Here is a 58,379-nt window from a genome sequence, read left to right as displayed (position 1 = left end):
TGAAACTGCTGTTGCGCCTGCAGCTGTGCTCGCAGGGATGCTGGGTGGCTCCGCATCAAACCGGCGAGGTGCGCGTGGACCTCCGTCGGGCTGCGCCCTGGGTGCGCGAGCGTGCCGTGTTTTTGCTGTTCCGGCTTGTATGTGCGAGGGCTTAACGTTTGATTTAATGCATTTCCTTTAACGGCAGGCTGTAGTTGGGCTCTAGATGGTATTCCTACGTGGGCGCAGGAGCTGTGGAATGGTTAAGCTGTTGCTGTGCCTCCAGGTGACTTGTTCAGTAACACTGTTTTTCCAGGTGCAGATGGATGAGTCGTGCAGGGCAACGGAGGAGGGCCCAGGGGAGCGCTGTAAGAAGGTGAGTCTGTGTGTAGTACTGGAGGGAAGATGTGACTGATGGCTATAGGGCTCCATTACGGGTTTTACTCTTTTTCTTTTTTTTTGTGATCTGAGGGTGCTAAGCGATGAGCCGAGCGTGATCTGGGCCCTGGAGGTGAGTCAGGCAAGGTGACCGGTGCTTGGTGGGCTGGAGTAGGTGTTCTTTTTCAGGTTATTCAGGGTTTTTTCTCCTTCTCTTCACTTTCCCATCCCAATTTGGGGCCGATTCCCTCAACCAGGGACTTCCCCCTGTGGGGCTGCTTATGCAGCCTGGGAGCTGCTGCCTGGGCACAAAAATACCTCAAACCCCTTGACTCTGGGCCTGCAATGAGGGGTGAAAATACAGGAAGAATTCTGGTGGAAAGAAAACAACTTGGGGCTTCTGGGAAAGCCAACTCCAGCTGGATTTGTGCGGCTGGAAAGGAAAAAAAAAGGGGGTGGGGGTAAGGAACAACAACCTAAAAGCACCCGCCAACCATTCTCATGCACAAAACCGAAAGTGAAAATGACCATTTTTTGTAGGGCAAAAGCACAAAAAAATCCCCACAGAACTCAGTAGTTTGGAAAAGCAACCCCAATTATTACATTATGTAAAGAAGGCGGGGAAAAAAAAGAAAACCAAACCAAAACCCGATCACAACCCTGATGCCACATGCCTACAAGCAGTTCCTGGGGCTTATTCTGCGGGGGTGGGAACCCAACCTTGTTCCCCAGGTTTGCTGTGCTGCTTCTCCTCCCTCGAGACACTTTGCTGTTTGGTGCAGAGGCAATGAATGGTGCTGCTGGGGCTGCGAGGGGGAAAGGTGCAGAGGAATAGAAGCTCTGTGGATGCAGCCAAGTTACGGTTTCTGGATGGTATTAATCGAGAAGAGTAATTCAGATAATGCTGCTGCCCAGCGACCAGAATTGGGTACTGAGCCCGGGAGCCACGCACACGCGGTGGCGTCCCTGTGATCCCCATTGCTCTCTCCGCAGGTAACAGCCCTGCGATGCTGCGGTGCCTGCGAGGTGATGCCGCCGTGCTCGTTGCTGCTTCCTGGTAAGGAAAGGCCTCCTCTGCTCTTGCTGCAGCGTGGTGGTGTGTCGGACACGATTCCCTGTGTCGGGTGAGGCCTAGGGCTGCCGGCGAGGTGAGCGAGCGCCTTTGGTGGGTGCAGGGGTGTCTCCTTGTGTGCCTGCACTACTGGGGCTGGTGGGATGGGAAGCTTCAAATGACCCGCCGAGGCAGGCTTCTGGTATGCTAAAGGCGAGCGGGTGAGGGCAGCCCTAGGAGTTACCCGGGAGCTGATAGAAGGGAAGAGGGAAAGGAGGAGGAGGAGGATGATGACGACCTTTTCCCCCTGCACCTTCTGGGTGCAGAAGATGGCCGACTCCCCAGCTCACCAGAGCTCCCCCTCAGCCTCCCCTGGCCCCCCTTGCCCCGTGCGCCTGCCCCCAGCTCCAGCACAGGCGAGCTAGGCTACGTGCCTAGGAAGCCTCATCTGGTAAGAGCTGTAAGACACCCACGTATTCTCTTCAGGTGGAGGACGGCCTAGAGTCTGGAGCTGCAGAAGAGGCAGGGAGGAGAGGAGGGGAAAGAAGCATCTGAACGGCTAAATTGTGCCAGCAGCGCTGAGAGCGAGAGTCGCGGTGAGTCCTGGGCCACTGGGGCCCCGTTGCCTCTCTTGTGCGTCCTGGGCCCTCCCTGTCTCTCCCCCGGCCCCCTCTCTTTCCTTACCTGCTGCAAAATTTACTTTTTTTTTTGCGCCCCCCGCCCCCGCACCTTCTTTCTCCATCTCGCTCTGAGTGTCTCCCTGCCTCCCCGTCTTTTCAGTCCTCCCTCTCTCTGTCCTGTAGCCTGTGGCTCCTTTTTCTTTCTCCGCCTCTCTCTGCCTGGCTCTGGCTCCGTTTTTTTTTTTTTTATTCCTCCTGCTCTGTCCTGTAGCCTGTCGGTGTTTTGTTGTTCACTGGCTCTCTTGATCTGACTCCCTGTGTTACCGAAAAACGCGTTAAAATCGGAAACGACTCCTCAACACCAATTTAGTATTAAAGAGCAGGCATTCTTTATTCGCGGCGCCGGATGCACGGGGGATCGCTCCTCCTGGCGTGCGTACCTCACGCACCTTTCCCGTACAATTTGTAGATCAATGTTTTACGTATTCATACATATTCATTATTGTCCTGTCTGCTGATTGGTACAAACTTGCTCGTTCCGTATGTAAATCGCTGCGCAGGCTCGGTTGTCCTCTTCCGTTGTTCTCTTCTGTTACTTGGGTCGGTGGTGGTCTGTGAGTCGGTGGTCACGATCTCCCCCTGCCGGAATTACCTTTTACCTTCTTGGCTCTTAATCTTGGCAGTCTTGGCTAGTTTTCTCAGTCCGCTAAGCGAAACCGCGTTTTGTCATCCTTTTCTGACAGAAGCATGTTGTCTGTTGTTCTGCTGACATTAACGATCGCCTAGGGACTAAAATGCAGATCGACAGATGCGCTGATTGGTACGCTCCATGTTCCCGTAATGGAACACCGTCTCTGGTTGATTTCATCACTTTGGTTACATTTCCCCTGTTTGGAAGTTCTGAAATAATAATTTTCTCAATACTTCCATCCTAGATCAATAATATTCCACTATGTCAGTTTAGTGTTTGCTTCATGTTCTGAAATTTTTCACTTGATTGTGGTCTCCAGGGTGTATGCAGGTCCCATTTTCTACCCAAAATTTTATTAATTTGTTGAAGTACCTCTGCAAAAAAATGTGGTGCTCTATCAGAGGACATTCCCGTTGGCACTCTAAATCTTGGTATTATTTCTTTCAGCAACGTTTTAACTACTACTCTAGCTTTGTTGGTGCAGCACGAGAAAGCTTCTGGCCATCTAGAAAATTTGTCAATCCGCACTGACAAATACTGCTATATCTATTTTGTCTGGGTAACTCAGAGAACCTAATTTGCTAATAATTTCCGGGAGAATTTTTTGTTTTGTTACTCCTAAAGGTGGTTTCCTTTGGTTCAGGGGATTATTTCTAGGACAGATTGGACACTTAGCTACTGTGGGTTTAACTATTCTTGTCATGCCTACACACGCTACAGATGTTTTTAAACTCAAAACCGTAGCGCCTACACCCTAATGTGTTTGCTCATGGTTTTCTTTTGCAAGTTCTGTCATAACTTGTGGGGTGGTTGTTGTTATTACTTGTTTTTCTGGTGTTACCTACCATCTCTCTGTGTTTTGTGATGCTTCCAATTGTTCTGCTAATTGCTCATCCAATTTATTATATCTCGGTTTCAACTTTGGAATTCTGATCTGTTTTACTGGTACTAGTGCAAGGATACCTTGCTCTGCAGTCCTCTTTGCAGCTTTATCGGTCAGTCGTTTGCTTATGTTTACAGCCGTCTGGCCAAATTGATGAGCTTTGCAACGCTTTACCGCCACTTCTTTTGGTTTCTGCACGTCTTCCGGAAGTTGGAGAATTTCTTCTTTATGCTGTATTGATGATTCTTGGGCTGATGGCAGTCCTTTCTCCTTCCCAATAGCTCCATGATCGTGGATCACACCAAATGCACGTTTGGAATCAGTCTAGATATTTATCCTTTGTCCTTCTGCCATTCGCAGAGCTCGCTTCAATGCTACCAATACTGCTTTCTGTGCTGAGGTGTTTGCAGGCAGCACCCCTGACTCCGTTCCCTCGGCGGCGATAACGACAGCATATCCGGCCGTTCGCTTCTCTTCTCGCCCAGAGCTTCTTCCATCTGTAAACAACTCCAGATCAGGATTTTCCCAGAGGTTTGTGTCTCAGGTCTGGTCTGCTGGAATAGACTTGTTCAATAGTTAGCAAGCGATCGTGTTCTAAATTGTCCGTAAGGTTTTCTGTTGTTAAAAACATAGCAGGATTCAGTATAGCAGTAGTCTTCGATTCCACATCGTCTTGTTCTAACAGAACAACTTGATATTTCAACATTCTGCTAAGGGATAGCCAACGACCCCCCTTTTGTTCTAAAACAGTCACCGCTATGTGCGGGATATATACTGTCATCTTCTGTCCCATTGTTAACTTTGGGGCTTCCCGGATCGGCAGCGCTGTTGTTGCTACTGCCCGTAAACACCCAGGCCATCTTTAACTCGCGTGGTCAGGTTGTTTGGAGAAGTAGCCCACAGGTCTCTTCCAGGTTCCCAGTCGCTGTGTCAGCACTCCAAGGGCTAAATGTTGTCTTTCGTGGACAAACAACTGAAAAGGTTTAGCGAAATCAGGTAGGCCTAATGCAGGGGCCATCATCGAGGCTCTTTTCAGTTCTTTGAATGCCGTTTGGCATCCGGGCGTCCAGGTTAAATATTTATCCTTTTGAGTCTTTCAATGCCTCAAATAATGGTTTTACATACAGTCTATAGTTCAGAATCCAGAGCTGATGCTATTTCATTGTTTTCAGAAAAGCTCTCAGTTCCTTCGGGCTGCTAGGTTCGGGAATTTGACAAATAGTTTCTTTCTTTTCACTTTCTAATTGTCTTTGTCTTTGAGATTTCAAATCCTAAATAAATGGCTGCTTCTTTTCCTATTTGGGTTTTGTTTCTGGAAACTCCGCATCTTCCTTGGCCCAGAAAATTTAAAAATTTCAAAACATTTTTCTTTACTTTGTGCCGCTATCAGAATGTCATCCGCATTCTGTAACAAGATGCCTCTCCCTGGGTTCTGTTTTTTCTATATCTCTAATTTTTTTTTGCCAGCTGAGTCTCAAGTATCGTAGGACTAATTTTAAATCCTTGTGTAAGTACGGTCCATGGTAGCTGTGTCTTTCATTCTGTGGTGGGGCTTTCCCATTCCAAAGCAAATAGGCTTTGACTTTTTATGCCTGGAGGTATGCAAAAGAAGGCGTCCTTCAAATCTAGTACAGTAAACCATTTATGCTCCTCCTTTAAAAGAGGTCAGTAAAGTGTATGGATTAGCTACTACCGGATGTATATCTTGGACCACCTGATTTATAGCCCTTAAATCGTGAACTAGCTAATACTCTTTGCCTCTAGATTTCTTTACTGGCGACACAGGAGTACTATATTCTGATTCACATTCCACTAAAAGCTCATATTCTGAAAAATTTTATAATTAACTTCTGTAATCCTTTTCGAGCCTCTCGCTTAATAGGGTATTGTTTTTGTCTTACGGGCTTGGCTCCAGGCTTTAAGGTTACTTTTACCGGCTCTGCCCACTTAGATCGCTCCGGAGCTCTGCTCGCTCAAACCAAAGGAATTACTACGTTTTCCACTTCCTCGGGAACCCGTTCCTCCCTGGAGGAATCCTGTAACATAAACGCTCTCGCCTCTGTGGCTTTTGATTCTGGTATTAGTGATTTAATCTCTCCATCTTTAAAAGTTACTTGAGCATCTAATTGACCTAATAGATCTCGTCATAACAGAGGCAGTGGACATTCAGGCATATGCAGAAACTGGTGAGTTGCCCATTGCTTCTCCAATTTAAACTTTAATGGCTCTGAGAGGGGCTAATTTTTCTTTGCCCTGTTGCGCTAGCAACATCTACTGATTTATGATCAAATTTCTCTTCACGTGTATTCAATACCAAATAAGTGGCTCCCGTATCTACCAAAAATTCTATTTCTTCATTCCGTAGCTTCAGTGTAACCAGGTGTTCAGCTAGGGTTGATTCCCCTGGTCTCCTTCATGCCAAGCTACTTCAAGCATTTAACCCAGATCTCTGGATTCAGGTTGTTCTAGTTTCTGAAGGTTGTTTTCTCTCCCCCCGCCCCCATCTGGGGCTGATTGTCTTATGAATATAGAGACCAGCTGAATTGCTTTTTCTGGTTTTTCTGGGTTCAAATGAGTATATTTTCTGGTGGTCACCTTCAGTCTTTCCATAAAGGCTGAAGGGGACTCACTTAATTCTTGTCTCACTTCATAAATTTTGACCAATTTATTGCTTTTGGCATTGCTTGTCTTACTCCAAATAAAATCTCTCTCTGACATCTAGTCAACATTCCCCTGGGTCCTGGCTGATTAGGGTCCCACTCGGGATTTGTAGATGGAAAATTCTTATTCATTGTTCTCTGTAAATTCCCGTTAGCATGTGCTCCCTGCACCTGCCTTCTGGCTGTATTCCATACTATTTTCTTGTCAGTTTCATCAAGCGAAGTATCCAGTATCACAAGTAGAGCAACACTCTTTCAAGTTCTCACCACGTTTTCCTCTTTTCAGAAACATTGCCGTAGAATCTTGTGGACATACCTCACGCTGTTTCTGCTGCTCGGGATGATTCCACGGTGTAAAGAACAAATCAACATATGCCACTTCTTCCCGTTTGCCTTCCCTTTTTACAAAACAACATTAATTGCAAGATGGTACGATATTGCAATGTCTCGTGTTCTGGCCATTTGTGCCCACCTTCCAATTGATACGTTGGCCACCAATGATTGCAATATTCAATTAATGGTTTCCGAGTTAGTGGGTCACCGCCCCCGACGTCTTTCCAGTGCTTCAAAATACATCGCAAAGGTGTTCTCTGTGGGATAGGTTTCCTACTCAGTAATGCTCCCGTCTCCCAGTCGACTAGTAGTTGTGATAGTGCACTATCACAAATACTAGTCAGAGGGACTCCAACCCCCGTTAGAGGTCTCACTGGAAATCTGCCACTGGGATCTGTAGCCCCCTGCTAGATATCCCTGGAGACTTCAACCCCCTGTTGAAGACTCCCCTACCCTCGGGTCCCGCTCCACAGGCTTTCGCCTAGCAGAGACTTACCAACCGAGGCACCTCTTGGCCCCGACCCTGCGTGGCTTTCGCCGCGCCTTACGGGCAGGCCTGTGGGACTCAAACCCGCTATCCTATCCTATGTGGGAAACTAACCCCACGTATTATTCTACCTAAGTTTCTTCTTCAAAGAATGCCTTGTTTACCTCAATCCAGGGGATCTTGCTCAGAATTCTCTGGCCCGGGGATCGGAAGCTCTCCCGGAGAATTCCTCGGGGCCGGCTGCAGGTCCCACGATCCCACGGATCCGTCGAGATTCAAAAGCAGGTTCCCACCTGGGGTGCCAAAACTGTTACCGAAAAACGCGTTAAAATCGGAAACGACTCCTCAACACCAATTTAGTATTAAAGAGCAGGCATTCTATATTCACGGCGCCGGATGCACGGGGGATCGCTCCTCCTGGCGTGCGTACCTCACGCACCTTTCCTGTACAATTTGTAGATGAAAATTTTACATACTCATACATAGTCATTATTGTCTTGTCTAGCGATGGGTACAAACTTGCTCGTTCCGTATGTCAATCACTGCGCAGGCTCGGTTGTCCTCTTGCGTTGTTCTCTTCTGAGTAGGTGGTGTTACTTGGGTCGGTGGTGGTCTGTGAGTCGGTGGTCGCGATCTCCCCCTGCCGGAATTACCTTTTAGCTTCTCGGCTCTTACTCTTGGCAGTCTTGGCTAGTTTTCTCAGTCCGCTCCACGAAACCGCGTTTTGTCATCCTTTTCTGACAGAAGCATGTTGTCTGTTGTTCTGCTGACATTAACGATCGCCTAGGGACTAAAATGCAGATCGACAGGTGCGCTGATTGGTACGCTCCATGTTCCCGTAATGGAACACCGTCTCTGGTTGGTTGATTTCATCGCTTTGGTTACACCTGTTCCTGTTGTTCAGTTTCTTCTTTTTTGGCTTTGTGTGATTCTCTCTGTGATTCTGTTTTTCTCTGCCTCGCTTTTCCCAGCTCCCCGTCCCTCACTTTTAATGCCTGTTATCCTTCACCAGCACACTCTCCCTTGGTTCCCATCCTCGTTTCTGAATTCCTCCTGCTTTGCCACGTAGCCCGTGACTTTTTTCTTAATCTCTCTCTGTCTGCCTCAACGCTCCCCCCGTGCTTTTTAATTCGTCTTCTCTGCTCTGTACCCTGCTACTGTTCTTGCCTTTCTGAGTTCTCTGTCCAGCTCCCTTTCCCTATTCATGAATTCCTGTTCTTCCTGCAGCCACCGCTGTTCCCTGTGACCTCCATCTCTCTCTGTCCAGCTCCCTGTCCCTAGGTTTTAATTCCTGCCTCTGCCCGCTGTAGCCTGTCTAGATGTTTCTCTCGGCCTCTCTCTCTGTCCGGCTCCCTCTCTCTGTGTTCTAATTCCACGTTCTCTGTCACGTGGACCCGTGCTATTTGTTTGTCCTCATCTCTCTCTGTCCAGCTCCTTGCTGCGACGTTTTATTTCCTCATTTCCTCCCTCTCTGTCTTTGTAGCCCATTGCTGTTGGTTTGTTTTTTTCTTTTTTTTCACTTGTTTCTTCATGTGTCTCTGTCTGCCTCCCAGTCCCTGATCTTTAATTCCTCCTTCCCTGTAGGCCGCTGTTCCTTTTTTCCATTCTACATTGTGTTCTCTTTGGTCTCGTGTTCTTATTCATTGATTCCCTCCTCGCTGCCCTGTGGCTTGTCCCCATTTTATTGTTGCTTCTCTCTCCCTCTCTCTGGCTTCTTGCCCCTGTTTTTAAAATTCCTCCCTCTCTTCTCTCTTCCCTGTAGGCCGTGTGATCTTTAGCCTTTCTCCATGTCTTTCTGCCCATCTCTCTGTGTCTATTCATTAATTCTTCCCTCTCTGCCCTGTAGCCTGTAGCTTCTGTCCTTTCTCCATCTTGCTGTCCCTGGCTCCCGCGTGACCCTATGCTAGAATTGTTTCTCTCTTCTCTCCGTACGCATTGCGATTCCTTTTGCTCTCTGTCTCCCTTTGGTTTTTTTCTTTTTTTTTTTTCTGGCTCCCTGTCCCTAATTCTTAATTCTCTGCCTTCTCGTGCCCCATGGTTTGTTCTGTGGGGTTCTCTCGCGGTTCCCTCGCAGTTCCCTCCAGTCCATACTGGGCTATATTGGTCTAGTCCATACTGGGCTATATTGGTCTGTCCCGGCTTCCTCCCACTTCTTTCCCAGTGCCTCACAGTAGGTCCCGGTTCCGTCCATGGGATGAACTGTGAGGGAACTGTGAGGGAACTGTGAGGGAACTGTGAGGGAACTGTGAGGGAACTGTGAGTACGGGGGCGGCCCCCCGGGCCCCAGCCCCCCCCCCCCGCCTGGGGCCAGGGCCCCGCGGCCGCCGGCCCCTTCCTCCTCTGCCCGCTCCCGTCGCAGACGGCTCGGTATGTGTCACGAGCGGCAGCCGCGTTCAGCAGCTCTCGGAGGGCGCGCGGCTGTGCCCGGCCGTGACCGGGGCCCGCAGGGGTTTCCCGCTCGCCCCGAGAAGGCGCTGGCCCCGAGCCGGCGCGTCCCGCCCCGCCCGGCCCTCGGCGCCCTCGCGAGCTGAGCGCGGCCCGGCCAGCAGGGGGCGCTGGCGCTCACCGGCTGGGCGCGGGGGCGGGGCCGGTGGGGGCCGTTCCTTCCGGCCGCCCTTTAAGGGCCGCCCCGCGGGGCTCGGGCTTCCGGTGGCGCGTGCGCGGCGCGTCGGAGCGGGGGCGGGAGCGGTGCGTGTGGAGGCCGAAGGGCCGGTGCGTGTGGCGGCCGGGTCGCGAGGCGTCCCTGTGCGGTGCCGGGGCCCCTCTGCGGCCCGGCGTGGGAAGCCCGCGGCCGGCGGAGCCTGCTGGGAGCTGGGCGGGGAGCGCCGCGGCGGTCCGGCCGCCGGCAGCCATCCCCTGCGGTGTCCGGCAGCCCCTCGGGACGCCTGGAGGCCTGGCGGTGCCCGAGCCTCGCCTGCGGCAGCCGCCTGAGAGAGCAGCGCGGCCGTGTCCGGGGGCCGGAGAGCGCTGGTGGGTGAGTTCGGGCAGCGGGGGGCGGGTGTGTGTCTCCGGGCGGGGCCGGGGGGCTCCGTGCCCCGCAGAGGAGCCCCGGTCGGGCATCGTTCGCTTCCGAACAATGCAGGTCTGTCCCTGGTTATTTTCTGTGTACAGTGTTTCGGGCCACCTGAAAGCCTTTGGCCGGGTAGGTTTGGTGCGGGGCGATGGCAGGTGTGGACCCTGAAAGATCTCGGGTGGGGGGCGTGGGAGGTATTTCTTGCCTTAAAACTCTGAGCCCACCTCGCGTGTCATGTCGTGTTATCATGTCGTGAGTCTCGTGACTGTGGCAAATGGCTGAGTCGGGCGTTTTCTGATAACTAACTTCTGAACGTGTGCGTGTGTAGGCACGGGGAGATTTGTGCAGGGTGACGGAGCCCCTTGTGCTTCTGTGCTAATGTCTACCTGTTCTAGACCTCCAGTGTTGGAAAGCCTTTGTTTAGTGCCTAGTTGTGGCTGCGTAACTGCTGTTGCGCCTGCAGCTGTGCTCGCAGGGATGCTGGGTGGCTCCGCATCAAACCGGCCGCCGGGCGGCCGGGTTGTGCCGCAGAGCATGCCGGGAGCTGTAGTCCTTGCGGCTGCCGGGCGGCCGGGTTGTGCCGCAGAGCATGCCGGGAGCTGTATTCCTGGCGCAGTGGCTGCCGGCCCTGTCACGTGGTTCGCCGGGCATGGCGGGAGGCGCGGTCTTCCGGCGCTCGGGTGCCGGGCGGCCGTGGCGCGTACGGTACGCGAGGTGTATTTTTGGGGTTGGCTTCGTGTTGATTACTGGGGGCTTGCGGGTGCGGCCGCTTCCCGAGAAGCGGTGAGTTCCCCGGGAGCTGACAGAAGGGAAGAGGGAAAGGAGGAGGACGATGACCTTTTCCCCGTGCCCAGGGCGCAGATGATGGCCGCGTCCCCGGCCCACCGGAGGTCCCGCTCAGCCTCCCCTGGCCCCCCTTGCCCCGTGCGCCTGCCCCCAGCTCCGGCACCTCCCCATAAGCGTGCTGCATAGCCTTAGGCCGCCCCCAGGCCCTGTCGTGAAGGCAGCAAGCCGTCCCTCAAGCGCACTGGATTCCCCCTTGGTGCAGGGGCCCTTAGCAGTAGCGTGGGGAGGGAGCGGTGTGTCCAGAAGCCCCTGCGGAAGGAGAGGCTTTGGCCAGGGTCGATCGACGGTAATGACGGTCACTGTTTCTTCTTTCCCTCTCCCAGAGACCGTGCTGAGGACGTGGTTGTCTGTCCTTCCCCCGGGGATGCCGTTGCCTGCGGCCGTCTCAGGCTCGCATGGCTTCTCTCTGCCCGTCCTCGCCGTCCTCGCAGCGCAGGGCCGAAAAGGGATAGACAAAGCCCTTCCCGGCTGCGGACAGGAGCTGCCTCAGCTGAAGCTGGAGACGCCAACGAAAGGTAAAGAAGAAGAAACTGAAGGTGCTCTGGCTGCCAGCTGCCTTCCTGCCGCAGGCAAGAGAGAGCCTGTCCATGCAGGTGGGGGAGGAAGGATCCCCCTTCATAGCCCGCAGCGGGCCAGGCCACCAACGTGCACCGTAGGGTCTGTACGCGTAACCCGGAGTTGGGTACGGGCGTGTAGTGCACGAGCGAGCTAGGCTACGTGCCTAGGAAGCCTCATCTGGTAAGAGCTGTAAGACACCCACGTATTCTCTTCAGGTGGAGGACGGCCTAGAGTCTGGAGCTGCAGAAGAGGCAGGGAGGAGAGGAGGGGAAAGAAGCATCTGAACGGCTAAATTGTGCCAGCAGCGCTGAGAGCGAGAGTCGCGGTGAGTCCTGGGCCACTGGGGCCCCGTTGCCTCTCTTGTGCGTCCTGGGCCCTCCCTGTCTCTCCCCCGGCCCCCTCTCTTTCCTTACCTGCTGCAAAATTTACTTTTTTTTTTTGCGCCCCCCCCCCCGCACCTTCTTTCTCCATCTTGCTCTGAGTGTCTCCCTGCCTCCCCGTCTTTTCAGTCCTCCCTCTCTCTGTCCTGTAGCCTGTGGCTCCTTTTTCTTTCTCCGCCTCTCTCTGCCTGGCTCTGGCTCCGTTTTTTTTTTTTTTTTTTATTCCTCCTGCTCTGTCCTGTAGCCTGTCGGTGTTTTGTTGTTCTCTGGCTCTCTTGATCTGACTCCCTGTGTTACCGAAAAACGCGTTAAAATCGGAAACGACTCCTCAACACCAATTTAGTATTAAAGAGCAGGCATTCTTTATTCGCGGCGCCGGATGCACGGGGGATCGCTCCTCCTGGCGTGCGTACCTCACGCACCTTTCCCGTACAATTTGTAGATCAATGTTTTACGTATTCATACATATTCATTATTGTCCTGTCTGCTGATTGGTACAAACTTGCTCGTTCCGTATGTAAATCGCTGCGCAGGCTCGGTTGTCCTCTTCCGTTTTTCTCTTCTGTTACTTGGGTCGGTGGTGGTCTGTGAGTCGGTGGTCGCGATCTCCCCCTGCCGGAATTACCTTTTAGCTTCTCGGCTCTTACTCTTGGCAGTCTTGGCTAGTTTTCTCAGTCCGCTAAGCGAAACCGCGTTTTGTCATCCTTTTCTGACAGAAGCACGTTGTCTGTTGTTCTGTTCGCATTAATGATCGCCTAGGGACTAAAATGCAGATCGACAGGTACGCTGATTGGTACGCTCCATGTTCCCGTAATGGAACACCGTCTCTGGTTGATTTCATCACTTTGGTTACATTTCCCCTGTTTGGAAGTTCTGAAATAATAATTTTCTCAATACTTCCATCCTAGATCAATAATATTCCACTATGTCAGTTTAGTGTTTGCTTCATGTTCTGAAATTTTTCACTTGATTGTGGTCTCCAGGGTGTATGCAGGTCCCATTTTCTACCCAAAATTTTATTAATTTGTTGAAGTACCTCTGCAAAAAAATGTGGTGCTCTATCAGAGGACATTCCCGTTGGCACTCTAAATCTTGGTATTATTTCCTTCAGCAACGTCTTAACTACTACTCTAGCTTTGTCGGTGCAGCACGAGAAAGCTGCTGGCCATCTAGAAAATTTGTCAATCAGCACTGACAAATACTGCTCTATCTATTTTGTCTGGGTAACTCAGAGAACTTAATTTGCTAATAATTTCCGGGAGAATTTTTTGTTTTGTTACGCCTAAAGGTTGTTTCCTTTGGTTCAGGGGATTATTTCTAGGACAGATTGGACACTTAGCTACTATGGGTTTAACTATTCTTGTCGTGCCTACACACGCTACAGATGTTTTTAAACTCAAAACCGTAGCGCCTACAGCCTAATGTGTTTGCTCATGGTTTTCTTTTGCAAGTTCTGTCATAACTTGTGGGGTGGTTGTTGTTATTACTTGTTTTTCTGGTGTTACCTACCATCTCTCTGTGTTTTGTGATGCTTCCAATTGTTCTGCTAATTGCTCATCCAATTTATTATATCTCGGTTTCAACTTTGGAATTCTGATCTGTTTTACTGGTACTAGTGCAAGGATACCTTGCTCTGCAGTCCTCTTTGCAGCTTTATCGGTCAGTCGTTTGCTTATGTTTACAGCCGTCTGGCCAAATTGATGAGCTTTGCAACGCTTTACCGCCACTTCTTTTGGTTTCTGCACGTCTTCCGGAAGTTGGAGAATTTCTTCTTTATGCTGTATTGATGATTCTTGGGCTGATGGCAGTCCTTTCTCCTTCCCAATAGCTCCATGATCGTGGATCACACCAAATGCACGTTTGGAATCAGTCTAGATATTTATCCTTTGTCCTTCTGCCATTCGCAGAGCTCGCTTCAATGCTACCAATGCTGCTTTCTGTGCTGAGGTGTTTGCAGGCAGCACCCCTGACTCCATTCCCTCGGCGGCGATAACGACAGCATATCCGGCCATTCGCTTCTCTTCTCGCCCAGAGCTTCTTCCATCTGTAAACAACTCCAGATCAGGATTTTCCCAGAGGTTTGTGTCTCAGGTCTGGTCTGCTGGAATAGACTTGTTCAATAGTTAGCAAGCGATCGTGTTCTAAATTGTCCGTAAGGTTTTCTGTTGTTAAAAACATAGCAGGATTCAGTATAGCAGTAGTCTTCGATTCCACATCGTCTTGTTCTAACAGAACAACTTGATATTTCAACATTCTGCTAAGGGATAGCCAACGACCCCCCTTTTGTTCTAAAACAGTCACCGCTATGTGCGGGATATATACTGTCATCTTCTGTCCCATTGTTAACTTTGGGGCTTCCCGGATCGGCAGCGCTGTTGTTGCTACTGCCCGTAAACACCCAGGCCATCTTTAACTCGCGTGGTCAGGTTGTTTGGAGAAGTAGCCCACAGGTCTCTTCCAGGTTCCCAGTCGCTGTGTCAGCACTCCAAGGGCTAAATGTTGTCTTTCGTGGACAAACAACTGAAAAGGTTTAGCGAAATCAGGTAGGCCTAATGCAGGGGCCATCATCGAGGCTCTTTTCAGTTCTTTGAATGCCGTTTGGCATCCGGGCGTCCAGGTTAAATATTTATCCTTTTGAGTCTTTCAATGCCTCAAATAATGGTTTTACATACAGTCTATAGTTCAGAATCCAGAGCTGATGCTATTTCATTGTTTTCAGAAAAGCTCTCAGTTCCTTCGGGCTGCTAGGTTCGGGAATTTGACAAATAGTTTCTTTCTTTTCACTTTCTAATTGTCTTTGTCTTTGAGATTTCAAATCCTAAATAAATGGCTGCTTCTTTTCCTATTTGGGTTTTGTTTCTGGAAACTCCGCATCTTCCTTGGCCCAGAAAATTTAAAAATTTCAAAACATTTTTCTTTACTTTGTGCCGCTATCAGAATGTCATCCGCATTCTGTAACAAGATGCCTCTCCCTGGGTTCTGTTTTTTCTATATCTCTAATTTTTTTTTGCCAGCTGAGTCTCAAGTATCGTAGGACTAATTTTAAATCCTTGTGGAAGTACGGTCCATGGTAGCTGTGTCTTTCATTCTGTGGTGGGGCTTTCCCATTGCAAAGCAAATAGGCTTTGACTTTTTATGCCTGGAGGTATGCAAAAGAAGGCGTCCTTCAAATCTAGTACAGTAAACCATTTATGCTCCTCCTTTAAAAGAGGTCAGTAAAGTGTATGGATTAGCTACTACCGGATGTATATCTTGGACCACCTGATTTATAGCCCTTAAATCGTGAACTAGCTAATACTCTTTGCCTCTAGATTTCTTTACTGGCGACACAGGAGTACTATATTCTGATTCACATTCCACTAAAAGCTCATATTCTGAAAAATTTTATAATTAACTTCTGTAATCCTTTTCGAGCCTCTCGCTTAATAGGGTATTGTTTTTGTCTTACGGGCTTGGCTCCAGGCTTTAAGGTTACTTTTACCGGCTCTGCCCACTTAGATCGCTCCGGAGCTCCGCTCGCTCAAACCAAAGGAATTACTACGTTTTCCACTTCCTCGGGAACCCGTTCCTCCCTGGAGGAATCCTGTAACATAAACGCTCTCGCCTCTGTGGCTTTTGATTCTGGTATTAGTGATTTAATCTCTCCATCTTTAAAAGTTACTTGAGCATCTAATTGACCTAATAGATCTCGTCATAACAGAGGCAGTGGACATTCAGGCATATGCAGAAACTGGTGAGTTGCCCATTGCTTCTCCAATTTAAACTTTAATGGCTCTGAGAGGGGCTAATTTTTCTTTGCCCTGTTGCGCTAGCAACATCTACTGATTTATGATCAAATTTCTCTTCACGTGTATTCAATACCAAATAAGTGGCTCCCGTATCTACCAAAAATTCTATTTCTTCATTCCGTAGCTTCAGTGTAACCAGGTGTTCAGCTAGGGTTGATTCCCCTGGTCTCCTTCATGCCAAGCTACTTCAAGCATTTAACCCAGATCTCTGGATTCAGGTTGTTCTAGTTTCTGAAGGTTGTTTTCTCTCCCCCCGCCCCCATCTGGGGCTGATTGTCTTATGAATATAGAGACCAGCTGAATTGCTTTTTCTGGTTTTTCTGGGTTCAAATGAGTATATTTTCTGGTGGTCACCTTCAGTCTTTCCATAAAGGCTGAAGGGGACTCACTTAATTCTTGTCTCACTTCATAAATTTTGACCAATTTATTGCTTTTGGCATTGCTTGTCTTACTCCAAATAAAATCTCTCTCTGACATCTAGTCAACATTCCCCTGGGTCCTGGCTGATTAGGGTCCCACTCGGGATTTGTAGATGGAAAATTCTTATTCATTGTTCTCTGTAAATTCCCGTTAGCATGTGCTCCCTGCACCTGCCTTCTGGCTGTATTCCATACTATTTTCTTGTCAGTTTCATCAAGCGAAGTATCCAGTATCACAAGTAGAGCAACACTCTTTCAAGTTCTCACCACGTTTTCCTCTTTTCAGAAACATTGCCGTAGAATCTTGTGGACATATCTCACGCTGTTTCTGCTGCTCGGGATGATTCCACGGTGTAAAGAACAAATCAACATATGCCACTTCTTCCCGTTTGCCTTCCCTTTTTACAAAACAACATTAATTGCAAGATGGTACGATATTGCAATGTCTCGTGTTCTGGCCATTTGTGCCCACCTTCCAATTGATACGTTGGCCACCAATGATTGCAATATTCAATTAATGGTTTCCGAGTTAGTGGGTCACCGCCCCCGACGTCTTTCCAGTGCTTCAAAATACATCGCAAAGGTGTTCTCTGTGGGATAGGTTTCCTACTCAGTAATGCTCCCGTCTCCCAGTCGACTAGTAGTTGTGATAGTGCACTATCACAAATACTAGTCAGAGGGACTCCAACCCCCGTTAGAGGTCTCACTGGAAATCTGCCACTGGGATCTGTAGCCCCCTGCTAGATATCCCTGGAGACTTCAACCCCCTGTTGAAGACTCCCCTACCCTCGGGTCCCGCTCCACAGGCTTTCGCCTAGCAGAGACTTACCAACCGAGGCACCTCTTGGCCCCGACCCTGCGTGGCTTTCGCCGCGCCTTACGGGCAGGCCTGTGGGACTCAAACCCGCTATCCTATCCTATGTGGGAAACTAACCCCACGTATTATTCTACCTAAGTTTCTTCTTCAAAGAATGCCTTGTTTACCTCAATCCAGGGGATCTTGCTCAGAATTCTCTGGCCCGGGGATCGGAAGCTCTCCCGGAGAATTCCTCGGGGCCGGCTGCAGGTCCCACGATCCCACGGATCCGTCGAGATTCAAAAGCAGGTTCCCACCTGGGGTGCCAAAACTGTTACCGAAAAACGCGTTAAAATCGGAAACGACTCCTCAACACCAATTTAGTATTAAAGAGCAGGCATTCTATATTCACGGCGCCGGATGCACGGGGGATCGCTCCTCCTGGCGTGCGTACCTCACGCACCTTTCCTGTACAATTTGTAGATGAAAATTTTACATACTCATACATAGTCATTATTGTCTTGTCTAGCGATGGGTACAAACTTGCTCGTTCCGTATGTCAATCACTGCGCAGGCTCGGTTGTCCTCTTCCGTTGTTCTCTTCTGAGTAGGTGGTGTTACTTGGGTCGGTGGTGGTCTGTGAGTCGGTGGTCGCGATCTCCCCCTGCCGGAATTACCTTTTAGCTTCTCGGCTCTTACTCTTGGCAGTCTTGGCTAGTTTTCTCAGTCCGCTCCACGAAACCGCGTTTTGTCATCCTTTTCTGACAGAAGCATGTTGTCTGTTGTTCTGCTGACATTAACGATCGCCTAGGGACTAAAATGCAGATCGACAGGTGCGCTGATTGGTACGCTCCATGTTCCCGTAATGGAACACCGTCTCTGGTTGGTTGATTTCATCGCTTTGGTTACACCTGTTCCTGTTGTTCAGTTTCTTCTTTTTTGGCTTTGTGTGATTCTCTCTGTGATTCTGTTTTTCTCTGCCTCGCTTTTCCCAGCTCCCCGTCCCTCACTTTTAATGCCTGTTATCCTTCACCAGCACACTCTCCCTTGGTTCCCATCCTCGTTTCTGAATTCCTCCTGCTTTGCCACGTAGCCCGTGACTTTTTTCTTAATCTCTCTCTGTCTGCCTCAACGCTCCCCCCGTGCTTTTTAATTCGTCTTCTCTGCTCTGTACCCTGCTACTGTTCTTGCCTTTCTGAGTTCTCTGTCCAGCTCCCTTTCCCTATTCATGAATTCCTGTTCTTCCTGCAGCCACCGCTGTTCCCTGTGACCTCCATCTCTCTCTGTCCAGCTCCCTGTCCCTAGGTTTTAATTCCTGCCTCTGCCCGCTGTAGCCTGTCTAGATGTTTCTCTCGGCCTCTCTCTCTGTCCGGCTCCCTCTCTCTGTGTTCTAATTCCACGTTCTCTGTCACGTGGACCCGTGCTATTTGTTTGTCCTCATCTCTCTCTGTCCAGCTCCTTGCTGCGACGTTTTATTTCCTCATTTCCTCCCTCTCTGTCTTTGTAGCCCATTGCTGTTGGTTTGTTTTTTTCTTTTTTTTCACTTGTTTCTTCATGTGTCTCTGTCTGCCTCCCAGTCCCTGATCTTTAATTCCTCCTTCCCTGTAGGCCGCTGTTCCTTTTTTCCATTCTACATTGTGTTCTCTTTGGTCTCGTGTTCTTATTCATTGATTCCCTCCTCGCTGCCCTGTGGCTTGTCCCCATTTTATTGTTGCTTCTCTCTCCCTCTCTCTGGCTTCTTGCCCCTGTTTTTAAAATTCCTCCCTCTCTTCTCTCTTCCCTGTAGGCCGTGTGATCTTTAGCCTTTCTCCATGTCTTTCTGCCCATCTCTCTGTGTCTATTCATTAATTCTTCCCTCTCTGCCCTGTAGCCTGTAGCTTCTGTCCTTTCTCCATCTTGCTGTCCCTGGCTCCCGCGTGACCCTATGCTAGAATTGTTTCTCTCTTCTCTCCGTACGCATTGCGATTCCTTTTGCTCTCTGTCTCCCTTTGGTTTTTTTCTTTTTTTTTTTTCTGGCTCCCTGTCCCTAATTCTTAATTCTCTGCCTTCTCGTGCCCCATGGTTTGTTCTGTGGGGTTCTCTCGCGGTTCCCTCGCAGTTCCCTCCAGTCCATACTGGGCTATATTGGTCTAGTCCATACTGGGCTATATTGGTCTGTCCCGGCTTCCTCCCACTTCTTTCCCAGTGCCTCACAGTAGGTCCCGGTTCCGTCCATGGGATGAACTGTGAGGGAACTGTGAGGGAACTGTGAGGGAACTGTGAGGGAACTGTGAGGGAACTGTGAGGGAACTGTGAGGGAACTGTGAGGGAACTGTGAGGGAACTGTGAGTACGGGGGCGGCCCCCCGGGCCCCAGCCCCCCCCCCCCGCCTGGGGCCAGGGCCCCGCGGCCGCCGGCCCCTTCCTCCTCTGCCCGCTCCCGTCGCAGACGGCTCGGTATGTGTCACGAGCGGCAGCCGCGTTCAGCAGCTCTCGGAGGGCGCGCGGCTGTGCCCGGCCGTGACCGGGGCCCGCAGGGGTTTCCCGCTCGCCCCGAGAAGGCGCTGGCCCCGAGCCGGCGCGTCCCGCCCCGCCCGGCCCTCGGCGCCCTCGCGAGCTGAGCGCGGCCCGGCCAGCAGGGGGCGCTGGCGCTCACCGGCTGGGCGCGGGGGCGGGGCCGGTGGGGGCCGTTCCTTCCGGCCGCCCTTTAAGGGCCGCCCCGCGGGGCTCGGGCTTCCGGTGGCGCGTGCGCGGCGCGTCGGAGCGGGGGCGGGAGCGGTGCGTGTGGAGGCCGAAGGGCCGGTGCGTGTGGCGGCCGGGTCGCGAGGCGTCCCTGTGCGGTGCCGGGGCCCCTCTGCGGCCCGGCGTGGGAAGCCCGCGGCCGGCGGAGCCTGCTGGGAGCTGGGCGGGGAGCGCCGCGGCGGTCCGGCCGCCGGCAGCCATCCCCTGCGGTGTCCGGCAGCCCCTCGGGACGCCTGGAGGCCTGGCGGTGCCCGAGCCTCGCCTGCGGCAGCCGCCTGAGAGAGCAGCGCGGCCGTGTCCGGGGGCCGGAGAGCGCTGGTGGGTGAGTTCGGGCAGCGGGGGGCGGGTGTGTGTCTCCGGGCGGGGCCGGGGGGCTCCGTGCCCCGCAGAGGAGCCCCGGTCGGGCATCGTTCGCTTCCGAACAATGCAGGTCTGTCCCTGGTTATTTTCTGTGTACAGTGTTTCGGGCCACCTGAAAGCCTTTGGCCGGGTAGGTTTGGTGCGGGGCGATGGCAGGTGTGGACCCTGAAAGATCTCGGGTGGGGGGCGTGGGAGGTATTTCTTGCCTTAAAACTCTGAGCCCACCTCGCGTGTCATGTCGTGTTATCATGTCGTGAGTCTCGTGACTGTGGCAAATGGCTGAGTCGGGCGTTTTCTGATAACTAACTTCTGAACGTGTGCGTGTGTAGGCACGGGGAGATTTGTGCAGGGTGACGGAGCCCCTTGTGCTTCTGTGCTAATGTCTACCTGTTCTAGACCTCCAGTGTTGGAAAGCCTTTGTTTAGTGCCTAGTTGTGGCTGCGTAACTGCTGTTGCGCCTGCAGCTGTGCTCGCAGGGATGCTGGGTGGCTCCGCATCAAACCGGCCGCCGGGCGGCCGGGTTGTGCCGCAGAGCATGCCGGGAGCTGTAGTCCTTGCGGCTGCCGGGCGGCCGGGTTGTGCCGCAGAGCATGCCGGGAGCTGTATTCCTGGCGCAGTGGCTGCCGGCCCTGTCACGTGGTTCGCCGGGCATGGCGGGAGGCGCGGTCTTCCGGCGCTCGGGTGCCGGGCGGCCGTGGCGCGTACGGTACGCGAGGTGTATTTTTGGGGTTGGCTTCGTGTTGATTACTGGGGGCTTGCGGGTGCGGCCGCTTCCCGAGAAGCGGTGAGTTCCCCGGGAGCTGACAGAAGGGAAGAGGGAAAGGAGGAGGACGATGACCTTTTCCCCGTGCCCAGGGCGCAGATGATGGCCGCGTCCCCGGCCCACCGGAGGTCCCGCTCAGCCTCCCCTGGCCCCCCTTGCCCCGTGCGCCTGCCCCCAGCTCCGGCACCTCCCCATAAGCGTGCTGCATAGCCTTAGGCCGCCCCCAGGCCCTGTCGTGAAGGCAGCAAGCCGTCCCTCAAGCGCACTGGATTCCCCCTTGGTGCAGGGGCCCTTAGCAGTAGCGTGGGGAGGGAGCGGTGTGTCCAGAAGCCCCTGCGGAAGGAGAGGCTTTGGCCAGGGTCGATCGACGGTAATGACGGTCACTGTTTCTTCTTTCCCTCTCCCAGAGACCGTGCTGAGGACGTGGTTGTCTGTCCTTCCCCCGGGGATGCCGTTGCCTGCGGCCGTCTCAGGCTCGCATGGCTTCTCTCTGCCCGTCCTCGCCGTCCTCGCAGCGCAGGGCCGAAAAGGGATAGACAAAGCCCTTCCCGGCTGCGGACAGGAGCTGCCTCAGCTGAAGCTGGAGACGCCAACGAAAGGTAAAGAAGAAGAAACTGAAGGTGCTCTGGCTGCCAGCTGCCTTCCTGCCGCAGGCAAGAGAGAGCCTGTCCATGCAGGTGGGGGAGGAAGGATCCCCCTTCATAGCCCGCAGCGGGCCAGGCCACCAACGTGCACCGTAGGGTCTGTACGCGTAACCCGGAGTTGGGTACGGGCGTGTAGTGCACGAGCGAGCTAGGCTACGTGCCTAGGAAGCCTCATCTGGTAAGAGCTGTAAGACACCCACGTATTCTCTTCAGGTGGAGGACGGCCTAGAGTCTGGAGCTGCAGAAGAGGCAGGGAGGAGAGGAGGGGAAAGAAGCATCTGAACGGCTAAATTGTGCCAGCAGCGCTGAGAGCGAGAGTCGCGGTGAGTCCTGGGCCACTGGGGCCCCGTTGCCTCTCTTGTGCGTCCTGGGCCCTCCCTGTCTCTCCCCCGGCCCCCTCTCTTTCCTTACCTGCTGCAAAATTTACTTTTTTTTTTTGCGCCCCCCCCCCCGCACCTTCTTTCTCCATCTTGCTCTGAGTGTCTCCCTGCCTCCCCGTCTTTTCAGTCCTCCCTCTCTCTGTCCTGTAGCCTGTGGCTCCTTTTTCTTTCTCCGCCTCTCTCTGCCTGGCTCTGGCTCCGTTTTTTTTTTTTTTTTTTATTCCTCCTGCTCTGTCCTGTAGCCTGTCGGTGTTTTGTTGTTCTCTGGCTCTCTTGATCTGACTCCCTGTGTTACCGAAAAACGCGTTAAAATCGGAAACGACTCCTCAACACCAATTTAGTATTAAAGAGCAGGCATTCTTTATTCGCGGCGCCGGATGCACGGGGGATCGCTCCTCCTGGCGTGCGTACCTCACGCACCTTTCCCGTACAATTTGTAGATCAATGTTTTACGTATTCATACATATTCATTATTGTCCTGTCTGCTGATTGGTACAAACTTGCTCGTTCCGTATGTAAATCGCTGCGCAGGCTCGGTTGTCCTCTTCCGTTTTTCTCTTCTGTTACTTGGGTCGGTGGTGGTCTGTGAGTCGGTGGTCGCGATCTCCCCCTGCCGGAATTACCTTTTAGCTTCTCGGCTCTTACTCTTGGCAGTCTTGGCTAGTTTTCTCAGTCCGCTAAGCGAAACCGCGTTTTGTCATCCTTTTCTGACAGAAGCACGTTGTCTGTTGTTCTGTTCGCATTAATGATCGCCTAGGGACTAAAATGCAGATCGACAGGTACGCTGATTGGTACGCTCCATGTTCCCGTAATGGAACACCGTCTCTGGTTGATTTCATCACTTTGGTTACATTTCCCCTGTTTGGAAGTTCTGAAATAATAATTTTCTCAATACTTCCATCCTAGATCAATAATATTCCACTATGTCAGTTTAGTGTTTGCTTCATGTTCTGAAATTTTTCACTTGATTGTGGTCTCCAGGGTGTATGCAGGTCCCATTTTCTACCCAAAATTTTATTAATTTGTTGAAGTACCTCTGCAAAAAAATGTGGTGCTCTATCAGAGGACATTCCCGTTGGCACTCTAAATCTTGGTATTATTTCCTTCAGCAACGTCTTAACTACTACTCTAGCTTTGTCGGTGCAGCACGAGAAAGCTGCTGGCCATCTAGAAAATTTGTCAATCAGCACTGACAAATACTGCTCTATCTATTTTGTCTGGGTAACTCAGAGAACTTAATTTGCTAATAATTTCCGGGAGAATTTTTTGTTTTGTTACGCCTAAAGGTTGTTTCCTTTGGTTCAGGGGATTATTTCTAGGACAGATTGGACACTTAGCTACTATGGGTTTAACTATTCTTGTCGTGCCTACACACGCTACAGATGTTTTTAAACTCAAAACCGTAGCGCCTACAGCCTAATGTGTTTGCTCATGGTTTTCTTTTGCAAGTTCTGTCATAACTTGTGGGGTGGTTGTTGTTATTACTTGTTTTTCTGGTGTTACCTACCATCTCTCTGTGTTTTGTGATGCTTCCAATTGTTCTGCTAATTGCTCATCCAATTTATTATATCTCGGTTTCAACTTTGGAATTCTGATCTGTTTTACTGGTACTAGTGCAAGGATACCTTGCTCTGCAGTCCTCTTTGCAGCTTTATCGGTCAGTCGTTTGCTTATGTTTACAGCCGTCTGGCCAAATTGATGAGCTTTGCAACGCTTTACCGCCACTTCTTTTGGTTTCTGCACGTCTTCCGGAAGTTGGAGAATTTCTTCTTTATGCTGTATTGATGATTCTTGGGCTGATGGCAGTCCTTTCTCCTTCCCAATAGCTCCATGATCGTGGATCACACCAAATGCACGTTTGGAATCAGTCTAGATATTTATCCTTTGTCCTTCTGCCATTCGCAGAGCTCGCTTCAATGCTACCAATGCTGCTTTCTGTGCTGAGGTGTTTGCAGGCAGCACCCCTGACTCCATTCCCTCGGCGGCGATAACGACAGCATATCCGGCCATTCGCTTCTCTTCTCGCCCAGAGCTTCTTCCATCTGTAAACAACTCCAGATCAGGATTTTCCCAGAGGTTTGTGTCTCAGGTCTGGTCTGCTGGAATAGACTTGTTCAATAGTTAGCAAGCGATCGTGTTCTAAATTGTCCGTAAGGTTTTCTGTTGTTAAAAACATAGCAGGATTCAGTATAGCAGTAGTCTTCGATTCCACATCGTCTTGTTCTAACAGAACAACTTGATATTTCAACATTCTGCTAAGGGATAGCCAACGACCCCCCTTTTGTTCTAAAACAGTCACCGCTATGTGCGGGATATATACTGTCATCTTCTGTCCCATTGTTAACTTTGGGGCTTCCCGGATCGGCAGCGCTGTTGTTGCTACTGCCCGTAAACACCCAGGCCATCTTTAACTCGCGTGGTCAGGTTGTTTGGAGAAGTAGCCCACAGGTCTCTTCCAGGTTCCCAGTCGCTGTGTCAGCACTCCAAGGGCTAAATGTTGTCTTTCGTGGACAAACAACTGAAAAGGTTTAGCGAAATCAGGTAGGCCTAATGCAGGGGCCATCATCGAGGCTCTTTTCAGTTCTTTGAATGCCGTTTGGCATCCGGGCGTCCAGGTTAAATATTTATCCTTTTGAGTCTTTCAATGCCTCAAATAATGGTTTTACATACAGTCTATAGTTCAGAATCCAGAGCTGATGCTATTTCATTGTTTTCAGAAAAGCTCTCAGTTCCTTCGGGCTGCTAGGTTCGGGAATTTGACAAATAGTTTCTTTCTTTTCACTTTCTAATTGTCTTTGTCTTTGAGATTTCAAATCCTAAATAAATGGCTGCTTCTTTTCCTATTTGGGTTTTGTTTCTGGAAACTCCGCATCTTCCTTGGCCCAGAAAATTTAAAAATTTCAAAACATTTTTCTTTACTTTGTGCCGCTATCAGAATGTCATCCGCATTCTGTAACAAGATGCCTCTCCCTGGGTTCTGTTTTTTCTATATCTCTAATTTTTTTTTGCCAGCTGAGTCTCAAGTATCGTAGGACTAATTTTAAATCCTTGTGGAAGTACGGTCCATGGTAGCTGTGTCTTTCATTCTGTGGTGGGGCTTTCCCATTGCAAAGCAAATAGGCTTTGACTTTTTATGCCTGGAGGTATGCAAAAGAAGGCGTCCTTCAAATCTAGTACAGTAAACCATTTATGCTCCTCCTTTAAAAGAGGTCAGTAAAGTGTATGGATTAGCTACTACCGGATGTATATCTTGGACCACCTGATTTATAGCCCTTAAATCGTGAACTAGCTAATACTCTTTGCCTCTAGATTTCTTTACTGGCGACACAGGAGTACTATATTCTGATTCACATTCCACTAAAAGCTCATATTCTGAAAAATTTTATAATTAACTTCTGTAATCCTTTTCGAGCCTCTCGCTTAATAGGGTATTGTTTTTGTCTTACGGGCTTGGCTCCAGGCTTTAAGGTTACTTTTACCGGCTCTGCCCACTTAGATCGCTCCGGAGCTCCGCTCGCTCAAACCAAAGGAATTACTACGTTTTCCACTTCCTCGGGAACCCGTTCCTCCCTGGAGGAATCCTGTAACATAAACGCTCTCGCCTCTGTGGCTTTTGATTCTGGTATTAGTGATTTAATCTCTCCATCTTTAAAAGTTACTTGAGCATCTAATTGACCTAATAGATCTCGTCATAACAGAGGCAGTGGACATTCAGGCATATGCAGAAACTGGTGAGTTGCCCATTGCTTCTCCAATTTAAACTTTAATGGCTCTGAGAGGGGCTAATTTTTCTTTGCCCTGTTGCGCTAGCAACATCTACTGATTTATGATCAAATTTCTCTTCACGTGTATTCAATACCAAATAAGTGGCTCCCGTATCTACCAAAAATTCTATTTCTTCATTCCGTAGCTTCAGTGTAACCAGGTGTTCAGCTAGGGTTGATTCCCCTGGTCTCCTTCATGCCAAGCTACTTCAAGCATTTAACCCAGATCTCTGGATTCAGGTTGTTCTAGTTTCTGAAGGTTGTTTTCTCTCCCCCCGCCCCCATCTGGGGCTGATTGTCTTATGAATATAGAGACCAGCTGAATTGCTTTTTCTGGTTTTTCTGGGTTCAAATGAGTATATTTTCTGGTGGTCACCTTCAGTCTTTCCATAAAGGCTGAAGGGGACTCACTTAATTCTTGTCTCACTTCATAAATTTTGACCAATTTATTGCTTTTGGCATTGCTTGTCTTACTCCAAATAAAATCTCTCTCTGACATCTAGTCAACATTCCCCTGGGTCCTGGCTGATTAGGGTCCCACTCGGGATTTGTAGATGGAAAATTCTTATTCATTGTTCTCTGTAAATTCCCGTTAGCATGTGCTCCCTGCACCTGCCTTCTGGCTGTATTCCATACTATTTTCTTGTCAGTTTCATCAAGCGAAGTATCCAGTATCACAAGTAGAGCAACACTCTTTCAAGTTCTCACCACGTTTTCCTCTTTTCAGAAACATTGCCGTAGAATCTTGTGGACATATCTCACGCTGTTTCTGCTGCTCGGGATGATTCCACGGTGTAAAGAACAAATCAACATATGCCACTTCTTCCCGTTTGCCTTCCCTTTTTACAAAACAACATTAATTGCAAGATGGTACGATATTGCAATGTCTCGTGTTCTGGCCATTTGTGCCCACCTTCCAATTGATACGTTGGCCACCAATGATTGCAATATTCAATTAATGGTTTCCGAGTTAGTGGGTCACCGCCCCCGACGTCTTTCCAGTGCTTCAAAATACATCGCAAAGGTGTTCTCTGTGGGATAGGTTTCCTACTCAGTAATGCTCCCGTCTCCCAGTCGACTAGTAGTTGTGATAGTGCACTATCACAAATACTAGTCAGAGGGACTCCAACCCCCGTTAGAGGTCTCACTGGAAATCTGCCACTGGGATCTGTAGCCCCCTGCTAGATATCCCTGGAGACTTCAACCCCCTGTTGAAGACTCCCCTACCCTCGGGTCCCGCTCCACAGGCTTTCGCCTAGCAGAGACTTACCAACCGAGGCACCTCTTGGCCCCGACCCTGCGTGGCTTTCGCCGCGCCTTACGGGCAGGCCTGTGGGACTCAAACCCGCTATCCTATCCTATGTGGGAAACTAACCCCACGTATTATTCTACCTAAGTTTCTTCTTCAAAGAATGCCTTGTTTACCTCAATCCAGGGGATCTTGCTCAGAATTCTCTGGCCCGGGGATCGGAAGCTCTCCCGGAGAATTCCTCGGGGCCGGCTGCAGGTCCCACGATCCCACGGATCCGTCGAGATTCAAAAGCAGGTTCCCACCTGGGGTGCCAAAACTGTTACCGAAAAACGCGTTAAAATCGGAAACGACTCCTCAACACCAATTTAGTATTAAAGAGAAGGCATTCTATATTCACGGCGCCGGATGCACGGGGGATCGCTCCTCCTGGCGTGCGTACCTCACGCACCTTTCCTGTACAATTTGTAGATGAAAATTTTACATACTCATACATAGTCATTATTGTCTTGTCTAGCGATGGGTACAAACTTGCTCGTTCCGTATGTCAATCACTGCGCAGGCTCGGTTGTCCTCTTCCGTTGTTCTCTTCTGAGTAGGTGGTGTTACTTGGGTCGGTGGTGGTCTGTGAGTCGGTGGTCGCGATCTCCCCCTGCCGGAATTACCTTTTAGCTTCTCGGCTCTTACTCTTGGCAGTCTTGGCTAGTTTTCTCAGTCCGCTAAGCGAAACCGCGTTTTGTCATCCTTTTCTGACAGAAGCATGTTGTCTGTTGTTCTGCTGACATTAACGATCGCCTAGGGACTAAAATGCAGATCGACAGGTGCGCTGATTGGTACGCTCCATGTTCCCGTAATGGAACACCGTCTCTGGTTGGTTGATTTCATCGCTTTGGTTACACCTGTTCCTGTTGTTCAGTTTCTTCTTTTTTGGCTTTGTGTGATTCTCTCTGTGATTCTGTTTTTCTCTGCCTCGCTTTTCCCAGCTCCCCGTCCCTCACTTTTAATGCCCGTTATCCTTCACCAGCACACTCTCCCTTGGTTCCCATCCTCGTTTCTGAATTCCTCCTGCTTTGCCACGTAGCCCGTGACTTTTTTCTTAATCTCTCTCTGTCTGCCTCAACGCTCCCCCCGTGCTTTTTAATTCGTCTTCTCTGCTCTGTACCCTGCTACTGTTCTTGCCTTTCTGAGTTCTTCTCTGTCCAGCTCCCTTTCCCTATTCATGAATTCCTGTTCTTCCTGCAGCCACCGCTGTTCCCTGTGACCTCCATCTCTCTCTGTCCAGCTCCCTGTCCCTAGGTTTTAATTCCTGCCTCTGCCCGCTGTAGCCTGTCTAGATGTTTCTCTCGGCCTCTCTCTCTGTCCGGCTCCCTCTCTCTGTGTTCTAATTCCACGTTCTCTGTCACGTGGACCCGTGCTATTTGTTTGTCCTCATCTCTCTCTGTCCAGCTCCTTGCTGCGACGTTTTATTTCCTCATTTCCTCCCTCTCTGTCTTTGTAGCCCATTGCTGTTGGTTTGTTTTTTTCTTTTTTTTCACTTGTTTCTTCATGTGTCTCTGTCTGCCTCCCAGTCCCTGATCTTTAATTCCTCCTTCCCTGTAGGCCGCTGTTCCTTTTTTCCATTCTACATTGTGTTCTCTTTGGTCTCGTGTTCTTATTCATTGATTCCCTCCTCGCTGCCCTGTGGCTTGTCCCCATTTTATTGTTGCTTCTCTCTCCCTCTCTCTGGCTTCTTGCCCCTGTTTTTAAAATTCCTCCCTCTCTTCTCTCTTCCCTGTAGGCCGTGTGATCTTTAGCCTTTCTCCATGTCTTTCTGCCCATCTCTCTGTGTCTATTCATTAATTCTTCCCTCTCTGCCCTGTAGCCTGTAGCTTCTGTCCTTTCTCCATCTTGCTGTCCCTGGCTCCCGCGTGACCCTATGCTAGAATTGTTTCTCTCTTCTCTCCGTACGCATTGCGATTCCTTTTGCTCTCTGTCTCCCTTTGGTTTTTTTCTTTTTTTTTTTTCTGGCTCCCTGTCCCTAATTCTTAATTCTCTGCCTTCTCGTGCCCCATGGTTTGTTCTGTGGGGTTCTCTCGCGGTTCCCTCGCAGTTCCCTCCAGTCCATACTGGGCTATATTGGTCTAGTCCATACTGGGCTATATTGGTCTGTCCCGGCTTCCTCCCACTTCTTTCCCAGTGCCTCACAGTAGGTCCCGGTTCCGTCCATGGGATGAACTGTGAGGGGGCAACTGTGAGGGGGCAACTGTGAGGGGGCAACTGTGAGGGGGCAACTGTGAGGGGGCAACTGTGAGGGGGCAACTGTGAGGGGGCAACTGTGAGGGGGCAACTGTGAGGGGGCAACTGTGAGGGGGCAACTGTGAGGGGGCAACTGTGAGGGAACTGTGAGTAGGGGGGCGGCCCCCCGGGCCCCAGCCCCCCCCCCCCGCCTGGGGCCAGGGCCCCGCGGCCGCCGGCCCCTTCCTCCTCTGCCCGCTCCCGTCGCAGACGGCTCGGTATGTGTCACGAGCGGCAGCCCCGTTCAGCAGCTCTCGGAGGGCGCGCGGCTGTGCCCGGCCGTGACCGGGGCCCGCAGGGGTTTCCCGCTCGCCCCGAGAAGGCGCTGGCCCCGAGCCGGCGCGTCCCGCCCCGCCCGGCCCTCGGCGCCCTCGCGAGCTGAGCGCGGCCCGGCCAGCAGGGGGCGCTGGCGCTCACCGGCTGGGCGCGGGGGCGGGGCCGGTGGGGGCCGTTCCTTCCGGCCGCCCTTTAAGGGCCGCCCCGCAGGGCTCGGGCTTCCGGTGGCGCGTGCGCGGCGCGTCGGAGCGGGGGCGGGAGCGGTGCGTGTGGAGGCCGAAGGGCCGGTGCGTGTGGCGGCCGGGTCGCGAGGCGTCCCTGTGCGGTGCCGGGGCCCCTCTGCGGCCCGGCGTGGGAAGCCCGCGGCCGGCGGAGCCTGCTGGGAGCTGGGCGGGGAGCGCCGCGGCGGTCCGGCCGCCGGCAGCCATCCCCTGCGGTGTCCGGCAGCCCCTCGGGACGCCTGGAGGCCTGGCGGTGCCCGAGCCTCGCCTGCGGCAGCCGCCTGAGAGAGCAGCGCGGCCGTGTCCGGGGGCCGGAGAGCGCTGGTGGGTGAGTTCGGGCAGCGGGGGGCGGGTGTGTGTCTCCGGGCGGGGCCGGGGGGCTCCGTGCCCCGCAGAGGAGCCCCGGTCGGGCATCGTTCGCTTCCGAACAATGCAGGTCTGTCCCTGGTTATTTTCTGTGTACAGTGTTTCGGGCCACCTGAAAGCCTTTGGCCGGGTAGGTTTGGTGCGGGGCGATGGCAGGTGTGGACCCTGAAAGATCTCGGGTGGGGGGCGTGGGAGGTATTTCTTGCCTTAAAACTCTGAGCCCACCTCGTGTGTCATGTCGTGTTATCATGTCGTGAGTCTCGTGACTGTGGCAAATGGCTGAGTCGGGCGTTTTCTGATAACTAACTTCTGAACGTGTGCGTGTGTAGGCACGGGGAGATTTGTGCAGTGTGACGGAGCCCCTTGTGCTTCTGTGCTAATGTCTACCTGTTCTAGACCTCCAGTGTTGGAAAGCCTTTGTTTAGTGCCTAGTTGTGGCTGCGTAACTGCTGTTGCGCCTGCAGCTGTGCTCGCAGGGATGCTGGGTGGCTCCGCATCAAACCGGCCGCCGGGCGGCCGGGTTGTGCCGCAGAGCATGCCGGGAGCTGTAGTCCTTGCGGCTGCCGGGCGGCCGGGTTGTGCCGCAGAGCATGCCGGGAGCTGTATTCCTGGCGCAGTGGCTGCCGGCCCTGTCACGTGGTTCGCCGGGCATGGCGGGAGGCGCGGTCTTCCGGCGCTCGGGTGCCGGGCGGCCGTGGCGCGTACGGTACGCGAGGTGTATTTTTGGGGTTGGCTTCGTGTTGATTACTGGGGGCTTGCGGGTGCGGCCGCTTCCCGAGAAGCGGTGAGTTCCCCGGGAGCTGACAGAAGGGAAGAGGGAAAGGAGGAGGACGATGACCTTTTCCCCGTGCCCAGGGCGCAGATGATGGCCGCGTCCCCGGCCCACCGGAGGTCCCGCTCAGCCTCCCCTGGCCCCCCTTGCCCTGTGCGCCTGCCCCCAGCTCCGGCACCTCCCCATAAGCGTGCTGCATAGCCTTAGGCCGCCCCCAGGCCCTGTCGTGAAGGCAGCAAGCCGTCCCTCAAGCGCACTGGATTCCCCCTTGGTGCAGGGGCCCTTAGCAGTAGCGTGGGGAGGGAGCGGTGTGTCCAGAAGCCCCTGCGGAAGGAGAGGCTTTGGCCAGGGTCGATCGACGGTAATGACGGTCACTGTTTCTTCTTTCCCTCTCCCAGAGACCGTGCTGAGGACGTGGTTGTCTGTCCTTCCCCCGGGGATGCCGTTGCCTGTGGCCGTCTCAGGCTCGCGTGGCTTCTCTCTGCCCGTCCTCGCCGTCCTCGCAGCGCAGGGCCGAAAAGGGATAGACAAAGCCCTTCCCGGCTGCGGACAGAAGCTGCCTCGGCTGAAGCTGGAGACGCCAACGAAAGGTAAAGAAGAAGAAACTGAAGGTGCTCTGGCTGCCAGCTGCCTTCCTGCCGCAGGCAAGAGAGAGCCTGTCCCTGCAGGTGGGGGAGGAAGGATCCCCCTTCATAGCCCGCAGCGGGCCAGGCCACCAACGTGCACCGTAGGGTCTGTACGCGTAACCCGGAGTTGGGTACGGGCGTGTAGTGCACGAGCAAGCTAGGCTACGTGCCTAGGAAGCCTCATCTGGTAAGAGCTGTAAGACACCCACGTATTCTCTTCAGGTGGAGGACGGCCTAGAGTCTGGAGCTGCAGAAGAGGCAGGGAGGAGAGGAGGGGAAAGAAGCATCTGAACGGCTAAATTGTGCCAGCAGCGCTGAGAGCGAGAGTCGCGGTGAGTCCTGGGCCACTGGGGCCCCGTTGCCTCTCTTGTACGTCCTGGGCCCTCCCTGTCTCTCCCCCGGCCCCCTCTCTTTCCTTACCTGCTGCAAAATTATTTTTTTTTGCGCCCCCCCCGCACCTTCTTTCTCCATCTCGCTCTGAGTGGCTCCCTGCCTCCCCGTCTTTCCAGTCCTCCCTCTCTCTGTCCTGTAGCCTGTGGCTCCTTTTTCTTTCTCTGCCTCTCTCTGCCTGGCTCTGGCTCCGTTTTTTTTTTTTTTTTTTATTCCTCCTGCTCTGTCCTGTAGCCTGTCGGTGTTTTGTTGTTCACTGGCTCTCTTGATCTGACTCCCTGTGTTACCGAAAAACGCGTTAAAATCGGAAACGACTCCTCAACACCAATTTAGTATTAAAGAGCAGGCATTCTTTATTCGCGGCGCCGGATGCACGGGGGATCGCTCCTCCTGGCGTGCGTACCTCACGCACCTTTCCTGTACAATTTGTAGATGAAAATTTTACATACTCATACATAGTCATTATTGTCTTGTCTAGCGATGGGTACAAACTTGCTCGTTCCCTATGTCAGTCACTGCGCAGGCTCGGTTGTCCTCCCAGTACAGTGCGGGGAACGGGGACGTACAGTGCGGGGAACGGGGACGTACCAGGATCTACTGGGTTGTACTGGGAGGGAACTGGGACGTACTGGGAGTCTCTACAATGTCCTGGGATGTCCTGGGATGTAGTGTGGAGGAACTAGGATGTACAGGCTTGTACTGGGTTGTACCGGGTGGAACTGGCAGGAATTTGGGATGTACCAGGATGTACTGGGATGTACTGGGAGGTAACTGTTATGTACTGGGAAGGAACTGGTAGGGAACTGGGATGTACTGGTATGTACTGGGAGGGAAGTGTTATGTACTGACGGTAACTGGGACGTACTGGGATGTGCTGGGAGGGAACTGGGACGTACTGGGATGTGCTGGGAGGGAACTGGGACGTACTGGGATGTGCTGGGAGGGAACTGGGATGTACTGGGAGGGAACTGGGATGTACTGGGAGGGAACTGGGATGTACTGGGAGGGAACTGGGATGTACTGGGAGGGACCGGTGAAGTACTGGGATGTACTGGGATGTACTGGGAGGGCACTGGAATGTAATGGGATGTACTGGGAGGGAACTGGGGTATACTGGGAGGCACTACAATGTGCTGGGATGTCCTGGGATGTACCGTGGAGGAAGTAGGGTGTACAGGCTTGTACTGGGTTGTACCGGGTGGAACTGGCAGGGATTTGGGATGTACCAGGATCTACTGGGATGTACTGGGATGTACTGGGAGGTAACTGTTGTGTACTGGGAAGGAACAGGGAGGGAACTGGGATGTACTGGGAGGGAACTGGGATGTACTGGGATGTACTAGGAGGTAACTGTTGTGTACTGGGAGTGAACTGGGAGGGAACTGTGAAGTACTGGGATGTACTTAGAGGGAACTGGGATGTACTGGGAGGGAACTGGGATGTACTGGGAGGCACTACAATGTGCGGGGATGCCCTGGGATGTACTGTGGAGGAACTAGGATGTACAGGCTTGTACTGGGTTGTACCGGGTGGAACTGGCAGGGATTTTGGATGTACTAGGATGTACTGGGATGTACTGGGATGTACTGGGAGGTAACTGTTATGTACTGGGAAGGAACAGGGAGGGAACTGGGATGTACTGGTAAGGAACTGGGATGTACTGTGAGGGAACTGGGACGTACTGTGAGGACACTGGGATGTACTGTTATGTGCTGGGAGGGAAGTGTTATGTACTGAGGGGAACTGGTACGTACTGGGATGTACTGGGAGGGAACTGTGAAGTACTGTTATGTACTGGGAGTGAACTGGGAGGGAACTGGTATGTAGTAGGATGTACTGGGTGGGAACTGGGATGTACCAGGATGTACTGGTATGTACTGGGAGGGAACTGGTATGTACTGGGAGGGAACTGGGATGTACTGGGATGTACTGGGAGGGAACTGGTATGTACTGGGAGGGAACTGGGATGTACTGGGGACATACTGGCAGGGAACTGGGATGTACTGGGAGGGGATTGGGATGTACTGGGAGGGAACTTGGATGTATTGGGAGGGAAGTGTTATGTACCAAGGGGGAACTGGGACGTACTGGGATGTAGTGGGAGTGAACTGTGAAGTACTGGGATGTACTTAGAGGGAACTGGGATGTACTGGGAGGGAACTTTGAAGTACTGGGATGTACTTAGAGGAAACTGGGAGGCAACTGGGATGTAGTGGGACGTACTGGAATGGAACTGGGAGTGAACTGTGTGTGAACTGGGAGGGAACTGGGATGTACTGTGAGGGTACTGGGATGTACTGGGAGGGACGGGGAGGGATCTGGGATGTACTGGGCTGCACTGGTAGGGAACTGGGATGTACTGGGAGGAAACTGGAATGTCCCAGTTGACACCCACTTCCCTCCCAGTTTCCTCCCAGTATATCCCAGTTTCCTCCCAGTATATCCCAGTTCCCTACCAGTATATCCCAGTTTCCTCCCAGTATATCCCAGTTTCCTCCCAGTAAATCCCAGTTTCCTCCCAGTAAATCCCAGTTTCCTCCCAGTACATCCCAATACATCGCCGTACATTCCAGTTCCGTTCCTGTACATCCCAATACATCCCCGTTCCATGCCAGTACATCCCAGTTCCCTACCAGTTCATCCCCGTACATCCCAATTCCCTCCCGGTTCGCTACCACTTCTTTCCCAGTGCCTCCCAATACATCCCAGTTCCGTCCCATTACATCCCAGTACATCCCAGGTCCCTCCCAGTACATCCCAGTTCCCTCCCAGTACATCCCAGGTCCCTCCCCGTTAATCCTAGGTCCCTCCCAGTACTGGGAGGGACCTGGGATGTACTGGGAGGCACTACAATGTGCGGGGATGCCCTGAGATGTACTGTGGAGGAACTAGGATGTACAGGCTTGTACTGGGTTGTACCGGGTGGAACTGGCAGGGATTTGGGATGTACCAGGATCTACTGGGATGTACTGGGATGTACTGGGAGGTAACTGTTATGTATTGGGAGTGAACTGGGAGGGAACTGGGATGTACTTGGAGGGAAATGGGAGAGAACTGAGATGTACTGGAGGGAACTGGAATGGAATAAGAGGGAACTAGGACGCACTGGTCGGAAACAGGGACGGAACTGGGATGTACTGGGACGTACTGGGAGGGAACTGGGACGTACTGGGAGGGAACTGTTGTGTACTGGGAGTGAACTGGGAGGGAACTGGTATGTACTGGGACGGACTGGGAGGGAACTGGTATGTACTGGGACGGACTGGGAGGGAACTGGGATGTACTGGGAGGAAACTGGAATGTCCCAGTTGACACACACTTTCCTCCCAGTTTCCTCCCAATACATCGCAGTAAATCCCAGTTTGCTCCCAGTACATCGCAGTACATTCCAGTTCCGTTCCTGTACATCCCAATACATCCCCGTTCCATGCCAGTACATCCCAGTTTCCTACCAGTTCATCCCCGTACATCCCAATTCCCTCCCGGTTCGCTACCACTTCTTTCCCATTGCCTCCAAATACATCCCAGTTCCGTCCCATTACATCCCAGTACATCCCAGGTCCCTCCCAGTACGTCCCAGTTCCCTCCCAGTACATCCCAGTTCCCTCCCAGTACTGGGAGGGACCTGGGATGTACTGGGAGGCACTACAATGTGCGGGGATGCCCTGGGATGTACTGTGGAGGAACTAGGATGTACAGGCTTGTACTGGGTTGTACCGGGTGGAACTAGCAGGGATTTGGGATGTACCAGGATCTACTGGGATGTACTGGGATGTACTGGGAGGTAACTGTTATGTACTGGGAGTGAACTGGGAGGGAACTGGGACGTACTGGTGGGGAACTGGGATGTACTGTGAGGGAACTGGGACGTACTGTGAGGACACTGGGATGTACTGTTATGTACTGGGAGGGAAGTGTTATGTACTGAGGGGAACTGGTGCGTACTGGGATGTACTGGGAGTGAACTGGGAGGGAACTGGTATGTAGTAGGATGTACTGGGTGGGAACTGGGATGTACCAGGATGTAGTGGGAGGGAATTGGGATGTAGTGGGAGGGAACTGGGAGGGAACTGGTATGTACTGGGAGGGAACTGGGATGTAGTGGGAGTGAACTGGGAGGGAACTGGGATGTACTGGGACATACTGGCAGGGAACTGGGATGTACTGGGAGGGAACTGGGATGTAGTGGGAGTGAACTGGGAGGGAACTGGGATGTACTGGGACATACTGGCAGGGAACTGGGATGTACTGGGAGGGAACTGGTATGTACTGGGAGTGAACTGGGAGGGAACTGGGATGTACTGGGACATACTGGCAGGGAACTGGGATGTACTGGGAGGGGATTGGGATGTACTGGGAGGGAACTTGGATGTATTGGGAGGGAAGTGTTATGTACCAAGGGGGAACTGGGACGTACTGGGATGTAGTGGGAGTGAACTGTGAAGTACTGGGATGTACTGTGAGGGAACTGGGATGTACTGGGAGGGAACTGGGAGGCAACTGGCATGTACTGGGATGTACTGGAATGGAACTGGGAGTGAACTGTGTGTGAACTGGGAGGGAACTGGGATGTACTGGGAGGCACTACAATGTGCGGGTATGCCCTGGGATGTACCGTGGAGGAACTAGGATGTACAGGCTTGTACTGGGTTGTACCGGGTGGAGCTGGCAGGCATTTGGGATGTACTGGGATGTACTGGGATGTACTGGGAGGTAACTGTTATGTACTGGGAAGGAACAGGGAGGGAACTGGGATGTACTGGGAGGAAACTGGGATGTACTGTGAGGGAACTGGGACGTACTGTGAGGACACTGGGATGTACTGTTACGTACTGGGAGGGAAGTGTTATGTACTGAGGGGAACTGTGAAGTACTGGGATGTACTGGGAGTGAACTGGGAGGGAACTGGTATGTAGTAGGATGTACTGGGTGGGAACTGGGATGTACCAGGATGTACTGGAAGGGAACTGGTATGTACTGGGAGGGAACTGGGATTTACTGGGACATACTGGCAGGGAACTGGGATGTACTGGGAGGGGATTGGGACGGACTGGGAGGGAACTGGGATGTACTGGGCTGCACTGGTAGGGAACTGGGATGTACTGGGAGGAAACTGGAATGTCCCAGTTGACACCCACTTCCCTCCCAATGCCTCCCAGTATATCCCAGTTTCCTCCCAGTATATCCCAGTTTCCTCCCAGTATATCCCAGTTTCCTCCCAGTACATCCCAGTAAATCCCAGCTCGCTGCCAGTACATGCCAATACATTGCTGTACATTCCAGTTCTGTTCCTGTACATCCCAATACATCCCCGTTCCATGCCAGTACATCCCAGTTTCCTACCAGTTCATCCCCGTACATCCCAGTTCCCTCCCGATTCACTACCACTTCTTTCCCAGTGCCTCCCAATACATCCCAGTTCCGTCCCATTACATCCCAGTACGTCCCAGTTCCCTCCCAGTACATCCCAGGTCCCTCCCAGTACTGGGAGGGAACTGGGATGTACTGGGAGGCACTACAATGTACGGGGATGCCCTGGGATGTACTGTGGAGGAACTAGGATGTACAGGCTTGTACTGGGTTGTACCGGGTGGAACTGGCAGGGATTTGGGATGTACCAGGATCTACTGGGATGTACTGGGAGGTAACTGTTATGTACTGGGATGTACTGGGAGGGAACTGGGATTTACTGTGAGGACACTGGGATGTACTGGTATGTACTGGGAGGGAAGTGTTATGTACTGAGGGGAACTGGGACGTACTGGGACGTGCTGGGAGGGAACTATGAAGTATTGGGATGTACTTAGAGGGAACTGGGATGTACTGGGAGGGAACTGGGAGGGAACTGTGAAGTACTGGGATGTACTGGGAGGGAACTGGTATGTACTGGGAGGGAACTGGGATGTACTGGGTGGAAAGTGTTGGGAATTGGGATTTACTGGGAGGGAACTGGGATGGACTGGGAGGGAACTGGGATGTAGTGGGACATACTGGGAGGGAACTGGGATGTACTGGGGTGTACTGGGAGGGAACTGTTATGTACCGAGGGGGAAGTGGGATGTACTGGGAGTGAACTGTGAAGTACTGGGATGTACTTAGAGGGAAGTGGGAGGGAACTTGGATGTAGTGGGAGGGAGCTGGGGTTTACTTGGAGGAAAGTGGCATGTACTGGGATGTACTGGAATGGAACAGGGAGTGAACTGTGTGTGAACTGTGAGGGAACTGGGATGTACTGTGAGGGAACTGGGATGTACTGGGATGTACTGGGACGGACTGGGAGGGAACTGGGATGTACTGGGAGGGATCTGGGATGTACTGGGAGGGATCTGGGATGTACTGGGCTGCACTGGTAGGGAACTGGGATGTACTGGGAGGAAACTGGAATGTCCCAGTTGACACCCACTTCCCTCCCAGTGCCTCCCAGTATATCCCAGTTTCCTCCCAGTACATCCCAGTAAATCCCAGTTTGCTCCCAGTACATGCCAGTACATCGCAGTACATTCCAGTTCCGTTCCTGTACATCCCAATACATCCCCGTTCCATGCCAGTACATCCCAGTTCCCTACCAGTTCATCCCCGTACATCCCAATTCCCTCCCGGTTCACTACCACTTCTTTCCCAGTTCCGTCCCATTACATCCCAGTTCCGTCCCATTACATCCCAGTTCCGTCCCATTACATCCCAGTTCCGTCCCATTACATCCCAGTACATCCCAGTTCCCTCCCAGTACATCCCAGTTCCCTCCCAGTACATCCCAGTTCCCTCCCAGTACATCCCAGGTCCCTCCCAGTACTGGGAGGGAACTGGGATGTACTGGGAGGCACTACAATGTGCGGGGATGCCCTGGGATGTACTGTGGAGGAACTAGGATGTACAGGCTTGTACTGGGTTGTACCGGGTGGAGCTGGCAGGCATTTGGGATGTACCAGGATCTACTGGGATGTACTGGGAGGTAACTGTTATGTACTGGGAAGGAACAGGGAGGGAACTGGGATGTACTGGGAGGGAACTGGGATGTACTGGGAGGGAACTGGGACGTACCGTGAGGACACTGGGATGTACTGGTATGTACTGGGAGGGAAGTGTTATGTACTGAGGGGAACTGGGACGTACTGGGATGTACTGGGAGGGAACTGTGAAGTACTGGGATGTACTGGGAGTGAACTGTGAGGGAACTGGTATGTAGTAGGATGTACTGGGTGGGAACTGGGATGTACTGGGTGGGAACTGGGATGTACTGGGAGGGAACTGGTATGTACTGGGAGGGAACTGGGATGTAGTGGGAGGGAACTGGGAGGGAACTGGGATGTACTGGGAGCGAACTGGTATGTACTGGGAGGGAACTGGGATGTACTGGGACATACTGGCAGGGAACTGGGATGTACTGGGAGGGGATTGGGACGGACTGGGAGGGAACTGGGATGTACTGGGCTGCACTGGTAGGGAACTGGGATGTACTGGGAGGAAACTGGAATGTCCCAGTTGACACCCACTTCCCTCCCAATGCCTCCCAGTATATCCCAGTTTCCTCCCAGTATATCCCAGTTTCCTCCCAGTACATCCCAGTAAATCCCAGCTCGCTGCCAGTACATGCCAATACATCGCTGTACATTCCAGTTCTGTTCCTGTACATCCCAATACATCCCCGTTCCATGCCAGTACATCCCAGTTTCCTACCAGTTCATCCCCGTACATCCCAGTTCCCTCCCGGTTCACTACCACTTCTTTCCCAGTGCCTCCCAATACATCCCAGTTCCGTCCCATTACATCCCAGTACATCCCAGTTCCCTCCCAGTACATCCCAGGTCCCTCCCAGTACATCCCAGTTCCCTCCCAGTACTGGGAGGGAACTGGGATGTACTGGGAGGCACTACAATGTGCGGGGATGCCCTGGGATGTACTGTGGAGGAACTAGGATGTACAGGCTTGTACTGGGTTGTACCGGGTGGAACTGGCAGGGATTTGAAATGTCCTAGGATCTACTGGGATGTACTGGGATGTACTGGGAGGTAACTGTTGTGTACTGGGAGTGAACTGGGATAGAACTGGGATGTACTGGGAGGGAACTGGGATGTACTGTGAGGACACTGGGATGTACTGGTATGTACTGGGAGGGAAGTGTTATGTACTGAGGGGAACTGGGACGTACTGGGACGTGCTGGGAGGGAACTATGAAGTATTGGGATGTACTTAGAGGGAACTGGGATGTACTGGGAGGGACCTGGGAGGGAACTGTGAAGTACTGGGATGTACTGGGAGGGAACTGGTATGTACTGGGAGGGAACTGGGATGTACTGGGTGGAAAGTGTTGGGAATTGGGATTTACTGGGAGGGAACTGGGATGGACTGGGAGGGAACTGGGATGTAGTGGGACATACTGGGAGGGAACTGGGATGTACTGGGGTGTACTGGGAGGGAACTGTTATGTACCGAGGGGGAACTGGGATGTAGTGGGAGTGAACTGTGAAGTACTGGGATGTACTTAGAGGGAAGTGGGAGGGAACTTGGATGTAGTGGGAGGGAGCTGGGGTTTACTTGGAGGAAAGTGGCATGTACTGGGCTGTACTGGAATGGAACTGGGAGTGAACTGTGTGTGAACTGTGAGGGAACTGGGATGTACTGTGAGGGAACTGGGATGTACTGTGAGGACACTGGGATGTACTGGTATGTACTGGGAGGGAAGTGTTATGTACTGAGGGGAACTGGGACGTACTGGGACGTGCTGGGAGGGAAGTATGAAGTATTGGGATGTACTTAGAGGGAACTGGGATGTACTGGGAGGGAACTGGGAGTGAACTGGGAGGGAACTGTGAAGTACTGGGATGTACTTAGAGGGAACTGGGATGTACTGGGAGGGAACTGGGATGTACTGGGTGGAAAGTGTTGGGAATTGGGATTTACTGGGAGGGAACTGGGATGGACTGGGAGGGAACTGGGATGTACTGGGTGGAAAGTGTTGGGAATTGGGATTTACTGGGAGGGAACTGGGATGGACTGGGAGGGAACTGGGATGTAGTGGGACATACTGGGAGGGAACTGGGATGTACTGGGGTGTACTGGGAGGGAACTGTTATGTACCGAGGGGGAAGTGGGATGTACTGGGAGTGAACTGTGAAGTACTGGGATGTACTTAGAGGGAAGTGGGAGGGAACTTGGATGTAGTGGGAGGGAACTGGGATTTACTTGGAGGAAAGTGGCATGTACTGGGATGTACTGGAATGGAACTGGGAGTGAACTGTGTGTGAACTGTGAGGGAACTGGGATGTACTGTGAGGGAACTGGGATGTACTGGGATGTACTGGGACGGACTGGGAGGGAACTGGGATGTACTGGGAGGGATCTGGGATGTACTGGGATGCACTGGTAGGGAACTGGGATGTACTGGGAGGAAACTGGAATGTCCCAGTTGACACCCACTTCCCTCCCAGTGCCTCCCAGTATATCCCAGTTTCCTCCCAGTACATCCCAGTAAATCCCAGCTCGCTGCCAGTACATCCCAGTACATCGCAGTACATTCCAGTTCCGTTCCTGTACATCCCAATACATCCCCGTTCCATGCCAGTACATCCCAGTTCCCTACCAGTTCATCCCCGTACATTCCAGTTCCCTCCCGGTTCACTACCACTTCTTTCCCAGTTCCGTCCCATTACATCCCAGTTACGTCCCAGTACGTCCCAGTTCCCTCCCAGTACATCCCAGGTCCCTCCCAGTACTGGGAGGGAACTGGGATGTACTGGGAGGCACTACAATGTGCGGGGATGCCCAGGGATGTACTGTGGAGGAACTAGGATGTACAGGCTTGTACTGGGTTGTACCGGGTGGAACTGGCAGGGATTTGAAATGTCCTAGGATCTACTAGGATGTACTGGGAGGTAACTGTTATGTACTGGGAGTGAACTGGGAGGGAACTGGGATGTACTGGGAGGGAACTGGGACGTACCGTGAGGACACTGGGATGTACTGGTATGTACTGGGAGGGAAGTGTTATGTACTGAGGGGAACTGGGACGTACTGGGATGTACTGGGAGGGAACTGTGAAGTACTGGGATGTACTGGGAGTGAACTGGGAGGGAACTGGTATGTAGTAGGATGTACTCGGTGGGAACTGGGATGTACCAGGATGTACCGGGATGTACTGGGAGGGAACTGGTATGTACTGGGAGGGAACTGGGATGTACTGGGATGTAGTGGGAGGGAACTGGGAGGGAACTGGGATGTACTGGGAGGGAACTGGGATGTACTGGGAGGGAACTGGGATGTAGTGGGACATACTGGGAGGGAACTGGGATGTACTGGGAGGGGATTGGGACGGACTGGGAGGGAACTGGGATGTACTGGGCTGCACTGGTAGGGAACTGGGATGTACTGGGAGGAAACTGGAATGTCCCAGTTGACACCCACTTCCCTCCCAATGCCTCCCAGTATATCCCAGTTTCCTCCCAGTATATCCCAGTTTCCTCCCAGTACATCCCAGTAAATCCCAGCTCGCTGCCAGTACATGCCAATACATCGCTGTACATTCCAGTTCTGTTCCTGTACATCCCAATACATCCCCGTTCCATGCCAGTACATCCCAGTTCCCTACCAGTTCATCCCCGTACATCCCAATTCCCTCCCGGTTCACTACCACTTCTTTCCCAGTGCCTCCCAATACATCCCAGTTCCGTCCCATTACATCCCAGTACATCCCAGGTCCCTCCCAGTACATCCCAGGTCCCTCCCAGTACTGGGAGGGAACTGGGATGTACTGGGAGGCACTACAATGTGCGGGGATGCCCTGGGATATACTGTGGAGGAACTAGGATGTACAGGCTTGTACTCGGTTGTACCGGGTGGAACTGGCAGGGATTTGAAATGTCCTAGTATCTACTAGGATGTACTGGGAGGTAACTGTTGTGTACTGGGAGGGAACTGGGAGGGAACTGTGAAGTACTGGGATGTACTTAGAGGGAACTGGGATGTACTGGGAGGGAACTGGGATGTACTGGGTGGAAAGTGTTGGGAATTGGGATGTACTGGTAGGGAACTGGGATGGACTGGGAGGGAACTGGGATGTAGTGGGACATACTGGGAGGGAACTGGGATGTACTGGGAGGGGATTGGGACGGACTGGGAGGGAACTGGGATGTACTGGGCTGCACTGGTAGGGAACTGGGATGTACTGGGAGGAAACTGGAATGTCCCAGTTGACACCCACTTCCCTCCCAATGCCTCCCAGTATATCCCAGTTTCCTCCCAGTATATCCCAGTTTCCTCCCAGTACATCCCAGTAAATCCCAGCTCGCTGCCAGTACATGCCAATACATCGCTGTACATTCCAGTTCTGTTCCTGTACATCCCAATACATCCCCGTTCCATGCCAGTACATCCCAGTTCCCTACCAGTTCATCCCCGTACATCCCAATTCCCTCCCGGTTCACTACCACTTCTTTCCCAGTGCCTCCCAATACATCCCAGTTCCGTCCCATTACATCCCAGTTCCGTCCCATTACATCCCAGTACATCCCAGGTCCCTCCCAGTACATCCCAGGTCCCTCCCTGTACTGGGAGGGAACTGGGATGTACTGGGAGGCACTACAATGTGCGGGGATGCCCTGGGATGTACCGTGGAGGAACTAGGATGTACAGGCTTGTACTGGGTTGTACCGGGTGGAACTGGCAGGGATTTGGGATGTACCAGGATCTACTGGGATGTACTGGGAGGTAACTGTTATGTACTGGGAAGGAACAGGGAGGGAACTGGGATGTACTGGTAGGGAACTGGGATGTACTGTGAGGGAACTGGGACGTACTGTGAGGACACTGGGATGTACTGGTATGTACTGGGAGGGAAGTGTTATGTACTGAGGGGAACTGGGACGTACTCGGATGTACTGGGAGGTAACTGTTATGTACTGGTAGGGAACTGGGATGTACTGGGAGGGAACTGGGATGTACTGTGAGGACACTGGGATGTACTGGTATGTACTGGGAGGGAAGTGTTATGTACTGAGGGGAACTGGGACGTACTGGGATGTACTGGGAGGGAACTGTGAAGTACTGGGATGTACTGGGAGTGAACTGGGAGGGAACTGGTATGTAGTAGGATGTACTGGGAGGGAACTGGGATGTACTGGGATGTAGTGGGAGGGAACTGGGAGGGAACTGGGATGTACTGGGAGCGAACTGGTATGTACTGGGAGGGAACTGGGATGTACTGGGACATACTGGCAGGGAACTGGGATGTACTGGGAGGGGATTGGGACGGACTGGGAGGGAACTGGGATGTACTGGGCTGCACTGGTAGGGAACTGGGATGTACTGGGAGGAAACTGGAATGTCCCAGTTGACACCCACTTCCCTCCCAATGCCTCCCAGTATATCCCAGTTTCCTCCCAGTATATCCCAGTTTCCTCCCAGTACATCCCAGTAAATCCCAGCTCGCTGCCAGTACATGCCAATACATCGCTGTACATTCCAGTTCTGTTCCTGTACATCCCAATACATCCCCGTTCCATGCCAGTACATCCCAGTTTCCTACCAGTTCATCCCAGTACATCCCAATTCCCTCCCGGTTCACTACCACTTCTTTCCCAGTGCCTCCCAATACATCCCAGTTCCGTCCCATTACATCCCAGTACATCCCAGTTCCCTCCCAGTACGTCCCAGTTCCCTCCCAGTACATCCCAGGTCCCTCCCAGTACTGGGAGGGAACTGGGATGTACTGGGAGGCACTACAATGTGCGGGGATGCCCTGGGATGTACTGTGGAGGAACTAGGATGTACAGGCTTGTACTGGGTTGTACCGGGTGGAACTGGCAGGGATTTGAAATGTCCTAGGATCTACTAGGATGTACTGGGAGGTAACTGTTATGTACTGGGAGTGAACTGGGAGGGAACTGGGATGTACTGGGAGGGAACTGGGACGTACCGTGAGGACACTGGGATGTACTGGTATGTACTGGGAGGGAAGTGTTATGTACTGAGGGGAACTGGGACGTACTGGGATGTACTGGGAGGGAACTGTGAAGTACTGGGATGTACTGGGAGTGAACTGGGAGGGAACTGGTATGTAGTAGGATGTACTCGGTGGGAACTGGGATGTACCAGGATGTACCGGGATGTACTGGGAGGGAACTGGTATGTACTGGGAGGGAACTGGGATGTACTGGGATGTAGTGGGAGGGAACTGGGAGGGAACTGGGATGTACTGGGAGGGAACTGGGATGTACTGGGAGGGAACTGGGATGTAGTGGGACATACTGGGAGGGAACTGGGATGTACTGGGAGGGGATTGGGACGGACTGGGAGGGAACTGGGATGTACTGGGCTGCACTGGTAGGGAACTGGGATGTACTGGGAGGAAACTGGAATGTCCCAGTTGACACCCACTTCCCTCCCAATGCCTCCCAGTATATCCCAGTTTCCTCCCAGTATATCCCAGTTTCCTCCCAGTACATCCCAGTAAATCCCAGCTCGCTGCCAGTACATGCCAATACATCGCTGTACATTCCAGTTCTGTTCCTGTACATCCCAATACATCCCCGTTCCATGCCAGTACATCCCAGTTCCCTACCAGTTCATCCCCGTACATCCCAATTCCCTCCCGGTTCACTACCACTTCTTTCCCAGTGCCTCCCAATACATCCCAGTTCCGTCCCATTACATCCCAGTACATCCCAGGTCCCTCCCAGTACATCCCAGGTCCCTCCCAGTACTGGGAGGGAACTGGGATGTACTGGGAGGCACTACAATGTGCGGGGATGCCCTGGGATATACTGTGGAGGAACTAGGATGTACAGGCTTGTACTCGGTTGTACCGGGTGGAACTGGCAGGGATTTGAAATGTCCTAGTATCTACTAGGATGTACTGGGAGGTAACTGTTGTGTACTGGGAGGGAACTGGGAGGGAACTGTGAAGTACTGGGATGTACTTAGAGGGAACTGGGATGTACTGGGAGGGAACTGGGATGTACTGGGTGGAAAGTGTTGGGAATTGGGATGTACTGGTAGGGAACTGGGATGGACTGGGAGGGAACTGGGATGTAGTGGGACATACTGGGAGGGAACTGGGATGTACTGGGAGGGGATTGGGACGGACTGGGAGGGAACTGGGATGTACTGGGCTGCACTGGTAGGGAACTGGGATGTACTGGGAGGAAACTGGAATGTCCCAGTTGACACCCACTTCCCTCCCAATGCCTCCCAGTATATCCCAGTTTCCTCCCAGTATATCCCAGTTTCCTCCCAGTACATCCCAGTAAATCCCAGCTCGCTGCCAGTACATGCCAATACATCGCTGTACATTCCAGTTCTGTTCCTGTACATCCCAATACATCCCCGTTCCATGCCAGTACATCCCAGTTCCCTACCAGTTCATCCCCGTACATCCCAATTCCCTCCCGGTTCACTACCACTTCTTTCCCAGTGCCTCCCAATACATCCCAGTTCCGTCCCATTACATCCCAGTTCCGTCCCATTACATCCCAGTACATCCCAGGTCCCTCCCAGTACATCCCAGGTCCCTCCCTGTACTGGGAGGGAACTGGGATGTACTGGGAGGCACTACAATGTGCGGGGATGCCCTGGGATGTACCGTGGAGGAACTAGGATGTACAGGCTTGTACTGGGTTGTACCGGGTGGAACTGGCAGGGATTTGGGATGTACCAGGATCTACTGGGATGTACTGGGAGGTAACTGTTATGTACTGGGAAGGAACAGGGAGGGAACTGGGATGTACTGGTAGGGAACTGGGATGTACTGTGAGGGAACTGGGACGTACTGTGAGGACACTGGGATGTACTGGTATGTACTGGGAGGGAAGTGTTATGTACTGAGGGGAACTGGGACGTACTCGGATGTACTGGGAGGTAACTGTTATGTACTGGTAGGGAACTGGGATGTACTGGGAGGGAACTGGGATGTACTGTGAGGACACTGGGATGTACTGGTATGTACTGGGAGGGAAGTGTTATGTACTGAGGGGAACTGGGACGTACTGGGATGTACTGGGAGGGAACTGTGAAGTACTGGGATGTACTGGGAGTGAACTGGGAGGGAACTGGTATGTAGTAGGATGTACTGGGAGGGAACTGGGATGTACTGGGATGTAGTGGGAGGGAACTGGGAGGGAACTGGGATGTACTGGGAGCGAACTGGTATGTACTGGGAGGGAACTGGGATGTACTGGGACATACTGGCAGGGAACTGGGATGTACTGGGAGGGGATTGGGACGGACTGGGAGGGAACTGGGATGTACTGGGCTGCACTGGTAGGGAACTGGGATGTACTGGGAGGAAACTGGAATGTCCCAGTTGACACCCACTTCCCTCCCAATGCCTCCCAGTATATCCCAGTTTCCTCCCAGTATATCCCAGTTTCCTCCCAGTACATCCCAGTAAATCCCAGCTCGCTGCCAGTACATGCCAATACATCGCTGTACATTCCAGTTCTGTTCCTGTACATCCCAATACATCCCCGTTCCATGCCAGTACATCCCAGTTTCCTACCAGTTCATCCCAGTACATCCCAATTCCCTCCCGGTTCACTACCACTTCTTTCCCAGTGCCTCCCAATACATCCCAGTTCCGTCCCATTACATCCCAGTACATCCCAGTTCCCTCCCAGTACGTCCCAGTTCCCTCCCAGTACATCCCAGGTCCCTCCCAGTACTGGGAGGGAACTGGGATGTACTGGGAGGCACTACAATGTGCGGGGATGCCCTGGGATGTACTGTGGAGGAACTAGGATGTACAGGCTTGTACTGGGTTGTACCGGGTGGAACTGGCAGGGATTTGGGATGTACCAGGATCTACTGGGATGTACTGGGATGTACTGGGAGGTAACTGTTGTGTACTGGGAGTGAACTGGGAGAGAACTGGGATGTACTGGGAGGGAACTGGGATGTACTGTGAGGACACTGGGATGTACTGGTATGTACTGGGAGGGAAGTGTTATGTACTGAGGGGAACTGGGACGTACTGGGACGTGCTGGGAGGGAAGTATGAAGTATTGGGATGTACTTAGAGGGAACTGGGATGTACTGGGAGGGAACTGGGAGTGAACTGGGAGGGAACTGTGAAGTACTGGGATGTACTTAGAGGGAACTGGGATGTACTGGGAGGGAACTGGGATGTACTGGGTGGAAAGTGTTGGGAATTGGGATTTACTGGGAGGGAACTGGGATGGACTGGGAGGGAACTGGGATGTACTGGGTGGAAAGTGTTGGGAATTGGGATTTACTGGGAGGGAACTGGGATGGACTGGGAGGGAACTGGGATGTAGTGGGACATACTGGGAGGGAACTGGGATGTACTGGGGTGTACTGGGAGGGAACTGTTATGTACCGAGGGGGAAGTGGGATGTACTGGGAGTGAACTGTGAAGTACTGGGATGTACTTAGAGGGAAGTGGGAGGGAACTTGGATGTAGTGGGAGGGAACTGGGATTTACTTGGAGGAAAGTGGCATGTACTGGGATGTACTGGAATGGAACTGGGAGTGAACTGTGTGTGAACTGTGAGGGAACTGGGATGTACTGTGAGGGAACTGGGATGTACTGGGATGTACTGGGACGGACTGGGAGGGAACTGGGATGTACTGGGAGGGATCTGGGATGTACTGGGATGCACTGGTAGGGAACTGGGATGTACTGGGAGGAAACTGGAATGTCCCAGTTGACACCCACTTCCCTCCCAGTGCCTCCCAGTATATCCCAGTTTCCTCCCAGTACATCCCAGTAAATCCCAGCTCGCTGCCAGTACATCCCAGTACATCGCAGTACATTCCAGTTCCGTTCCTGTACATCCCAATACATCCCCGTTCCATGCCAGTACATCCCAGTTCCCAACCAGTTCATCCCCGTACATTCCAGTTCCCTCCCGGTTCACTACCACTTCTTTCCCAGTTCCGTCCCATTACATCCCAGTTCCGTCCCATTACATCCCAGTACATCCCAGGTCCCTCCCAGTACATCCCAGTTCCCTTCCAGTACATCCCAGGTCCCTCCCAGTACTGGGAGGGAACTGGGATGTACTGGGAGGCACTACAATGTGCGGGGATGCCCTGGGATGTACTGTGGAGGAACTAGGATGTACAGGCTTGTACTGGGTTGTACCGGGTGGAACTGGCAGGGATTTGGGATGTACCAGGATCTACTGGGATGTACTGGGAGGTAACTGTTATGTACTGGGAAGGAACAGGGAGGGAACTGGGATGTACTGGTAGGGAACTGGGATGTACTGTGAGGGAACTGGGACGTACTGTGAGGGAACTGGGATGTACTGGTATGTACTGGGAGGGAAGTGTTATGTACTGAGGGGAACTGGGACGTACTGGGATGTACTGGGAGGGAACTGTGAAGTACTGGGATGTACTGGGAGTGAACTGGGAGGGAACTGGTATGTAGTAGGATGTACTGGGTGGGAACTGGGATGTACTGGGAGGGAAGTGTTATGTACTGGGAGGGAACTGGGATGTACTGGGACATACTGGCAGGGAACTGGGATGTACTGGGAGGGGATTGGGACGGACTGGGAGGGAACTGGGATGTACTGGGCTGCACTGGTAGGGAACTGGGATGTACTGGGAGGAAACTGGAATGTCCCAGTTGACACCCACTTCCCTCCCAATGCCTCCCAGTATATCCCAGTTTCCTCCCAGTATATCCCAGTTTCCTCCCAGTACATCCCAGTAAATCCCAGCTCGCTGCCAGTACATGCCAATACATCGCTGTACATTCCAGTTCTGTTCCTGTACATCCCAATACATCCCCGTTCCATGCCAGTACATCCCAGTTCCCTACCAGTTCATCCCCGTACATCCCAATTCCCTCCCGGTTCACTACCACTTCTTTCCCAGTGCCTCCCAATACATCCCAGTTCCGTCCCATTACATCCCAGTACATCCCAGGTCTCTCCCAGTACATCCCAGTTCCCTCCCAGTACATCCCAGGTCCCTCCCAGTACTGGGAGGGAACTGGGATGTACTGGGAGGCACTACAATGTGCGGGGATGCCCTGGGATGTACTGTGGAGGAACTAGGATGTACAGGCTTGTACTGGGTTGTACCGGGTGGAACTGGCAGGGATTTGGGATGTACCAGGATCTACTGGGATGTACTGGGAGGTAACTGTTATGTACTGGGAAGGAACAGGGAGGTAACTGTTATGTACTGGTAGGGAACTGGGATGTACTGGGAGGGAACTGGGACGTACTGTGAGGACACTGGGATGTACTGTTATTTACTGGGAGGGAAGTGTTATGTACTGAGGGGAACTGGGACGTACTGGGAGGGAACTGTGAAGTACTGGGATGTACTGGGAGTGAACTGGGAGGGAACTGGTATGTAGTAGGATGTACTGGGTGGGAACTGGGATGTACCAGGATGTACTGGGATGTACTGGGAGGGAACTGGGATGTACTGGGAGGGAACTGGGATGTACTGGGATGTAGTGGGAGGGAACTGGGAGGGAACTGGGATGTACTGGGAGGGAACTGGGATGTACTGGGAGGGAACTGGTATGTACTGGGAGGGAACTGGGATGTACTGGGACATACTGGCAGGGAACTGGGATGTACTGGGAGGGGATTGGGACGGACTGGGAGGGAACTGGGATGTACTGGGCTGCACTGGTAGGGAACTGGGATGTACTGGGAGGAAACTGGAATGTCCCAGTTGACACCCACTTCCCTCCCAATGCCTCCCAGTATATCCCAGTTTCCTCCCAGTATATCCCAGTTTCCTCCCAGTACATCCCAGTAAATCCCAGTTCGCTCCCAGTACATCCCAGTACATCGCAGTACATTCCAGTTCCGTTCCTGTACATCCCAATACATCCCCGTTCCATGCCAGTACATCCCAGTTTCCTACCAGTTCATCCCCGTACATCCCAATTCCCTCCCGTTTCACTACCACTTCTTTCCCAGTGCCTCCCAATACATCCCAGTTCCGTCCCATTACATCCCAGTACATCCCAGTTCCCTCCCAGTACGTCCCAGTTCCCTCCCAGTACTGGGAGGGAGCTGGGATGTACTGGGAGGCACTACAATGTGCGGGGATGCCCTGGGATGTACTGTGGAGGAACTAGGATGTACAGGCTTGTACTGGGTTGTACCGGGTGGAACTGGCAGGGATTTGGGATGTACCAGGATCTACTGGGATGTACTGGGATGTACTGGGAGGTAACTGTTGTGTACTGGGAGTGAACTGGGAGAGAACTGGGATGTACTGGGAGGGAACTGGGATGTACTGTGAGGACACTGGGATGTACTGGTATGTACTGGGAGGGAAGTGTTATGTACTGAGGGGAACTGGGACGTACTGGGACGTTCTGGGAGGGAACTATGAAGTATTGGGATGTACTTAGAGGGAACTGGGATGTACTGGGAGGGAACTGGGAGTGAACTGGGAGGGAACTGTGAAGTACTGGGATGTACTTAGAGGGAACTGGGATGTACTGGGAGGGAACTGGGATGTACTGGGTGGAAAGTGTTGGGAATTGGGATTTACTGGGAGGGAACTGGGATGGACTGGGAGGGAACTGGGATGTAGTGGGACATACTGGGAGGGAACTGGGATGTACTGGGGTGTACTGGGAGGGAACTGTTATGTACCGAGGGGGAACTGGGATGTACTGGGAGTGAACTGTGAAGTACTGGGATGTACTTAGAGGGAAGTGGGAGGGAACTTGGATGTAGTGGGAGGGAACTGGGATTTACTTGGAGGAAAGTGGCATGTACTGGGATGTACTGGAATGGAACTGGGAGTGAACTGTGTGTGAACTGTGAGGGAACTGGGATGTACTGTGAGGGAACTGGGATGTACTGGGACGGACTGGGAGGGAACTGGGATGTACTGGGAGGGATCTGGGATGTACTGGGATGCACTGGTAGGGAACTGGGATGTACTGGGAGGAAACTGGAATGTCCCAGTTGACACCCACTTCCCTCCCAGTGCCTCCCAGTATATCCCAGTTTCCTCCCAGTACATCCCAGTAAATCCCAGCTCGCTGCCAGTACATCCCAGTACATCGCAGTACATTCCAGTTCCGTTCCTGTACATCCCAATACATCCCCGTTCCATGCCAGTACATCCCAGTTCCCAACCAGTTCATCCCCGTACATTCCAGTTCCCTCCCGGTTCACTACCACTTCTTTCCCAGTTCCGTCCCATTACATCCCAGTTCCGTCCCATTACATCCCAGTACATCCCAGTTCCCTTCCAGTACATCCCAGTTCCCTCCCAGTACTGGGAGGGACCTGGGATGTACTGGGAGGCACTACAATGTGCGGGGATGCCCTGGGATGTACTGTGGAGGAACTAGGATGTACAGGCTTGTACTGGGTTGTACCGGGTGGAACTGGCAGGGATTTGGGATGTACCAGGATCTACTGGGATGTACTGGGAGGTAACTGTTATGTACTGGGAAGGAACAGGGAGGGAACTGGGATGTACTGGTAGGGAACTGGGATGTACTGTGAGGGAACTGGGACGTACTGTGAGGACACTGGGATGTACTGGTATGTACTGGGAGGGAAGTGTTATGTACAGAGGGGAACTGGGACGTACTGGGATGTACTGGGAGGGAACTGTGAAGTACTGGGATGTACTGGGAGTGAACTGGGAGGGAACTGGTATGTAGTAGGATGTACTGGGAGGGAACTGGGATGTACTGGGAGGGAACTGGGATGTACTGGGAGGGAACTGGGATGTACTGGGATGTAGTGGGAGGGAACTGGGATGTACTGGGAGGGAACTGGTATGTACTGGGAGGGAACTGGGATGTACTGGGACATACTGGCAGGGAACTGGGATGTACTGGGAGGGGATTGGGACGGACTGGGAGGGAACTGGGATGTACTGGGATGCACTGGTAGGGAACTGGGATGTACTGGGAGGAAACTGGAATGTCCCAGTTGACACCCACTTCCCTCCCAGTTTCCTCCCAGTATATCCCAGTTTCCTCCCAGTACATCCCAGTAAATCCCAGTTTGCTCCCAGTACATCGCAGTACATTCCAGTTCTGTTCCTGTACATCCCAATACATCCCCGTTCCATGCCAGTACATCCCAGTTCCCTACCAGTTCATCCCCGTACATCCCAATTCCCTCCCGGTTCACTACCACTTCTTTCCCAGTGCCTCCCAATACATCCCAGTTCCGTCCCATTACATCCCAGTACATCCCAGGTCCCTCCCAGTACGTCCCAGTTCCCTCCCAGTACATCCCAGGTCCCTCCCAGTACTGGGAGGGAACTGGGATGTACTGGGAGGCACTACAATGTGCGGGGATGCCCTGGGATGTACTGTGGAGGAACTAGGATGTACAGGCTTGTACTGGGTTGTACCGGGTGGAACTGGCAGGAATTTGAAATGTCCTAGGATCTATTAGGATGTACTGGGAGGTAACTGTTATGTACTGGGAGTGAACTGGGAGGGAACTGGGATGTACTGGGAGGGAACTGGGACGTACCGTGAGGACACTGGGATGTACTGGTATGTACTGGGAGGGAAGTGTTATGTACTGAGGGGAACTGGGACGTACTGGGATGTACTGGGAGGGAACTGTGAAGTACTGGGATGTACTGGGAGTGAACTGGGAGGGAACTGGTATGTAGTAGGATGTACTGGGTGGGAACTGGGATGTACCAGGATGTACTGGGAGGGAACTGGTATGTACTGGGAGGGAACTGGGATGTACTGGGATGTAGTGGGAGGGAACTGGGAGGGAACTGGGATGTACTGGGAGGGAACTGGTATGTACTGGGAGGGAACTGGGATGTACTGGGACATACTGGCAGGGAACTGGGATGTACTGGGAGGGGATTGGGACGGACTGGGAGGGAACTGGGATGTACTGGGCTGCACTGGTAGGGAACTGGGATGTACTGGGAGGAAACTGGAATGTCCCAGTTGACACCCACTTCCCTCCCAATGCCTCCCAGTATATCCCAGTTTCCTCCCAGTATATCCCAGTTTCCTCCCAGTACATCCCAGTAAATCCCAGCTCGCTGCCAGTACATGCCAATACATCGCTGTACATTCCAGTTCTGTTCCTGTACATCCCAATACATCCCCGTTCCATGCCAGTACATCCCAGTTCCCTACCAGTTCATCCCAGTACATCCCAATTCCCTCCCGGTTCACTACCACTTCTTTCCCAGTGCCTCCCAATACATCCCAGTTCCGTCCCATTACATCCCAGTACATCCCAGGTCCCTCCCAGTACGTCCCAGTTCCCTCCCAGTACATCCCAGGTCCCTCCCAGTACTGGGAGGGAACTGGGATGTACTGGGAGGCACTACAATGTGCGGGGATGCCCTGGGATGTACTGTGGAGGAACTAGGATGTACAGGCTTGTACTGGGTTGTACCGGGTGGAACTGGCAGGGATTTGGGATGTACCAGGATCTACTGGGATGTACTGGGATGTACTGGGAGGTAACTGTTGTGTACTGGGAGTGAACTGGGAGAGAACTGGGATGTACTGGGAGGGAACTGGGATGTACTGTGAGGACACTGGGATGTACTGGTATGTACTGGGAGGGAAGTGTTATGTACTGAGGGGAACTGGGACGTACTGGGACGTTCTGGGAGGGAACTATGAAGTATTGGGATGTACTTAGAGGGAACTGGGATGTACTGGGAGGGAACTGGGAGTGAACTGGGAGGGAACTGTGAAGTACTGGGATGTACTTAGAGGGAACTGGGATGTACTGGGAGGGAACTGGGATGTACTGGGTGGAAAGTGTTGGGAATTGGGATTTACTGGGAGGGAACTGGGATGGACTGGGAGGGAACTGGGATGTAGTGGGACATACTGGGAGGGAACTGGGATGTACTGGGGTGTACTGGGAGGGAACTGTTATGTACCGAGGGGGAAGTGGGATGTACTGGGAGTGAACTGTGAAGTACTGGGATGTACTTAGAGGGAAGTGGGAGGGAACTTGGATGTAGTGGGAGGGAACTGGGATTTACTTGGAGGAAAGTGGCATGTACTGGGATGTACTGGAATGGAACTGGGAGTGAACTGTGTGTGAACTGTGAGGGAACTGGGATGTACTGTGAGGGAACTGGGATGTACTGGGATGTACTGGGACGGACTGGGAGGGAACTGGGATGTACTGGGAGGGATCTGGGATGTACTGGGATGCACTGGTAGGGAACTGGGATGTACTGGGAGGAAACTGGAATGTCCCAGTTGACACCCACTTCCCTCCCAGTGCCTCCCAGTATATCCCAGTTTCCTCCCAGTACATCCCAGTAAATCCCAGCTCGCTGCCAGTACATCCCAGTACATCGCAGTACATTCCAGTTCCGTTCCTGTACATCCCAATACATCCCCGTTCCATGCCAGTACATCCCAGTTCCCAACCAGTTCATCCCCGTACATTCCAGTTCCCTCCCGGTTCACTACCACTTCTTTCCCAGTTCCGTCCCATTACATCCCAGTTCCGTCCCATTACATCCCAGTACATCCCAGGTCCCTCCCAGTACATCCCAGTTCCCTTCCAGTACATCCCAGGTCCCTCCCAGTACTGGGAGGGAACTGGGATGTACTGGGAGGCACTACAATGTGCGGGGATGCCCTGGGATGTACTGTGGAGGAACTAGGATGTACAGGCTTGTACTGGGTTGTACCGGGTGGAACTGGCAGGGATTTGGGATGTACCAGGATCTACTGGGATGTACTGGGATGTACTGGGAGGTAACTGTTATGTACTGGGAAGGAACAGGGAGGGAACTGGGATGTACTGGGAGTAAACTGGGACGTACTGTGAGGACACTGGGATGTACTGGTATGTACTGGGAGGGAAGTGTTATGTACTGAGGGGAACTGGGACGTACTGGGATGTACTGGGAGGGAACTGTGAAGTACTGGGATGTACTGGGAGTGAACTGGGAGGGAACTGGTATGTAGTAGGATGTACTGGGAGGGAACTGGGATGTAGTGGGAGGGAACTGGGATGTACTGGGATGTAGTGGGAGGGAACTGGGAGGGAACTGGGATGTACTGGGAGCGAACTGGTATGTACTGGGAGGGAACTGGGATGTACTGGGACATACTGGCAGGGAACTGGGATGTACTGGGAGGGGATTGGGACGGACTGGGAGGGAACTGGGATGTACTGGGCTGCACTGGTAGGGAACTGGGATGTACTGGGAGGAAACTGGAATGTCCCAGTTGACACCCACTTCCCTCCCAATGCCTCCCAGTATATCCCAGTTTCCTCCCAGTATATCCCAGTTTCCTCCCAGTACATCCCAGTAAATCCCAGCTCGCTGCCAGTACATGCCAATACATCGCTGTACATTCCAGTTCTGTTCCTGTACATCCCAATACATCCCCGTTCCATGCCAGTACATCCCAGTTCCCTACCAGTTCATCCCCGTACATCCCAATTCCCTCCCGGTTCACTACCACTTCTTTCCCAGTTCCGTCCCATTACATCCCAGTTCCGTCCCATTACATCCCAGTACATCCCAGGTCCCTCCCAGTACGTCCCAGTTCCCTCCCAGTACATCCCAGTTCCCTCCCAGTACTGGGAGGGAACTGGGATGTACTGGGAGGCACTACAATGTGCGGGGATGCCCTGGGATGTACTGTGGAGGAACTAGGATGTACAGGCTTGTACTGGGTTGTACCGGGTGGAACTGGCAGGGAAATTGGATGTACCAGGATCTACTGGGATGTACTGGGAGGTAACTGTTATGTACTGGGAAGGAACAGGGAGGGAACTGGGATGTACTGGTAGGGAACTGGGATGTACTGTGAGGGAACTGGGACGTACTGTGAGGACACTGGGATGTACTGGTATGTACTGGGAGGGAAGTGTTATGTACAGAGGGGAACTGGGACGTACTGGGATGTACTGGGAGGGAACTGTGAAGTACTGGGATGTACTGGGAGTGAACTGGGAGGGAACTGGTATGTAGTAGGATGTACTGGGAGGGAACTGGGATGTACTGGGAGGGAACTGGGATGTACTGGGATGTAGTGGGAGGGAACTGGGATGTACTGGGAGGGAACTGGTATGTACTGGGAGGGAACTGGGATGTACTGGGACATACTGGCAGGGAACTGGGATGTACTGGGAGGGGATTGGGACGGACTGGGAGGGAACTGGGATGTACTGGGATGCACTGGTAGGGAACTGGGATGTACTGGGAGGAAACTGGAATGTCCCAGTTGACACCCACTTCCCTCCCAATGCCTCCCAGTATATCCCAGTTTCCTCCCAGTATATCCCAGTTTCCTCCCAGTATATCCCAGTTTCCTCCCAGTACATCCCAGTAAATCCCAGCTCGCTGCCAGTACATGCCAATACATTGCTGTACATTCCAGTTCTGTTCCTGTACATCCCAATACATCCCCGTTCCATGCCAGTACATCCCAGTTTCCTACCAGTTCATCCCCGTACATCCCAGTTCCCTCCCGATTCACTACCACTTCTTTCCCAGTGCCTCCCAATACATCCCAGTTCCGTCCCATTACATCCCAGTACGTCCCAGTTCCCTCCCAGTACATCCCAGGTCCCTCCCAGTACTGGGAGGGAACTGGGATGTACTGGGAGGCACTACAATGTACGGGGATGCCCTGGGATGTACTGTGGAGGAACTAGGATGTACAGGCTTGTACTGGGTTGTACCGGGTGGAACTGGCAGGGATTTGGGATGTACCAGGATCTACTGGGATGTACTGGGAGGTAACTGTTATGTACTGGGATGTACTGGGAGGGAACTGGGATTTACTGTGAGGACACTGGGATGTACTGGTATGTACTGGGAGGGAAGTGTTATGTACTGAGGGGAACTGGGACGTACTGGGACGTGCTGGGAGGGAACTATGAAGTATTGGGATGTACTTAGAGGGAACTGGGATGTACTGGGAGGGAACTGGGAGGGAACTGTGAAGTACTGGGATGTACTGGGAGGGAACTGGTATGTACTGGGAGGGAACTGGGATGTACTGGGTGGAAAGTGTTGGGAATTGGGATTTACTGGGAGGGAACTGGGATGGACTGGGAGGGAACTGGGATGTAGTGGGACATACTGGGAGGGAACTGGGATGTACTGGGGTGTACTGGGAGGGAACTGTTATGTACCGAGGGGGAAGTGGGATGTACTGGGAGTGAACTGTGAAGTACTGGGATGTACTTAGAGGGAAGTGGGAGGGAACTTGGATGTAGTGGGAGGGAGCTGGGGTTTACTTGGAGGAAAGTGGCATGTACTGGGATGTACTGGAATGGAACAGGGAGTGAACTGTGTGTGAACTGTGAGGGAACTGGGATGTACTGTGAGGGAACTGGGATGTACTGGGATGTACTGGGACGGACTGGGAGGGAACTGGGATGTACTGGGAGGGATCTGGGATGTACTGGGAGGGATCTGGGATGTACTGGGCTGCACTGGTAGGGAACTGGGATGTACTGGGAGGAAACTGGAATGTCCCAGTTGACACCCACTTCCCTCCCAGTGCCTCCCAGTATATCCCAGTTTCCTCCCAGTACATCCCAGTAAATCCCAGTTTGCTCCCAGTACATGCCAGTACATCGCAGTACATTCCAGTTCCGTTCCTGTACATCCCAATACATCCCCGTTCCATGCCAGTACATCCCAGTTCCCTACCAGTTCATCCCCGTACATCCCAATTCCCTCCCGGTTCACTACCACTTCTTTCCCAGTTCCGTCCCATTACATCCCAGTTCCGTCCCAT

General features: G+C 52.6%; 1 long non-coding RNA gene across 1 annotated transcript; it reads left to right on the top strand.

The window, feature by feature from the left end:
• The first annotated feature begins 1,898 nt into the window (after positions 1-1,898).
• On the top strand, positions 1,899-31,732 carry LOC142048035 (uncharacterized). The gene is made up of 4 exons (XR_012657367.1): positions 1,899-2,004; positions 11,715-11,824; positions 21,583-21,692; positions 31,520-31,732. It is a non-coding gene; the product is annotated as an uncharacterized LOC142048035 (long non-coding RNA).
• Positions 31,733-58,379: the final 26,647 nt, after the last annotated feature.

This window comes from Phalacrocorax aristotelis, chromosome 24 (assembly GCF_949628215.1).
Source record: "Phalacrocorax aristotelis chromosome 24, bGulAri2.1, whole genome shotgun sequence".
NCBI classification, from domain to species: Eukaryota; Metazoa; Chordata; class Aves; order Suliformes; family Phalacrocoracidae; genus Phalacrocorax; species Phalacrocorax aristotelis.
Note: the sequence above shows the minus strand (reverse complement) of the source record. Positions and strands in the feature narration are given on the sequence as shown.